This window comes from Diabrotica undecimpunctata, chromosome 3, assembly GCF_040954645.1.
Source record: "Diabrotica undecimpunctata isolate CICGRU chromosome 3, icDiaUnde3, whole genome shotgun sequence".
In the NCBI taxonomy this organism is placed as follows: Eukaryota; Metazoa; Arthropoda; class Insecta; order Coleoptera; family Chrysomelidae; genus Diabrotica; species Diabrotica undecimpunctata.
This window is the reverse complement of record NC_092805.1, coordinates 156442664-156514752: the sequence shown is the minus strand read 5'-3', so window position 1 is coordinate 156514752 and position 72089 is coordinate 156442664. Positions and strand designations below refer to the sequence as shown.

The 72089-nt window shown below is 33.6% G+C and overlaps 2 protein-coding genes across 2 annotated transcripts; one reads left to right on the top strand and one right to left on the bottom strand.

The window, feature by feature from the left end:
* The first annotated feature begins 30557 nt into the window (after window positions 1-30557).
* Window positions 30558-31064, top strand: LOC140436107 (uncharacterized). The gene has a single exon (XM_072524814.1). The coding sequence runs from the start codon at window positions 30558-30560 to the stop codon at window positions 31062-31064; it is 507 nt and encodes a 168-aa protein (XP_072380915.1).
* Window positions 31065-32017: 953 nt separating this feature from the next.
* On the bottom strand, window positions 32018-71462 carry LOC140436257 (uncharacterized). The gene is made up of 2 exons (XM_072524957.1): window positions 70899-71462; window positions 32018-33395 (listed from the first exon to the last, which is right to left on the bottom strand). Exons 1-2 carry the CDS (start codon window positions 71383-71385, stop codon window positions 33328-33330), a joined length of 555 nt encoding a protein of 184 aa, XP_072381058.1. The 5' UTR covers window positions 71386-71462; the 3' UTR covers window positions 32018-33327.
* Window positions 71463-72089: the final 627 nt, after the last annotated feature.

Genomic DNA, 72089 nt, shown 5'->3' with positions numbered 1-72089 from the left:
CCAAATATTGGTGGAGAGCTGGGGTTTACCATTACAACTAAAGTTTTAAAAATTACCACCGATCGTATGTGTGCTACAAAAGTTATTCGAGGTCAAAAGTCAAAGACTTTTGACAGGTAAAATTGGATTTCACGTACAGTAACCGTAGACGTAGCCGTCTCTGAAAAGCCTTATTAGGGCGAAATACGTATAAGCGGATACACAGACGTACTGTACGTGAAATCAAATCTTAACTGTCTTTTTCCTTTTATTCTGATATACTCTGTACAAGTACTAGAAACCAATTCGTTAAGGATTTTTGCTTAGTTGAGGAGATATGTTGTGGAATGCAATTTTTAGATTTCCCATGTCTCTAATTACATCTTTATCAACGTCTGTTTTGCCTTGCAATTCTTAGAAGGCACAGATTAAAGCAAAAATCTGAATTTGGTTCGAAAATTAGTTTACGGATTTTAATATTAGATGTTGCTATTTGCGTCTATACGAAGCCATGTTAGAGTTGCTTCCTAAGGCAGAAAAGATTTATTTTCACGTTCAGAGCGACTGTGAATAGGCATCTCTGAAGAGCCCTATTAGGGCGAAATACGTATAAGCGGATACAAAGACGCACTGTACGTGAAATCAAATCTTAACTGTCTTTTTCTTGTCAAAACTAAGACATTTTTTAAAGCTATAAAATAGCACAAATAACCTAAATGGTAGACGCTTGTAATAAGTAAGTATTTTTGCTTGAACTGAACCTTTAGCACTAAAAGAAACAGGTATATGAACGAGACCTACGGACAATAGAATAGCAAGATGTTTTTCAAGCCCAAGTGGATAGAGGGGATTTAGTTACGGACACTATTGCCTCACATCTGGTATCGACGTCTAGAGCCCCGAAAGACAAGCCACACACAATCAAGGTAAAACGAGAGCTTAAAACTTTAAAATTCCAATCGACAGGTATGTAAATCCAGATAAAGCCCCAGGTTTTGACAATATTTATCCTGAATTCTTAAATAACAGCAGCAAATATGCGAGATAGTGGATGGACCACTTCACAGACATTATGATAACCGGTACCATGCCACTAGAACTCAAACGCTCGAAGGTCATTGCCATATTAAAACCAAGGAAACCAAATGACCAAGGAACCCTTAAAACTACAGACCAATTATTGGCTATTATAGCCCTATTATCGGCGACGTTCAAGCTACTAGAAGGACTTATCTACAATAGAATTAGTCCAACCCTACTTGAATCAATACCGGTTGATCAGCCAGGTTTCCGACCGAAATTAAGCTGCGCAGATTAGGTTCTTCCACTTACCACATTTATTGAGGCAGTATTCCAGAGAAAACTAAAAACTGCAGCCGCATTCATAAATCTAACAGCGGCCTACGATACAGACTGGAGAGTTAACAGCATGCTAGCCGACCAAACGATTCAAGTAGTCATGGGAACTGACATCAGCACCCCAAGAAAACTGAAGAATGGACTCCCTCAGGGATATGTCCCAGCTCCTCTCCTCTTTAGCCTATACATCGCTGATATTCCAGAAACAAGATCAAAGAAGTTTGGTTACGCTGATGACTGGGTCCTTGCAACAAGGTGGAAGTCATTTAAAGAAACAGAAGAAACCCTCACGGCAGAGTTACACACAGCGGGAGAGTATTTTCGTAAATAGAGGCTCCAGGCGACTCTTGATAAAACCCCATCTTTCAAGGAACATCTGTCAAAAACAGTGGAAAAGCTTAAATCCAGAAACAAAATTATCCAGAAGCTGTGCGGACAACATGGGGAGCATCGGCTTCCACCTTGTGATCATCTGCCCTGGGCCTTGTGTTCTTAACTGCAGAATACTGCTCTCCAGCCTGGCTGGACATCCCACATATACACAAAGTAGATGCCCAATTGAACAATACAATGAGAATGACTGCTGGCGTTATTAAATCCACCACTTCGCAATGGCTCCCAGTACTGAGCCACGTTCCACCACCCAAACTACGGCGCATACACTCCCTCATTAGTGAGTACAGAAAGAAACTTAGTAACGAGATCCTGCCAATCCATTAAGATGCCAACGGTAACCGTCTACGCTCCAGACGATCTCCAATAAAAAGAGCACAGACTCCTGTGGAAAATGAGTTCAACTTAACGACCACTTGGACTCGAAAATGGATGAACCAAATTAGAACCCAACACGGCAGATGTAGTTACATGATGCACAAATGGTGTAAAAGACCATCTCCACTGTGTGACTGCGGACAACCACAAACCATCTGTCACATCACAGAACAGTGTCCCACAAGATCGTATCATGGCAGGCCAGAGGATTTCCTAATGGCGACTCCAGAGTCGATAGACTATATTAACAAGTTAGATGTTTGTTTTTAAACATATTTATGTGTTATGTTTTATACAAAATATAAGTACATTTAAATATAAATGTGTCAAGTGTCATTCGATAAATAAATAAATAAAATAATAAAAGTTAGGGACTGACTATCTTTTGAATAAATGTTTTCAGAACAGTATAATATATAAAAAGAGACACACATAGGTATTTATACTTAGTCTTACATAGTCTTGAGTGCCTGATATGTATATACATGGCTTGTGCATATCATTGTATAATGTGAATCTTAGAATCGTGATATCTCAGGAATCTCAGGTAACTCTTACGAAAAAATCATATAGACTATTTTAGTAGAGAATTTTAAGATCTACAACTTTGGTTTGAAGATTTTTTTTGATAAAACTTGCCGTGTTCGAGAAAAATCCAAAAAACTTGAAATTTTGACCTTTGACCCCGAATAATTTTTGTAGCACTATGGGAATTTTTAAAACTTTATTTATAACGGTAAACCTCAGCTCTCCACCAATATTTGGCATTCCGGGAATTTTTGTTATTTGACCACCATTTTTATGTCTAAATTGACCGGATTATAAGATATGTTTTTTACAATATTGAAAGAGTAAGAGTAGAGATGGTTAAGAGTACTCCCTAGTGTAAGGACTGCAACCTGCAACCACTGTATGATCTTCCATATATCTCTACTTTTTGTGGCGTAATGTAATAGTCGATAACTAATTCATAGTATCATAGTTTTAATTCTGAAATTTAATAAAAATATTTACAATCTTTATAATTTTTATTATTATACAATTTTTATCCACCATCAATGCGGTTTACATTAAGCACATTTTTATAATGAATAATTGAATTATCAATATGTATACAATGTATATTTTCTGTGAACTTTGGCACAATAAAAGAACATTATCGACCCACATACTTACCAATAAAGACGTTTTCATTCTTAACAGTAATCTATTGTATGCTTTTTTATTGCCGTTTTTTATTAATTTAATTTCTCGTCGATAACCTCATCGTGACTCTGAAGAACATTTTCCTTTTAATCCCAATTAGTTCATTAACTTCAATTTAATGTACATGGGATAGTATTTATTCGATTAAAACTTTAATTAACGGAGTTGAGGTAAGATAGCGTCGTATTAATTAGCGAAAATTAAGTTCTACGTTCTAGTTATTTTGTAGTTATACTTTTTTATTATCGGTCGGTTTTTTTAACACTCTTTTGGATGATATATTCACTAGTGTCTTAATTATGTTCATTCTAAATTTCCTAATTCACTGGACTGCAAAAAAATGTTTTCCTACTTTTTGTTCTCATGGATAATAACCCCATTTTTGGTGCTCTAAACGCAAAAATCACTATGGGAATAAATAGAACACATATACATTTCATATAATCTTTATTCATTAAAAAAAAACATGTTATTAGAGAAACAAGGTGTTGCTGTGGAAAATATGGAGTTGCTTCCAGTTTACCCCACTGAGCCTCTTCTACTCAAATCCGACTCTCACCTTCACGCTGGTGAAGGTGAGAGTCGGATCCAACCCGGGTGGAAAGTTGGGTCGGAAACTGGCGAGAGCGGGTGAACTGGTCCTCCAGGTTGGGGGTTAGACGTAGGATTAACACCTCGACACCGTATAAAACAGCATGTTACCAGAATTCAAGGTAAAGTTTCCGGACTAAAATCTAGACGACAACTCGGCTCGAAAAAGGACAATGATTTAGGATTATTCTCGTGGAATGTAAGATCTCTATACAGGACAGGAGCATTGCAGTCTCTCATTAACAGTGTAGAAATATATAAGATCGATATAATTGCACTTCAGGAAATGAGATGGTTGGGAAATAAAATATTAGAGAAAAAGAATTATACGATATATTATAGTTGCCATCCAACGGAACACAAACTAGGAACGCGTTTCATAGTCAATAAAAGAGTAAAGCACCTTATAATAGACTTCCAACCCCTCAATGAAAGATTATTATACAATAATAAATTCCATGCACCAACTGAGGAGAAGCCGGATGAAGAAAAAGAACAATTTTATGAACAACTGGAAAATATCATACAACATTGTCCTTAAAATGACGTAAAGGTCTTAATAGGAGATTTTAATGCAAAGATAGGTAAGGAGAGGGAATACATGCTAACCATTGGAATTCACAGTTTACATGAAGAGTCAAACAACAACGGAACTCGACAAATACACTTAGCCTCCTCAATGAACATGGTGATTGCCAGCACATGCTTCAGGCACAAAGATCTACATAAGGGAACATGGAGAAGTCCAGACGGGAATACAGTAAAAAAAATCGACCATGTGGTGGTTGACGCAAGACACTTCAGCGACGTGATAGACGTACGTGCAAGACGCGAGGCGAACATAGACACGGACCATTACCTACTACAAGCTAAACTAAGAGCTAGAATCTCCAATGCAAAGAAAGAAAAAGAAGTTAAAGAGGAAAGGTTTAAAGTAGAAGCGGTGAAGAACCCCTGAGATAGCTAAGAGATTCGAGGAAAGTCTCAAAAGCAAGCTGGAAGGCTGCACGGATGATATAGTCGAAGATATTAACAACTATTGGAGGCAGTGTAGAGCCATATTGGAAGAAGTGGCAACTGAAGTTATCGGAAAGCAAAAAAGGAAAAAATTAAGGTCAGACTGGTACGATGAGGAATGCGCACAAGCAATGCAAAGAAAAAATCAAGCATATAGAAGACTCCAAGGGCGAAGAACGAGACAAACAGAGGAAGAGTATAGGCAGCTGAGACGAGAAGAAAAATCGAATACTTAAAAAAAAGGAGACAGAGCATATAGAGAGCCAACTAAAAGAACTAGAGAGGTATAAGGCATAAGCAGAAACGCGAAAGTTCTACAAGAGGATAAACCAGAACAGGAAAGAATTCAAACCAAGATTATCAGTCGTTAGAAATAGAACAGGGGAGATCATTGGTGATCAGGACCAGATACTAGAAAGGTGGGCACAAAACTTCGAGGAAAGGTTAAATATAAGAGGTGAGACAGGGCTCCACGAATCAGAAATACAACTCGAGGACATTGACGACGAAAGAGAGAAAGATAACATCCCAACAGAGGTAGAAGTCATCCAAGCTATACAAAAATTGAAAGAAAACAAAGCTCCTGGGGCAGATGGCATTCCTTCAGAACTTTTAAAGCATGAAAAAAACCTGACATACTGTATATGTAGGCTGGTAGAACTGATCTGGAAGCAAATAAAATTGCCAGAAGACTTGAACATATGAGTATGGCATTGATACTCATTACCTGTTTGTTGATTTTAAATGTGCCTATGATAGTGTTGAAAGAAACGCACTGTACAAGGCCATGATAGAATTCAGCATACCAGTTCTCTTAGTAAAATTGGTTAAAGCGACCCTCTCAAGAGTCGAGTGTAAAGTTAGAGTGCAGAACAGAGTTTCCAGAAAGTTTCAGTCTCAAATAAGACTTAGACAAGGAGACAGCCTTCTATTTAATATTGCACTAGAGAAAGAGATAAGAGAATCTGAAATAACAACCAGAGGAACTATTATTAATAGCAACGTACAATTACTAGCGTACGCCGATGACATCGACATTATTGCAAGAAGAAAGGCGGACGTGCTCAAATCATTCAAGGCGCTTGAAGCAGCAACAAAAAGAATGGGACTAGAGGTTAACACTAGTAAGACGAAGTATATGAAAGTATCAAATTATATACAAGCAGCACAACCCGAAGATCTAACGATCGGAACATATACTTTCGAAGGAGTAAGAGAGTTTATATACCTAGGCTCACAAATTAATCAGAATAATGCAGTAAGTGCAGAAATTTACAGACGGATATATCTGGCAAATAGAGCCTATTATGGATTACAAAAAATTTTATCAACAAGCCTAGTTACAAAAAGAACGAAATTAGTGATATACACAACTCTTATCAAGCCCATACTCACCTACGCGTCGGAAACATGGACGATGACAAAGAGCGATGAAGAACGTTTAAGATGCTTTAAGCTTAAAATCCTCCAGCATATCTATGGAGGAGTACAGGAGGGCGGATTATGGCGCAGATGCTATAATTTCGAACTTTACCGCCTGTATGACAAACCTGATATTATTAGGTTCATCAAAATAAACCGGCTGCGATGGTTAGGTCACAGAGAGAGAATGAATGAGCCGCCAAAACATATTTATAATCAAAGAATAGATGGAGTGAGAAGGAGAGGCAGACCCAGAGCACGATTTAAGGATCAGGTGGAGGAAGACTTGAGAATGACGGGAGTACGAAACTGGAAAGCCAAGGCGAATAATAGGAGAGAATGGAGACTTATCCTTGAGCAGGCCAAGAGCCACAATGGGTTGTGGAGCCAATGATGATGATGATATTAGAGAAACAAACTATAAAAAAAGTTTATGTTTAAATTTTTTTTATAATAAGTAATTTTGTTTGTTTACATAGCGGGTAGGAGCCTCTACCTGTGGAGAGTTCCTTTTCTTTATTTAGCAACTGTAAATGTTACTAATTTATTGTAGAATTTAAAATACAGTTGTTTTTGCTTAAACATTAAATCTATTTGGTAGATCATTTGGTTTAAAACTTTTGAGCCCACGCACTTAATTATTGTCATCGAATAATTGCTTTGCGAGTACATTGGATGCACTTTTATCCGTTCACCATATTTGACACTGTAACTTGTTACAACTTCTTTTACCGAAGGCACTTCCAGATCTTTTTTCATAGAGGAGGATGTAACATACAATGGAGCATTTACAATAGACCTTAACACTTTATTTTGGAAACGTTGGAGGATTGCAAGATTAGAATTGCTAGCGGTGCTCCATAGCTGAATAATGTCCATATGGTCTTGAGGATCGCCTTGTACATAAGCAGTTTGTTATCCAATGCTAATTTAGAGTTTCGACCAATCAACCAGTACATATGTCTAAAAATGCCCAGTTGTTTTCTTTTGGTAAAGATGTGCTTCCGCCAGGTTAGTGGTTTGTCAAGATGGATACCTAAGTATTTTGTGTCGTTCACCTTACTTAATTGCTTGATATTGGATGTGACCGAAGGGCATTCATCTCGTTTTATTGTGAAGGTTACATGCGTTGATTTAGTTTCATTTACTCTAATTAAGGGAAAAAATGCATCCGAATACTGAATTCATTACTGTGGTCTAATAAAATAAAGATGCATACCAAACTTCGCGTATACAGAGCAATTGTAGAACCAATTACCACATATGGTGCCGAATGTTGGACTATGACAAAGAATGAACGAGATAAAGTAGACGTTGTGGAAATGGATTATCTTAGAAGGCATGTCGAGTATCGAGAATGAAAAGAATCAGGAATGGGGAAATACGAAAGCGTACAGGAATTAGAGATACTCTTTCAGATAGAATACAAGGAAGGCAATTACAATGGTATGGTCACGTGATGAGAATGGAGGAGGAGCGGTGGCCAAAGAAAGTTTTAATGTATGTTCCGCCAGAAAGAAGGAAAAGGGGAAGACCACCAAATTCCTGGAGAAGAGAAATTATAAAAACAAAGCAATCTAGAGGCTTAGAAAAGGGAGATTGGAGAGATAGGAAAAGATGGAGGCTGAAATGCGGGAAGCAGCAATCGCCGTAGGACCCCCGTTATATGATGATGATGATACTCTAATTAGCCATTTTTTAGATAAGTCTCTATTTTAGTTTTCTTGTAAATTTTCCATGGCCAGTGTTGCGGTGTGGTTTACAAAAGTAGCAACTAGTGTGTTACTGCTGGATGGGAGGTCTGCAGTGAACATCAGAAATAAAATATTTCCTAGTACGCTTCTTTGTGAAACACCGGCTTTGATAGGGTGGAGCTGAGTGTCTTCATCGTGCTTCTTTACCAGGAAGTATCTATCTGAAAGGTAGCATTTTAGTAGTGGAAAGAAAGAATATGGCATTGTTTCTTTATCTTATAAAGTAGGTCTTCATGCCAAACCTCATCGAAGGCTTGACTGACGTCAAGGAAGGCTGCTGCGAGGTAGGATTTAGTTTTCAGCGCGTATGAGATTTTTTTTACTATTCTGTGCATCTGCTCGATTGTCCCATGCTTTAGCCTGAAGCCGAATTGGTGGTCCGAAATAAGTTTAGTTTCTTTTAAGATTTGAATCAATTTTATCAATACAAACTTTTTTAGAATCGGTAGCAAACTAATAGATCTATGCGGTTTTAGGTCTTCTGGTTTTTTTCCGGGTTTTGGTGTCAGGATAATCTGTGAAATTTTCCATTGACTCGGAAAGTAGTTTGTTCTGATGATGGCATTAAAAATGCGCTGCAGATATTTGTAACCTTTTATTGTACATTCATGCAAAAAATTGCCGTTAAGAGATCAAACTCTGGGGCTTTTTTTTGGAATTGTATTTCTTATATCTGTCAGTGTGAAGTTTTTAATTGGTAAGTCCAGTTAAAGCAGGGCTTTTAAGAAGTTATGAATCTTGCTAAAATTGTCGTTGGGATCTGTGTCATTTGGTTCAAAAACTTTTACTAGGTGTTCATTATTGTTGTGGTTGTTTTAGCTTTTTTGTTGCCTTCCAAAGTGAGTAGTCTGTATCTTCAGAGGCTGCAAGAGAACTTAGGTAATCCTCGATACTTTCGTTTTTGATAATATTTAGTGACTTTGTTAGCTCTGTTTAGTTTTGCTATATCGCTTGAGCATCTCGATATCTGCCATTTCTATGTTTATTTCAAGAAACGATATTATTAGAGAAACAAACTATAAAAAAAATGTATGTTTAAATTTAACAGTAAAAAATACTATTTTTTCAGGTACAGGTCATGAATGTTTAACTGAAACTAAATCTATCTTATTATGATCCAAGATATTTTGTCGTTTTCTTTCTTTTTATTGATTCAATTAGAGTTTCTCGGTAAATCGGCCAACAGACAACAGACAATCAATCAACAGCATTGCTGCTGGCCATTTCCCATTGTAGTCTCTTACACTGTGCAACATATCCTGGTGAAACCTTTTACCATGCTCATCTTATACAGTGCTTAAGGGCCAATCTAAAAAATGAATTAAAAGTGCCATGTTGCATTTCTTAGCTCTTCATAAACACGAAGAAGTTCTTGGATGATATCTCGGTATTGTTCAGCTTTTGTATCTCCAATAAAATTATGCCACACTTATATTAGAGCTGCACAAGCCCTTTTTCTGCATTATTTAACATCAAATTAAAAGCTACTTCTGTCATAAGCTCTAGTTACTGATTCGTAGAAATTTAGCGTTGTGTTAAAAATGAATCCCAGCGTTATGTGAAGTGGTATCAGGAAATCTTCTAGGCCAGTGGCACTAGAGATTTCTAAGATACATTTTTAACATTAATAGAATATTTTATTTGTTTAAGTAATACCTCCAAATTTGTATAATTCTCTTTCATGTTTGTTGCTTGTGCGAGAAGCGTATTTATTACCACTGTAAAGTAAGATGGCTTTCAAACTAATCTTAAAAGCTTTAATAAAAAGTTACCATTTTTCTTATTCTTCTAGGAAATTCGGTTCTTGAAGAAGCCCAGCTGCATCATTATAATATACCAAATCATCCTCTTTGAAAACGTAACTAAATTTTTTTGCATTGTGCGATAATACAAGATTATCGTATTCGTAGATAGAACTTGATGGTCAAGACGAAATGAAGAAGAGATCCATTCGTATGTCGGTGGTTAATTTAAAAATCTTTTAGTCATTCGCTGACTAGAGCAATCTCGTTTAAATAAAAGCAAACCTAGTACAATATCATTTTCTGTACATCTTCTCAAAAGACCACTAGATGGCGCCAAAGATTCTTAAAATCTCTGCTTCATTTAAACTCTGAACCGTTGTATTTATCAGCCATTTCCATGATTGTTTCTTGGGAAAATTCTCTCTAGGTAGTATATCAAAATTTCGATCTAACCACCATATCCATTATTAATACAGTATACTCCCTTTATAACGAACACGGTTATTACGAGGTTTCGCTTATAACGAGGTACATTAGATGTCCCGTGAAATTTCTATTGAACTATAACCCTTTATAGCGAGGTAAATTTGCTTATAACGAGAGAAAATAAGATTGCAAAACGTGTTTTTTACGTTTTGGCCCGACCGTAGCTATAAATAAATACCCTTTTTAACTGCGGGCCGCCCGCAATAAACTTCTTACAATTTATGATTTTTAGTCGGAAATGTAAAATTTATGATTCACAAGTGTCATTGTATTGGGTTGACCATTCACACCTAATAATATGGGTCCTAATAGACAAGATGTGGAAAGTGTTTTAAAGGTTGTCAGAAACAGTTGTCAGGTTATCCAAGGACAAAACGCAAATGAAGAAGCATAAAACTGTTTCACATCTTTAGAAAATATGATAGATAGAATACTGGACAATTTAAAGCAGTCAAAAATGACAAAATAACTTTATACGCTTTATACATATTTACAGAATACAGATTTTTTGTTTTAACATATATCATTGACAGTAAAAGTAAACAACTCTTTTTTGTTTTAATGCATTTCATTGATAATAAAAGTAAACAACTTTGTTTTAAAAACGCCATTCAAACAATATTTATTAGCATCTTATATTGCTCCGAATGGCTTCACTATAGAAAGTTAATATTTTAGAAAACTACATATTGACATGTATGCACAATATTATTGTTGTTGGATATAACGAGATCCGGTTATAACGAGGTAATTAGTCTGCCATTTCAGTTCTCGTTATAGAGGGAGTCTACTGTATCACCATATTTATCAGAAGAGACAATACACAGAGGAACCACTTTTAGTATTAAAATTTATACCACCTCTTTGTATTTTCATTATCACCATCATCAACCAGTATGCGTCTACTGCTGGACATAAGTCTCGCTCATCTCTTTCCATCTGTTTCTGTCTTGTGAGGCTTGAATCCATTTATTGCTAACACGCATCAGGTCGTCAGTCCATCTAGTTGGTGGGCGTCATCTGCTCCGTATTGCCTCTTGTCTTAGTCTCCACTATAAAATACGTTTTGTCTATCGGTTGTCTGATAATCTGGCAACGTGTCCTGTCCAATTCTATTTTAGCGACGTGATTTTTTGATGGCGTCTGTTTGTTCTATGAAGTATTTCTTTGTTTGGAACTCACTCGCCAGATGTTGGGAGACACCAGGAGTAATATATTTTTGTATTAAACTCTAACCAATGCTACTTGGATTTTGCTAGAAATTTACGTTTTAACCAGAACACAAATAAAGTGACTGTGAGTGAACCAACCATATACGCGGATCCCTCCCAGATTATTGTATTATACATAATTTTCATAATCTACATAGACATACTGGGAACTATTTTTTGTATTAAGAGCTCATCATATAGAGTCTCAAGGTAGTCTACATTTACTTTCATAAGAATAGTAGTCACAGTAAACACCAATTAGGGTAAAATTGTGTCGCACAGATTAAAAAAATATATTAGCCGCATCAGTTGAGTAAATTAACGTCACATGTACGCCACTGAATGACTGCCGAGGTTCCGATCGCTTCTTCAATCGAAGTATTCTAGATACTGGAGACAAAAATAACTGATTTCGCGCAAATCTTCATAACTGAAGTCTATTGTATATTACTAATGTTCTTTTCTGTAATCGTATATTTTTCTTTAAATAATATTTTTCAAATAGTCATTACAGTAACATTTTTTTATAGTACGCCTATGTGCGATAATTTCTTAAAAATTATTTAATTACTAATCAGAAAGAGAATATGTGCCTTTATTAATTGACGCCTATAAATAGTGGAGCGTTTACGGTATTTTTTTAATAAAACAGTAATTTCCTTTAGTTAAGTGTAAGCAGGGGTCAAAAAGGTCAAGCTGCGATTACGCCTACGTTACCAAGTATTTACTCAGTGGATGATTGTCTTAGGTCAGTAAAGGCGGCAATTATTTTAGAATGAGAAAAATTTTACTACATCCTCTGCGTACTTTTAATTTGATAGTCGTAGATTAATTTTTATTACAATTGTAACCTACGAAGATATGTAGCTAAAAGTTAAACTATTCCGCCATTGATTTAACGGTTTTAACAATATTTTTACGTTAATTAAACACACGATTCGATTTATTCTTATTTACATTGCTTATTAACTAATAGCCAAAACCGAACTTAAATATATACACAAAAAGTTCGAGGAAGTTTTATTAGAACCTCCGAAGCTAACGTACATGGCATGACTCATGTTCCGGTAGCTTCTCAATGCATACTTGTTCTCTCTCTCTCTCCCTCTTTCTCTCTCTTGTCGTTTACCCATTACTGCGGATCGTGTTTTCTTCCAATATTTCCAACAATTTTTCTCCATTAGTCTCTATTTTTAGCTGCTCTGAGAGCTTCACAGAATGAGTTTCCAGCTGAATTCTTAATTTGGTAGGACCATCTAGTTGGTGATCGTTCTCTTAATCTTCTTCCCGGAACGTATCCAGAAATAATTAATCTCTCCAAACTATCGTCACCTCTGCGAACCACATGACCGAAAAATACATATTGTGGAGAGCCATTTTTTAATCTCGAGATCGTCTAGAATGAAAACGTTTGGCCTATGAGCTGTCCAAGGTAAGCGCAGCATTCTCCTCCAGCACCACATCTCAAAGGCATCAATTTTTTGACGCTGGCATCCGCGAAGAGTCCGTCTTTGCCCCGTATAGAAATAATTGTGAATACAAGGGCATTCACCAGTCTCATCTTGATATTTTAATAGATAGATCTGTCCTTTCAAACTTTAGTTAGGCGACTCATCGCATTTTTTGCTATACTAATACGTATCCGAACTTCTGCTTTACAGTTACCATCGTTAGTTATACTAGACCTGTGATAAACAAGACAGTCCACTATCTGGTATTCCTATAATATGTTAAGCAGTTGAATAGTGTGGAATCTGTTCCCATTATCCACCACTATTTTTGTCTTATTTTTATTGATTTTCAGACCAATTTTGTCATCAGCAGATCTTAAATTGGAGATTTTTCTACCATGCACTGCTACTCTACCGGCAAATCTATCTAATACCATCCTCAGGACATGTTCACCATAAATGTTGAATAAGTCAGATGACAACACGCATCCTGGTTTAACATCTCTCTCGATCTTAAGTTGGTTTGAGAACTTCTGATCTAGTCATACTGTCGCTACATTGGACTGGTACAGATTTTTAATAAGTGTCATCAGGTGCATTGGTGTGCCCATTTGTATTAAAATGGACCACAGATTTATCCAGCTTACACAAACAAATGCCTTTTGGTAGTAAACGAAGCCTATAATCATAGGTAGGGGAGAGGTAGGTACAGTGAGACGGTCGGAACACTGAGACAAACGCGGTAGAGCTTACCACGTTCGGTATTATAAGGTAGAACTAAACGAACATGCCTATTACCACCTTAAAGTGAAGCAAACAAGAAACCATTAAGATTCAACAAGAAATGTTTTAGTTATCGCTGGTCATTTGAAGTGAGTGCATCGTAGTAAATATACCGTATCCACGTGGCCGCTGTTTTCACGAAAATTGAAGTTTCTTAGACAAGGTAGGTTATTCTAACTACAAAGTAAACCATTTTACGAAACAATTAAATTAAAACAAACGATTTTTGTACATATTTTATTAGTTATTTTCATATATTTTTATTAACGATTTTTTAAGGAACAGTGAGACAACACAGCAGATGGAACAGTGAGACGCGTCTCACTGTTCCTTTACTTTCTCACTGTTCCGTTATAGTTGTATAAGCCAGGTTATTTGTAAAATAATTTCTCTTACAGAACGAAGATGCCAAGAAAAAATAAAACAGATCGGAAAATAGGAAGATTCTCTGAAGATATGATGAGACAGGCTGTTGAATTAGTACAAGGTGGCACTTCTATACGGCAAGCAGCACGAATAAAAGGAGTATCTTTCCAAACAGTCCACAGATATGTTAAAAAATATCAACAAGATGAGAACGTCCGTTTATGTCCTAATTACAAAATAAAACAAATTTTTACTATCGAACAGGAGAACGACTTGTGCGAATATATAATTAAATGTTCTAAAATGTTTTATGGCCTATCAAGAGAAGATACCCGAAAACTGTCATATAAAGCCGCAGTCTACAATAACATAGTGGTTCCAGCAAACTGGCATACTTCAAAAATCGCTTCACTGGCCTGGATGAAAGGATTTCAGAAACGTCATTCCAATAATTTATCCCTCCGGACCCCAGAAGGTTGTAGTCTTGCAAGGGCAACCGGTTTCAATAAATTTAATGTTGAAATGTTTTTCAGTAAACTTGAAACCGTTTTACAGCGTTTCCCTGTGTTTGGAGATGGTAGTCGCATCTTTAATTTAGATGAGACAGGAACCGTTACCGTTCAAAAGTCCCAAAAAGTGTTTGCAGAAAGAGGTATACGACAGGTTAGTAAAGCCACAAGTGGCGAACGTGGAACACTCGTTACAACATGCTGTATTGTTGGAGCATCTGGAGTAGCTATTCCTCCTGCTCTGGTATTCCCAAGAGTACACTTTAAAGATTTTATGATAAATGGGTCGCCTCCTGGAACTTTAGGACTAGCTTCAAAAACAGGTTGGATGAATACAGAGTGCTTTGTGCAAGCTGTTAGGCATTTTATTAAGCACACTGGTAGTACTAGAGAAAACCCTTCTTTATTGCTAATGGATAATCATTAAAGTCATTTATCGATTGAGGCAATCGATTTATGTAAAAATAATGGCGTTACAATCCTGACTATACCGCCACACTGCACGAACAGATTACAGCCGTTGGACGTAGGTTTATTTAAGCCATTTCAGACTTTCTACAATGCTGCAGTAGATGCATGGATGATGAACCATCCTGGTCAGACATTTACAATTTACAACGTAGCAGCCTGTGTGGGCACAGCATATCCACGAGCAATGACGCCAGTTAACATCGCAAGCGCTTTTCGAAAATCTGGAATATTTCCATTCGATCGGCATGTCTTCGCTGAAGAAGATTTTTTGTCAAGTTTTGTGACAGATAGGCCGCTTGTTGCAGTTGAAGCTGCTGCTGAAAAGATAAGTGAATCTCCAGATGTAGAAAATCCAGGTCCAAATCATACTGCTACTACTACTAAAACCTTTGTTAGTCCAACAGTTTTTAAGGGTTATCCTAAAGCTCCGACAAGAAAATCTGTAGAGGGCAACAAAAGACGCAAAGGAAGGACGATGATAGCTACGGATACCCCGGAAAAAATGGAGCTGATTAAATCTAAAGAAAAAACACCAAAACAGAAAAAAGTAGCACGGCGCGTATTAGATAGTGATTCTGACGAGCAAGACGAAAATGAGATGGAACTACAAGATTTCAGCGGAGGGGAGGATTTTATTGGTGAAGATCCAGAACCAATTATTTTCGAAGATCTTGATCGCTGTCCAAATGATGGGAATTATGTGCTCGTTGAATTCAACTCTAAGCAAAAGACATATTATGTAGGCAAAGTCTTGTCTCAAATAAAAGAAAATGATTTTAAAATATCGTTTTTGCGAAAAAGCGCTAAATGTGAAAATAGGTTCTTCTTTCCAGTTGTCCCAGATGTCTCACATGTATTAAAAAGAGACATTAAAATGATTTTGCCGCCCCCTTTAATGCAAGGGTTAACCAAGCGCCAAAGTTCGCTTTTAAAATTTGAATTAAACTTTGATAGTCTTAACGTCAAATAATGTTAATTGTTACGTCTCAGTGTTCCCACATTGAAAGGAACAGTGAGACATTTACTAATTTTTAATTTTTATATTTTTGAGGTTTTAACATTAATTTTTATGAGAAAACGACATGATTTTTCAGTTCTTATTTATATACCAAATATCATTGTACAATATAAGTTTAAAGTAACATTTAATAAAAAAGTTATTGGCATTGAAATTTTTTCGTCTCAGTGTTCCTACCACTCCCCTACTTGAAATTCTCTAGACTTTTCAATGAGTTGTCTTAGGTTCAGGATTTGTTCCCGTGTACCTTTACCCTTTACAAACCTCGCTTGTTGCTGAAGTATTTTTTAATGTAGAAAGGTTTTTAATCCTTTTTTTGATGATATGCAAAAAGATTTTACTAGCATGTGTAAACTAATAATAGTGTGCGGTAGTTTTCACATCTGGTAGTAGTTCCTTTTTTGTGTAGCGGGATATAAATTGGGGTACACCAATCAGATGCCATTTTCCTGGATTCCAAATAGCAACACAGATAGAATGGATGATATGTTGTAACGATGCTCTGATCGTTTAACAGTTCGAACCGTGGGAGTGTCAATATTTGCGCATCCACTTCTACAACGTGACGGCCAAGTGGGATTCAGAACGGCTATTTAAGGCGTGTGAATAGCGGAATTAGATAGTCTGGTAGCTAGCGCCCTAGGCTCCCTGACTCGCCGGTGTAGTGAACCTGCGAGCCATTCCGGACAGAGAGATTTCCGTATTGAGGATCATACTCTGTCCCTAACCAAGCGGAACCCATCGGTATTGCGTATTGAGCATTACCGTGGATCTGCACAGAACCAACCGGGACAGAGAGATTTCCGTATTGAGGATCATACTCTGTCCTTAGCCAAGCGGAACCCGTCGGTATTGTGTATTGAACATTGCCATGGGTCTGCACAGCTAAATATTTTGTTTGCGAGCGTATTCGGAGCTTTCGCTGAATTGAAGCGAAAGCGAGTATAAATCTGCGCGCGATCGATTTCCCCCATTTCGTTTCTTATTAGTACTAATTAATTTCTTTTCTTTTATAGACGTTCGCCGAGGACTTCGTTCATCGCGGGATCCAGACGGGGACGTAGAATTCGTTTTAGTTTTATTTATTGTATAAGTATACAACGTAGAATTCCTTTTTATTTTTATTTATTGTAGATATACTAAATTAATAGATTTATTTTTATTTCAAACCTGAAAGTTTTACTGAGTCTGTCGCTCCGAAAGAGCTACCCATCACAATGTAATCCTTTGTCACCTAGTAACTGTAGTATTTCACCTGGTATTGAATCAATGCCTGGGGATTTATTTCTCTTTAGCGATTTAATTGCATCTTTGACTTCAGCGAATAAGATAGTAGGTTCTCTAGGTTAGTCAATTAGTCATAAGTTTTTATTGTTTTTCATACCAGTATTATTCTGTCTTACAGACACGTCTTTGCTAACTTCCTCTCACTAGATATTCTGTGGACTCCCCTAGATGAACCCCTAATGAACGGAGAGCGGAAAAAATAAAAAAAATAATGTACCTCTAGCCTTTATAATTCATCACATATTCATTTCATATATTCATAAGATTTGATTTCTCTTACGCTTCTGCTAAAATACTACCAAATAACCAGCTACAAACATGTGGGTCAACTATAAAATTGCACGATATATTAGTAAGATCACTAAACTATCTAAAAATAATTAAATAAAAAAATAGCAAAAAAAAGATCAGCTGGATATAAGCACTGAACTAGTTTTATGGATCGTAATATTCGAAACCCTACGGAGATTAGTAATTTTACGACAACATACACTCACATATGAAACCAAAAAACCACCCGGTACCCTACAATCTCTTAGTATTCAAAGACACCGTCAGCTATCCCTTTGACACCATCAGCTGGCTACCACTTGGCACTTTATCCAGCGTATGCAACAAAACTTACAACCCTCTTTTTAAAATTTTGGCAGGCATGCGGGCCGAATGTCGGCCTCTTTATATATCCCTGCACCTGCCAAAAGGGCGAGTGTAACATTTCAGTAACAATTGGTTCTACTTTATCGACAAGATTTTGTGGGGCCTTTAAATTGGCATTTAAAGTTTAAAATATTGCGGGATTAATACATTATTCTTAAATAAACAAAGAAACGGTAAATATCATTTTATTAAAAGTACAGAAATTGTTTGCTACACATAAACTGTTTTAAGAAAGTATCGCGGCGTCACTGGATGATTTCAAGTACTTTTCTTCGATTTTTGAATTGCCACAGTATAAAATATTCTTAGTTAATTGCTCTTATTATATTGATTAGTATTTAAGTGTTACCTTTCTAGTTTTTGGTTTAATATTATGACATTTTATTTTGTATGTCATTACAAAAGAAAACCTTATCCATCTCTGCCTACAGAGCGAAAGATTTTTCGTTTTTCTTAATAGAAAGAATTGCAGATGGAGAATAAAGGTTCTCGTTCAATGTATTGTACTTGTAGCAACACTGTAGAGTGTTTATATCAACGATTAACTCATAATAGTAGATACTAGGAACTTCATCTACGTGTACAACATAGCCATTGTTGCGCAAGCAGAAACTTTTGCTGAAGTGGAGACGTCACCAACTGAAGACTTAAAAACAATGACAACCTCCGAACAATGTAACTATCTCAAGCTAAATCACGGAAAAACTCAAGTGTGCTTCTTCTGTATTCATAGTAAAGGAGCATCCCTAAAGCTGAATATTGCATGGTGTTGTGAAACCTTTGAACATTGCGCTTCTCCCCTAAATATCTCGAAACTATGGATTACACGGTTCCATGCATTCACAAAAGGCAAATTAACAACCAGAAAAAATATTATCCACAAGCTTCTGACCCAAAATTGACATAAACTAGACATTTAGAAGTAACTATCAATGAGTCTGCAAGAGTCATTATTGGATGTCTGAAACCCGCACCCATCATAAAGCTCTATCTTAGCATTGGTTACGCTCCACCTAATATCAGAAAAAAAGGAAGGGATGTAAAACAAATGGAACCAACTGACGATCCTTGAGATTCACTCTGTTATCAGTAGCCCACGGTACTACGAAAAGCTTTCTGACCAGTCCGATCTATCTACAATCCATCAGAAAGGAGTCGACAAAGATCTCCACTATCATAAAAGACATCGACCAATATCCTTACAGTGTGACCTGTTCAAACTACCTGAATACATGATGCATCCAAACTACATGCCGTCGATTGCTCCACAGCACCCTGGAAAGTTCCACTGTTTTCGAAAACCATGTTTAATTATTCTCCAGTCTTTCATAAAGGGAATCTGAAAAAAAAACAATATTGAAAACTTTGAATACTTTGATACTTATCACATTTTGTTTTTTTCAGGTTAGCATTAGTTTACAAGTTGATGATACTGATACTGAGCAAAATAGTACTGTAGGTGAGTCTTTTCGTGCAACTACAACTCCTCCTCCACATCCAAAAAAAAAGAAAAAAATAGCTCAGCTCTCGAGCATGGTTAGCAAATTAAAAGAGATAGCTGATACTACTAACTCCATAGTCGAAGAAAATTAGTTTGATGTCTTCACTAAACACGTCGGTCTTCAACTAAAGTCTTTGCCCTTATTATTGGCATTATCAGCATAAGAACACATTCAACTTTACTTAAATAGACTTAGATGTCAGCACCTTCAAAATGCATCTGAACGAAACCAGAATCGTCAGGACGCCATCCAGTTCTGTAGCACCGACTGCAGTCATTGTGTGCTGCAGCATCACCATATAGCGATTCTTAAATATATTATAATGACATTAGTAATTACAATTTGGAAGAGCGAGCAAGTGAATATATTTCCTCGTCTATTCAATCTGAACATGTTGCGGATTATCAGTTTTCCTCAAATTCGTTTCCATCTGGCCAAATAAATAATAATGAAACCCAGAGTAACGTTACAATTATATCCAATGAAAGCAACTTAATGCTATGGAGAACGCTAATGTTGATAATCAAAACTAATTGGGAGATTCAATGTTGAAAATGATTATATTAATAAAAAAATGTTTCATAATAAATCTGTTAATTTAATTTTACCTTCATAAATTTCATTAATAATTCATATATTGCTTCACAAACGATGATAAATTCGGAAATAGTTGATTTTTGAGTCTAAATATATGTGCCAGTTTCCTTAAACTGCATCCTGTAGTAAGAAAGCATAGAACTGCATGTAATTTTGTTATTGCAGGAATCGCACCTCTTAAAACGGTATCTTTCCGTTGTATTTTAGAGTGTGTTTTCAACAACAGAAAATTGACACAACTTTCTAATTCCTTAAATGCTAAGATAATTGGTAGCTTCTAGTTTATCTCTGCTATCGATCCATTTTCGTATCCATAGCTTCTTTTTCTTATCCACACAAATTTCCTCATCCATCTCTTCTAAGATAGCCGTTACGATTAGTTTAACTAGTTTATTTAGTTTATTGCGTTGTAGGCTGTTTATCTTGCAAAACACAACTTACTTGTGAGCTGTACTTGAACAAGCGCGAACGATTTTTGGGCAGTAGTGAGGAATTTAGTTACTAAATTACTCGCTACTCGACTAAAATACTAGCATAGTGCGAAGTAGGCTTAAGTTTCCTCCTCCTCCTAAGTGCCTTCTCTGTTGAGGTTGGCGATCAATATGGCAAATTTCTCTCTGTTCTGGGCTTGATGAATTAATTCATTTCCTCGTGTGTGGGTCCAATCTCTGATGTTTTGTAGCCAAGATTTTTTCTTTCGTCTTATGCCCCTTTTACCTTCAATCTTGCCTTCTAATATTACCTGGAGCTACTTAAATTCCCTATGGCGCATTAAGTGTCCTAGATATGACGTCTTTCTAATTTTGACAGTACTGACCAGCTGAGGGCGTGTGTTCATTGCTCTCAGTACTTCTTCATTCGTAGTTCTGCTGGTCCAGCTTATTCTTAGCATTCGGTGGTACATCCACATTTCAAATGAATTTAATTTGTTCACGTCATACTGTTTTAATGTCCAGGTTTCACAGCCATATAGTAATAGAGACCACACATAACACTTTAGTGTTCTCAATCTTATCGAGACTGATAGCTTGGGGTTACAGAGCATTTTACGTATATTCAATAAACCAAATCTTGCTATTTCAATGCGTCTTCTGATTTCTTTCAAGTAGTCTAGTTGACGATTTAGTTCTCTGCCCAGGTATATGAAGCTTTGGGAACTCTGAAGGGTGATACCATTTATTTGTATGTTTTGGAAAAGTTAATGTCCAAGCCCAGCCTGTGACTTTCTTCTGATAATAATGTTCATCAATATTTTTAGTTGGTCTTTTGTTTCTGCTAATACTGCGGTGTCATCGGCATATCTTATATTGTTAATGATGATTCCATTGGCTCTGGCACCTTCAGGGCGATCTTCAAGATAAGCTCCAATTATATGTTCGGCATATACATTAAATAATAGAGGGGATAAAATGCACCCTTGACGCACTCCTCGTTCTATGTTGATGTGCTTGCTGTTTCCATTCTCTGTTCGAACGCAGCCTGTGTGGTTCCAGTATGTATTACTTATGATAGCTATGTCGTGTCCGTCCAACCCTACTTCTTTTAACACCTCAATCAATTTTCCGTGTTTGATGCGGTCGAAGGCCTTTCTATAATCGACAAAGCACACATACAGCCGTTTTTGAACCTCAAAATACGTTTTTGCCATCAGTGTCAATCCCACAATTGCTTCTCTTGTGGCTGTACCCTTTCTAAAACCATATTGAGTACGACTCAGGTATTCTTCACACTTATTGTGAAATCGGTTATAAATTATTCGCATAAAAATCTTAGCGGCATGACTCATTAGGGATACAGTTCGATGGTCTTCACATTTCCATGCTTTTTGTTTTTTAGGAAGAGCTATATATGTGGATGTTAGCCAGTCATGCGGTATTGTGCCATGTTCATATATAATGTTGAGGTATGTTAATTTCCTGACAGCATTATCACTTACGTGTTTAAAATGTTCGGCTGATATTAGGTCTTCGCCGGGTGCCTTGTTGTTCTTTGCTTTTTTTATTGCCTGCAAAACTTCTTCGGTGAGGATGTTAAATTTTTCATCTGTATCTATTTGTGGGGGCTCTTCTGTTCTTTGATCACCAAACAAATCTTTAAGATATTGTTCCCATATTTCTTTCTGTTTTTCAGGGTCTAATTCCATTTGGTTTTTCTTGTTTGTTACAATCGATAAGTGGCTTAAGTTTACTTCTTAGGAATTTAGTTCACTATGCATGGTACAATGTCTTCGAAGGTTTTAGAGAATTTCAGTTTTAAAGAATTTCATAAAATTTCCTTTAGTTATCATGTACACTTTTATATGAAAGCCAAATTGCTTCGTCGGTGGACAAAATAGGTTTTTGAAATTGAGGCTTCGCAAGAACAAACTGTGTATGATAAGATAAGATTAAAAACAACAGTAGAAGGCTTTTTTAGCATTGGACGATCAAGGTTGAATAATGAAAGTCTTGCTAAAATAACAATGGTCGAGTTCACTAAGAATTCAATGAGAACTTATTCAGAAGAGTCGCAGGAGAGGAAATAAATGTTACGAAATATTTTAATTACTATTTAAATGGGAATAAGCTACAAGTAAAGGTTACAGTACGTTTATTGACGTTTCAATTTCCGCTTCGGAAATCGTTCTCAAAATACAAACATTAGTAAATATTTTATTTCATTTATATCTGAAAACTGACAAAAATTAAACCAATAAAAGCTTTCTTCTCTTTTTAGATTTCTGAAAATTATACTACTTATTATAGATTATCAACTCCTTATTTCGCGCTACCTTCTTTTCATCTTTGTTCATACATTTTAGGCTTCCAGAATATTCTCGCTTTTATGAGTAACATAATCTAAATTTAATTAAAAAATACTCAAAGTAAAATCTCAAGCGGTAAATTGCAGACTTGAATATTAAGAATGACTCATAGTGCCTGTAGGTTCCCGAAGAGATCTTAGACAGGGACGGCGTCTATTTTACAATTAGATCTTTTCCTCTTTAAGTGTGCTTCTTGTCCTATCCGTAACAATTGTTGCCTATTTTTACCTATGAATTGAATTATATTTGATTGGCTTGAATTCCAAGTAATAGACACTAATAATTTACATTTTCCAAACTGCTAAGTTAGTAAATAAATTTGAAGGGATTAGAAGAAACCATGAAGGTTGGACTGTATATTTGCGCTGGTTATAAACTTCTTGTTAAATAAACTTGAATATATTAATTAAAACTTTGACAGAATGAAAAACGTGTTTGTCACTTGAAGGAACAATTTATTCTGACTTTTCCAATGTTACCGTTCAGACAATTTTGCGCTAATTGGCGTGTAATTTGAAGTCCAAACAAAATTTTAGTAATAAATAATTCAACTGGTAAAGAATAATTGATTATCTCAACGTTTGTAAAATTTTTTGTCGAACATTCGGCAAACGGTTTTTAAAAAGATATCTGCTAAGTCGGATACAGACATACGGTATTTGGTGGCAAAACAACCATTCTTGTCGCATTATTGTAGATCACTTTAGTACTCATCTCGCCAATAAGAAAATTTACACAGAAATGGGGATATTAGAGTTGCAAAGAAAAATTCTCACGCTACCAATTTCAATAAAACAAATCTCTCATCTTCGCAAAACAATCTACCCATAAAATTCAACTAATAGTAAACAGCAAAACTATTGAACGTGTTTATAAGTATAAATATTTGCGAGGTTTATCAACACAGCCGCACGTTGCAATGTGCACATTAACATGCTCGTCTACAACAGGTGTTGATAAGGAATTTCGATGCACCAATTTGGTTTTTTATTAGATAGTCGTTCCAAGAAGCGTATTATATAATAAACAGATAGAGATATAGAGGTAGAGATAGCTCGACAGATAGTTTTAACTCACAAACTTATTTCCAAAAAAGAAAAAACTAAATATTAACGTTAAAACATTACCGACCTGAGTCATTAGCAACATTCATTAATTTAGAATAAATTGTATATACTTGAATAATTTAAATAATTCATTGACTTTTTAGGGTTCATATGTTCACCTAATAACGTTTTTAAATCAAATCGAAAAATGTTATTGTGTTTTATCATTGTCTTTTTTGACATTCCACTGCAGTATTTCATGACTCATTAGTTTCGTGAATAATGTTAGTATGGCATAATCAAAGTGAAAATACTTTAACCTATGCACAATGATTCAGTCAATTTAACTTTTGTGTTTAATTTTCAAAGTTCCCGTTTATTTTCCAAGCGCTTTCTTCTTCTCTTTTGTCTTAATTGTATTAAGTTGATTGTATAGATTTGTATATGTTTCTGCTTTAGCTTTAGCTATTGCTACTTTCGCATCCTTTTTCGTGACTGTATAGTTTGAAGATCTTTGTCCGACCTATTTTCTGGCCATTGTTTATATAATTTTCTTTTCTCTTTTATTTTTTCTTAGACTTCGTTTGTCCATTACAAGATCTCTTTATTCTCAAACTTCTTTTCTGACGTTTTTCCAAGTAGGTATTTCAAGAGGCACAAGATCGAAATAGATGGAAAATTATGAGGGAGATCTATGTCCAGCAGTGGATAAGCGAAGATTGAATGATGATGATGATGATTTCAATAGCAGCCTCTCTAATGATAATGGCGTTCAAATCTTCTTCCAAATTGTATTAGGACTTCCTTTCGTGTTCCAATACAGTTTTTCTACTATTTTTGTTTCGAACAGACCTTCTTTCTTATTATTTAATATTCAATATTGATGTTTTGTGGTAACTTTCGATATTTTGGTTTAGTTTCGCTTTTTTACTTTGATGTCCAGCATTTATGTTATTGGCATACTATCTCACTAACTGTTACCTTGCAGTCCTTACATTCATGTATATCTTCTTTTCTTGGCCTGAAATAATCTATTTTTGAGTGATTTCGTCCACTTTTGTAAGTAATAAGTTGAGTTTCTGTCTGTAGAAAGGATGTGTTAACAATCGCTATATCCAATGTTGCTAATCCAAGCATGTTGTCTTCAGTTTTATTTCTTATTGCTTAGTCCTTTTTGTACTACTTCATACTTCATATCCTGTCTTGGATTAAATATCAATCAGTGTGTCCACTAATATAGAGAGTTTTTCTTGGGTGAAAGTATTTCATATACCTTTCATATCTCATGTGCATTTTATAAAAATAAAGAAGTTCCTCCAAAACAAAATGTATCTCAGAAAGCCGAACCATTCTTTTATGAGAAACTGAGTTACTATAAAAATGATCTATTTCTGATAATTATTTAAATTAGTATTTAATCTCATACGTCGGTTTATTAAAATTCGTTAAATTGTTTATTAACTGTTATTAAATAATTTATTATTAACTAATTAACTATTATATTATTTACTAATTATCATTACTAATTTTTTGATTGTGTTTATTTTAATACATTGGTTTCTTGTTTTTTTTTTTTAATAATACATAAAATCTAGTATTAAGCTTAAAAATCTCAGTGATGTCCGCCCCTGACAACACACCGCACATACTCTTCTTGTATAAACTATCGCGCTGGATACGTCACAGGGGATGCATGACTAATAAATGAAGAATGTCTTTTAGTGGGGTGTACTAAAGTGATTGATAAGTAGTGGGTTGAAAAAAGAAGGTAGATCTCCAACCACGTCACCTAGTCTAGACAAACCAGCTGCGAATGGTTATGTGAGGACGTTATGGCAAGAGTAGTCGCCAAAAGTGTAGCCATATAATTTTTTATCCCAACTAATTGATTTTACAGTTTATAAAGTAAACTTATCTTTATAGAATGTAAATTTAGGTGGTTTAGAAATATTAAGTGAGTTCATTCGAAAAGTTATTATCTGCCACATCTTTCTTTTAATAACAAATAATAATAACTTACAAACCTGAAGGCGATATATGTGTGATTAAATTTATGAGTGCGGACGACAGATCCAGTCGCCTGATTATTTAAAACCGACGATAAAAAACATTTATTAAAATAAAACAATAGGTAACTTATGTTGTTATTCGCTCTACTCTATTATGCTATCTAACTTTGTTTCATAGATGGTATTTTTCTGAAAACAATTTTATTTGAAAACTGAAAATGAGTGTGTATTTCCATAACTAAAACTAATCAAAAGTATATTTTACACATTTACCCATATTTTGGATTAGGGATAGATACTTTTATGATGAAATTTAGATCAATTGTTGTACAGTCTAGTTTTCGTACCCATGTGTGCTAGATTACCGTCGATTTAAGTTGACTATAAATTTCTCCAGATTTGGTTTTATTATGAAAATAATTTTGTAAGTGTATCAACGGTAGAAAACGTCTATCTGGTAGTCAGTACATGAAAAAGAGAGCAGAGAAAGAGATTGAAACAAAAAAGCTTAAATTTTCCCTAGATACATTTTAAAAACCGTTACACACTAATGATGACAATATTGCTCAACCTAAAGAGCATACAGCTGCTAGCGTTCCCTTTGAGTCTGACAACATTTAGCTAGACCTAAGCCTATTTTCAGCATCCACGTCTGCTACCGCCCCCTCTTAGTCTAACGACAGTCACCTAGGACTATCATCAGCATCTACATCAGCGACTGATAACACTAATACTGTCACATGTACACTGATATTATTGATTATGTTGCAGCAAAGTAAACCAATAAAATTAATGATTTTGTTGAAACAACTTTGGTATTAACAAATTATTAATGGGGCAAAACCATAGACGAAAAAACACAAAAAGTTCTAAATTCAAAAAGGAAAAATGTAATAGAACGACTTAATCAATCATACAGTTCTTAGTATAGCAGTGTCTTCCATTAAGTGGTGATTCTGAAAAACTTTTTTCACTACAATGGTAATTTTTTAAAGCTTATTAAGGCTCTTGAAAATTTTATTCTGTTTTACAAGAGTACATTAGGAAAACAACAGGTGATAGTAACAAGCAACACCACTACTTGGGAAAACGTATTCAAAACGAAACTATTCAGCTCCTTCACAAGCAAATCAAAAAGACAATTTTAAACTTTTTGAAATCAGCCAAGTATCATAGTATAATTTTAGATTGTACACCTGATATTTTTCGGAGAAAAACAAATGACTATTTTTGCTGAAAGTTTCTGTTCACAAAGTGTTAAAATTGCAGAACATTTACTTTGATTTATACCTGTACTGGAAACCACTAGCTTGGGACTTACAGAAGATATTTTGCAAAACCGAATGAACTGGGAATAGCGTGTCTAGGAATCTGGAATCCTAAAGCATTTTTTGTCCCATGTTCTAGCCATTCACTAAATTTAGTCGTGAACGATGCTGCTAAAGTCTCAGTTTGCAGTTTCTTTCTTTTCATTAGTGACAAGTGACAAAAATTTACAAGTTTATCTCAGCATTTACTATCTTTGCGCTCTTCTAAGAAATCATATTTCCAGCCAAACATTGAAACCTTTGTCCGAAACTAGATGGGAAAGTAGAATTGATGCAATTACTACCATCAGATACCAGATTAAAGAAATCGGCGATGCTTTTGCAGAAATCACTAAAAATAAAAACACCGATAAAATGGTTGCTCATGAGGCAAGCTGTTTGGCAAATAAAATCCGTGATTTTACTTTTCTTTGCTCTGTGGTAATATGGTGTGATATCTTACTTCACATTTACGTAGTCAGCAAATCACTGCAGAATATTAATATGGGAGTGTCAAGCTGTAAGTTTGTAAAAAAAACGGAAATCAATTTCAAATCTCTCAGAAGTGATTTAAAATTCCAGGGCTATTTGACAGACGCAAAAGAGCTCTAGCAACGAAGTTCGAAACTGAAACACCAAAAATCGGAGGCGCAGCAAGAGCAAGAAAGAGAAAAGTTAAATGACAATTTGGCTATAAGACACGATATAAAGTTGAATTCTATTTAAAAATTACAGACAAAGGTTAGTGCATTATGTAATAGATTTCAGCAAATTAAGAGACATGATGAAATTTTTCAGTTTTTGTACGATACAAACAAAATTAAAGGTATGACTGCTTGAGATTTATTAGATAAATGTTTTAAGCTATAGATGCTTTAACTTTTAATGAGTTAAAAGATCTAAATTATGCTGATCTCTCAATGTACTTTCCACAATTGTAAAGACCAAGAGCACACCTCTAGAGACCCTGAAAATGACTAGGGAGTGCGATTTTGATTTCGCACCCAACGTTAGTATTGTCTTGAGGATTTTATTAACCCTACCAGTGATAGTGGCTACTGAAAAGAGAAACTTTTTAAAGTTGTAACTAATAAAAACCTTCTTAAGATGAACTAATGTCCTATGATGAAATACGGTCCTATGGATTTTGCCGCCCTGAGCAAGATCAGAGATCGCGACCCCTCCTCATTTGGTAGATATATATATATATATATATATATATATATATATATATATATATATATATATATATATATATATATATATATATATATATATATATATATATATATATATATATATATATATATATAATAGGCGAGTCTTTTACAGCTGTCGCCGTTTATCGCGGTCGCCAAATCTCTGGCGGACATATCATCTTCGACATCTTCTCTTTAGGACCGTGTTGGTCTACCTCGTTTTCTTCTAGTGGGCAGAGTCCATTCTTTTTGGCCATCTATTTTCAGAAATTTTCGGCGGGTGTCTATACCAGTTTAGTCTTTTGGCTTTGTTTGTGACTATTATGTTAGATCAATTTTCATTTTTCTCCTAATGTCTTCGTTACATAGTCTCCAACAGTCCATTTCTATTAGGCCTTAATTTTTGATTTATTTTCATTCATTTCGGCGCGGTACAACCCAGTACGGCGACGTACTGTCTATTATTGTTTCATTAGTCAAGAGTCCATGTAGATGTCTAGGGGCTAATCTAGCTTGGCCAATCCTGGAATGCATTTCTTCGTTAATTCCTGCTTTTGATGTTATTTGGACTCCCAATTTTTTTAACGTTTTGTTATAGTTCGCAATGTGTAGGCTTTCTGGTTTTTCTCCCGCAACTAAGTACCAACTCGGTTTTGTACATTAATAATTGTAAGGCCCCACTTGGTGTACTCCCCTTCCGTGTTTCTAAACATATAGTCTATATCACTCCCATCTTCCGCTAGAATGGCTTGGTTGTCACCGAAATGTATTGTAAACAATCTCTCCTGTTCGCTTGGGTTGCCTATATTGTAGCATTTTCTTCTCCACACACTTATTTTCCCATTGCTACACACAGCATTGAAAGTGGTACACTATCGTATGTCATCTATAAAGACTAGATGAATTGAAAGGTTGTGAGCTAATCTTTTCTCAATAACCTGCTTTAGAGAAAAACCTGTGCACACAGGATCTGCCTGCACGAAAGCCATTTTGTTCTGTATCTTTTTTTTTAATTTTATTGTTTATTATTTTCCAATTAAGTCTTGAGAGTGAATTTATGATACTTATCTTTTTTTTGTGGATGTTGTCAATATGTGGTTTTGTCCACTCTGGAGGTAAATCATGTTAGAATAAGGTTGTTCGATTTTTTAGATTACATATTGCATCTTAGACTTCCTGTACTGTTATTTGATCGTCTTGATCATATTCCACTTTATATTTTGTTTTCAGTCGGAAGTTGTAAAAAATGTGTGATTTAAAATCTTTTTTTCTGTTAGTTTTTTGTGTTTGTTCTCAGATTTTTACCGTTTTCCATGCTTCTCTTGATTTTGTTGACCCTATATATTGGTTGAGCTTCTCGCATTTACTTTCCCACACTTTACACATTACAACTAGGAAATAGTTTTTGCTTTAGTTACTTTTTCTGTTTAATCTTGCGTGTTCGTCTATCATCTGAGTCATTTGTTTGCAGCCACTTTTCATATGATTGTTTCTTGTTGTATACTGCATTAGCGATGTCATTTGTCAACCACAATGAGGTAGCCTTTTTGTTCCGTTTAATCGTGCCAAGCACTTCATAAGCTGCTTCGTTGATTTCATGCTTAAATGCTTCAAAAGCTTTATTTTACAGGAATCTATTTTCACACAAAATATGAAATAATTATGTTTGCCATTGTACCTAGAGATGGCACAGTAGACGCATGACATATACCACTGTGGCATTTAACAGATTTTAGTAGCGTGTTTAAAATCAGATCTAACAACAGATAATTTTTTAGGTTCACTAAAAAGGTCCATTTCCAGAAGGGATAAACCATTCAAAGTCTTTTGTGACAATGGAGCCACCTTCCAGGGAGCAAACAATCAAATAAAAAAACTTCTAAAAGACAACGTCAGGTTAAAAAACTTTTGCCTTGATGATAAAATTGAATTTTGCTTCATCCTGAGTTATTCTCCAGTATTTGGGGATATATGGAAGGCAGGCATAAAGAGTGCAAAACATCATATCAAAATGGTGATGGGAAATAATATTTTAACATATGAGGAGCTTAAAACTTTGATTAATCAAGATGAAGGGATATTAAATTCAAGACCACTCAATAATAGTGATTCAACTGACGTAGACTATTTGACCCCAGGTCACTTCCTAATAGGTGCTCCTTTGAAAAGTTTCCCCGAAACTAATTTAACAGATATTCCCCAAAATAGACTGAAATTTTGGAGGTTGTGTGTTCAAATGCAGCAGCATTTTTGGCAAAAATGGTACCAAGATTATTTGACGCAATTTCAAAACAGACCTAAATGGAGAAAGTCGTTGCCAAATTTACAAGAAGAAATGGTTGCACTTGTAAAGGAGTACAACGTTGCTTCTTTTAGGTTGTCTACATCAAGAAATATAAAAACTATCCCTGGTAAAGACGGAAAGGTAAGAGTGGTGGAAGTAAAAACTAAAAATGGAACATACTTACGCTCTGTCCCAAAAATTGCTGTTCTACCCATTAACAATAAAGACATTTAATGAAAAAAAGGATAAAAGCGGTGGAGTATCTAGTTTTTGTATCAAAACCAAGGCCTCTCAGCATATTGGCGAAATAAATTCTCAACACAATATACTTTAACATATTCTATGTTTTGTGTGACACAAGGTGTCCTATGTTTGAGACCTTGTGTGTATCTTTTAAGTTCCACACATGCGCATTGTTAAAAAACAAAAGGTTCGTTATAAAATATCTCTCAGAAAAGATGGCTTCTTGTCAGTCCAATAAACAATTGTACTACTACTACTACTAAGGATTTCCACAGTTTTCACTGTCTTCCTTCACTCAACCGTTTTCTCCAATTTTCCCTGTCATTCCAGTCTCCATCTCGCAGGGTTCTTTTCTCCATAGCCTCGTCGATTTCATCTCTGAATGACCTTCGGGGTCTTCCTCTCTTTCTTCTTCCAATCGGGCTCCATTCTGTGATTTTGTTTATCCAGCGTCCTCTGTCCGCTCTTCTGACGTGGCCGTACCAGGATAGTCTCTTCTCCTCTATATAGTCGATTATGTCTGATTGCACTCCCATTCTCCGCTTAATCTCTGCGTTTTCAATTCTGTCTCTTTTTGTAAGTCTACAGCTTCTCTTCAGGAACTCCATTTCTACTGCTCTTATTCTACCTCTATTTCTCTTGTTTATTGTCCAGTTTTCGGACCCATATGTCAGGATACTTCTTGTCAGGGTATTATACATTCTCAATTGTACTCAGATAGTAAAAAAAGTATATAAGTTAAATAAAAATATAAGTGGCTCTTCCCTTTGGGAATCCAATCGGTTTTGTGTAAAATGTGTTTGTGAAATAAAGGATTTATTGTGAAAAGTTGCCTAAATTATTCCTAACGTTCTCACCAACAAAGTTTCTTGAATGTTGAAAAAATCCAACAGTGACCACTATTTTCAAATACAAATATTTTTCAAGTAAAATAAAACAAAATATAGATTGAAAAATAAATAGAATATATTTTAAACCATTTACAAGAGATTCCATACATACTACATACAAATAGTGTACTTTCGTGAAAGTACATACAAAGACTAGACTAAAAATTTTTTACAAAGTCCAAATTTTTTGATGATCATAATTTCCAAGAATATCATAGTAAGCCTTTTTCAAATATACAACAATATTATGATAAATAATCCTAACACGTAAATTGTTTGACACAATATTATATTTTCCAGTGAATAGAAGTTTTTGCTACAACTTTATTCTTACAAATATAATTTGTGTTATTTAACTAAGAAAAGTATAAATCCCTATACATAAGACCAATGGGACCTAAACTAACAAATGTATAACAAATGCCAATTATGGTCAGATGCACGAAATGATATATTTTTGCATTTAGTTACAGAGCTCCACCGACTGAAAAAAAAAGGTCGAAAGCTCGGCATTCAATCAGTGGCTCTCACTGCAATTACTTCGATTAACTTAATCATTTTACCTAAAATTGGTCGTTTTTTGTTTTACCGGGTTTATTTAATACTTTATTATTGCCATTTTAACTCAGAATATGTCTATTAAGAAGAAATTTTAAAAAGAAGTGAGAATTGGGAAGCATTGTTAAACAAGATTTGAGTGTGATTTTTTAATAAATGTTGTTAAAAATTTTCTTAGATTATAAAAAATGTCGAACTGATCAATTGGTCAACTGGTCAAACAATGATGTATTCTATGATAAGATACATTAAATACTTTGTGTCTTTCAAGCAACATTTTTCAAAAAGCTCTATTAATAAACTCAAGAGAAAAACTGTTATATTTTTTGTCGGTTGATATTTTATTAATTTTTATCATTATTTACGAAAATAAACTTATCATTTTTTAATATTTCTTATTGACACTTGTTAGTGCATCGTAGAAAAACAGGAAATGCTGACGACATTGTTTATTATCTGCCCAGCTTTTCTATTCATATGGCCTTCGATATAGTTAAAAACGCGTAAGTCGGACAATTTTTTGTACAATTAAATGGATGTTTTGTTTACAGATCATAAATAATTTGTACTAGTAATTGAAATAATCGAGCTGAAATGATACTTTACGTGTTAAAATCATCTTATCAATAAAAATTCAAAAATCGAACATTTACGCCTCACTGGGATAATTTTACAAATCAATGTGTTGCACATGTTTGGTTTTCTAGTTCACCTAAATAATAAAACTTTGGATCAAAATGCTGTAAACATACATACAATATACTACAGTCTTTAAATAATTTATATACAATAATTTGTTGATAGCTCTAGTTTTCTTTGCTGTCCTTTAATGACTTATCTATCGATTGCACAGTCTTCCTAGCCTGGTAGAAATCTGAAACAAGAAGAGATTTCGTTGGTTAAATTGTAAATGTAAATGTAAACAAAATAAAATACTACAAAATTGCATTATTAGATCTACTGTTGAGGTATATGAGTTTCATATTTAGTAGCGGTAACATATATATTGTAGAACGCTTTAAATGCGGGGACATTTGATCCCTTCTGTGTTACAACCGATCGGATGCCTGTGCGGAGCGTTTTAGTTGGGAAGCAGTTCGTTAGTAGAGTGTAGAGTGTTGTTTGCTGTAATTTAATTATTTTGAATGGTGATTTGGCGTTCGTGGCACAATGTAATTGAAAATATTGCGTAAGATAACAACACTAATTTTCTAGAAAGTGCCAGTGCCGGTGTGAATGTAATTCTTTAACAAAGAGTAACCCCAATAAAGATTCGAGTGCATTTAAATGATACATCGCAGCAAGTATGGTTCAATGTGTACAAAAATCTACATAAAAAATTCAGCTACGATGAAAAACTGTTTATGTCCACTCAGATGATATAGCTATAAAATGATATAATGTTCAGTTATTGTGTAAAAAAGCTGTCTTATTGGATGCAAAAGTATACAACATAAATATGAAATACATTAGTTTATAACAAGAAAAGAAAATATACGTAAATATAAATGGACTGCAAAATAGTGCGTAGTGAGACGAACCCAAAACAACTGAAGGAACAACAAAGTACCAAATGGAGTATAATAAAAGGTTGTAGCATTCTTTTCTTCCACTCTATATGAGATTTTACTTTGCATCTTACAAATCTACGAAAGAGAAACACGAATTGCGTGTCAAAATCTTCGAGTAGAATAAACATAATTCTATTGTTTATTTACATCGACAAAAGCCGAGAAGTGAAATCCAATCGCCAACTAAGTAAAAATAAAATTATAAAGGTAACTGGGAGAATTTTTACCGGGGAGGGATCATCGATGCGTGATAATAAGCATTCCCATTGAAATTAGTCACTAAGTCAAAATTAAACACACTGAAATATGTATAACGGGCAACAGAAGTCAAGGCCATTGTGGAAGAGGTGATAAAAATAAAATGAAGTTGGGACGTCCACATAACCACATATAATGATGGGTCATGGAGAATCGAAGGGATACGAAAATAAAACGCACGATGATTTCAAAAGAGATGAGTAGACGACATAAAAGCAGCGAAGTCAAACAGTGAATGAGATTGGCGCAGGACCGGGAAAAATTAAAGCAATTAGGAAAGACTTGCATCCGGGTGTGGATGGAGAAATATTGACGAAGAGAGAAAAGGAAAACAGTTTATGTAAACATTCTAATAGACATAGAACTACACTTTTTAAGCAACTGATGTTTGTTAACAATATCATTTTTTTGCTAAATGTCTAATGTGTCACTTACTCCAATAAACGAAATAAAATAGAAGCGAATAGAGATTTAATTCATATATAATGATTTAGTAAATACAGTATACTCCCTTTATAACGAACACGGTTATTACGAGGTTTCGCTTATAACGAGGTACATTAGATGTCCCGTGAAATTTCTATTGAACTATAACCCTTTATAGCGAGGTAAATTTGCTTATAACGAGAGAAAATAAGATTGCAAAACGTGTTTTTTACGTTTTGGCCCGACCGTAGCTATAAATAAATACCCTTTTTAACTGCGGGCCGCCCGCAATAAACTTCTTACAATTTATGATTTTTAGTCGGAAATGTAAAATTTATGATTCACAAGTGTCATTGTATTGGGTTGACCATTCACACCTAATAATATGGGTCCTAATAGACAAGATGTGGAAAGTGTTTTAAAGGTTGTCAGAAACAGTTGTCAGGTTATCCAAGGACAAAACGCAAATGAAGAAGCATAAAACTGTTTCACATCTTTAGAAAATATGATAGATAGAATACTGGACAATTTAAAGCAGTCAAAAATGACAAAATAACTTTATACGCTTTATACATATTTACAGAATACAGATTTTTTGTTTTAACATATATCATTGACAGTAAAAGTAAACAACTCTTTTTTGTTTTAATGCATTTCATTGATAATAAAAGTAAACAACTTTGTTTTAAAAACGCCATTCAAACAATATTTATTAGCATCTTTTATTGCTCCGAATGGTTTCACTATAGAAAGTTAATGTTTTAGAAAACTACATATTCATAAATATGTATCCACAAAATTATTGTTGTTGGATATAACGAGATCCGCTTATAACGAGGTAATTAGTCTGCCATTTCAGTTCTCGTTATAGAGGGAGTCTACTGTATAATTATTGTAGAGGTTCTACCCTGTTCTGTTTGTTAGTTGAATTAAAAATACATTACTTGCATTTTTATATTATTTTGCATCTATATTTACATTTACGTAATGTTTTCATTTATTAGACAAACCGTTTCATTTTCATTCGCAAATTCGGGACCTTTACCATTATAATTACAAAGTATAAGTCATATTTGGCAATGGACATCAACAAAACATTTGCATTTCGTTTAGCTTTGCACCATAAATATTCATTACTGGCATTCAAACCGCCTACTTCTATTTTAAGGTGAATGTTAACAATTATTGTTGTCTGATGGTAATTTTTATTTTGCACTTCCTTACGTAAAAACCTTGATAGCCTTATGAAAGGTAAATACATTTTAACGATTACTTATGAATAGCAACTGTATTTTGTAACTAATAAAATTTTAATACGATACACATATACATATATGATATATATTGTTTGTTTTATTTTCTCGAACCTTAAGTTTCTATTTTTTTTGGAAAACTTTTTTGGGAGTAGGTTGATTTAAAATTAATTATTTTTAAAAGCTCTTTATTTTAGTTGACGTTTCGGCAGGTACTCCATGCCTTTTTCAAAACAATATCTAAAATACATAAACTATAATAATCACTTTGGAGTAAAGGTTGCATAAACACATATTTAGAGGAAGACTGTGTACTGTTTATATGCCATGTTTGTTTTCATTTGCTATTGGTATTACTTTTAATAATTATTAATGTATCTTGTCTACAGAATTTCTGACCTGTTTTCTTCCCAGTATAACTGGCTTCTTTGGCTAATAGGTCAACAAGTTCAGTGTATTTGAACGTATGTGAACTTTAACCCACAAAAAATGAATAAGACTTTGGTTTTTATAAATATTATAGAGAATATTTATAATTTGGAGGACATAATATATGTTTAAGTTATTGTTAAGAAAATTTGAAGTTTCAGTGGTGATAATGGTCATAACAGATAGTTTTTCAGGTATTATTGTAAGAGATGTATTCTTAGTTTTTTTCAAAGTATGTTATTGCTTTATATATCGCTATAGCTTCAGTACTAAATATTGAAAAATAATATATACATAAACAGTTACAGGCTTCCTAGATTGGTCTTCAAAATATTGGAACGAATAATAGAATTTAGTAATTCTGGAAAGGGAAAAAGTCATTGAAAAATGGCTTGACTGTAAACTGAATATTTTTTTCAGTCGCGTATTCTTAAAAATTTATTACGTCATATATATAGTTGTGGTATTCATAATTGAAGAGTAAAAATATTAAATGCACAATGAAATCAATATTTCAGATATTATAGAAAGTAAAAATACTCCGAACTGCCTGGAATTAACCAAAGGTAATCTTAGTCATAAATAATCTTTTGTATAAATATAACAAGTGGATAGTGCACGTACAATGAATAGAAGTTAACGATGGTTTTTTCCCATAAGCCATAAAGTGTTCCGTAATCCGGGTTTGCGCCATGAACAGGACAATAAAAATAATTAATAAGTAAATGGTTCTTCGGAATCTGTAAATACCCAGTAGAAATTAAGTGTTTTTGTAGAAATAATATGAATTAGGAAAGTTTGTAGGTATTTCTGATTTTATGTGGGGAGTGGTATGCAAATTTCTGATTGGCCGAGAATTTGGAAAGTGGTATGATGGGTGTGTATAATGAGAGGTTGGATGGATGGATAGATGAGATAAGAGAGGTAGTTAGTTCCAGTTTCTTAAAGTGAATGGAGGGTTTTCGAGATGGTCTGGTAAGTGATAAAGAATAAGTTGTGAGTTAGTGAAGTAAGTGTGTCCGACGGTAGTTGATCTGGTACAAATTTGTAAGTAAACTTTTCCTACTTGTATTCTACGTATCGCTGTTTATTTTGGAACAGGAGATTAAGTTTGGCGATAGGAAAAGAGGCTGGCATCATTGGAAAGGTACGTGCATTCGAATGAGAGCATTGAAGACACTCAATTGCAATATCTTGTTTAATATTGCCAATTACATAGGAGGCTGCTGAGAACGGATAGTTGATTTTGCATAGAACGAGGAATTGGATAACTCAAGGCAGAGGAAGCGTTTCAACGGGAGAAACATTCATAATATATTCAATTTGAGAATTTTGGGTCAAATAATATTATATCATATTAGTAACGTGTGAATAAGTTGTCGATAGTCGAAGGAGATCAAATTTGTACTGAGAGGGGACACGGAGTTGTGGAGAGAATTGGATAATTCATACAAATTTTTCTTGGTACAATCGATATACCAAAATTGCATTAGGAAGGACACTGAATATTACTTGATTTGTTTATGTAGAATAATAAGCTGGATTTTAGATTGTAATTGTATTATATTATCCATGCATTATTGAAGGTTCACGTACGTAGAACGAATTTTGTTTGATAAACATTGTATGCTAATAATTTTTGGAGGTATTTTAATGAGTTTATTTTATTACATTATTTTCATATCATATTATGTTGTTTTATTCCGTTATTCTTTGGACCTAACCCATCAGCTGTAAAGTATAGATATTGAAGTACGAGTAAAACCTGAGATAACAAAATTGAAAGGTGTGATATAAATCATAAGTCAAAAATTTAAATATTGTTTTATATATATTTTTTGTAAAGTTTTAAAATTAAAATTCTTGATATCACATTAATATATATATATATATATATATATATATATATATATATATATATATATATATATATATATATATATATATATATAGTCGAGAATTTGTCTTCACTTCTTATGTTATACCCATATCACTTTTATCTTTTTCAAAATTTTGCAATATAATCCTTTAGAAACACGATCTTTATTGGGTATCTCACATAATAAAGACGCAGGCCAACCTTGTTACAACAATAAGCGCATTCAAGAACTTTTTGCAAACTATTCGAAGTATAGAAAAAAAATACCTGAACGATTACGTCACAGATCATCTGTTAGATGCTCACAGCAACCATATGTTTCGTTGCCGCTTTTTCTACTTGTGCAATCTGCAATATGTTAATACGAAATAATGTGCAGAAAATTGCTTGTCTCTTCTAAAGAATGGATTATAAAATTAAAATAAAGGAATTTAGTAATATTGCATAAAGTAAAATTATAAGTATGTTTGAAGGTAGTATTCAATGATTTTTGATATTACTACAAGAGTATCTACCCGATAATGAAAAATATTTTAATGAATACGAGTAAAAGTGGTTACGTAATGAAGACATTATTTCTGTTAAATGAAAGTGGAACAAACTCTTAGAAAAAGAAGAAACGAAGTAGACAAAGACCCTATACATAGTTGGAACGCAAAGAACTGAAGATATAAAGATTTATTATGGTACTAGTATACCATACGAATAAATGGGAGAAACCATTTTTCATATCGGCCATGCCGCTACCTTAGGCCAAAGAGCTGCAGATACAATAAGAGACATTACCAATTGTGTTTTCATATCGACCAATTTTCATCATAAAAAAATTAATTTCATACTAATACCATGGTTCTGAAACTACTTTCGTGTGGCATGTTTAATTAAATATTATAAAATAGGCCACAATTATTGGTGGTAATTGCAATGAATATCTCATTTTTAATTAACTAATATTTGAGGTTTCAATTTCCACTCCGGAAATCGTTCTCAAAAAAAGTTTTTTGTACAAATTCTGAAAAAATGTGTATAACCAAACATTTTGTTATTGGTTATGTCATTTCAAATTTGACAATCTTGACCTAGATCTTATAGGCCAACCGCCCAGGTTACGACACATTTTGAGTGTGGTTTTTTTCACCAGCTAGGAATTCTAGGAATTCTAGGAATATCAAATTCTAACTTTTTTTGTGTGTTCTGTGTTGCAGTTTTGTGTAAAAAAATTGTATCACAGTTGTGGTTGAATAACGTAAATTGAGCAAAAATTGATTTATTTTTGTATGTATTGTGTGTTGCATACGTGTTGTATGTTAGATTGTAGATGATGTTTTTTGACCCCCTATTACTCGGTATTATTTGTATATTCTTGTTGTTGACTTTTTCTAGTCCCAAGCATACCCCATAGAAGGATCTAACGCAATATATATGTCCTTAATGCCTTCATGCTCTTCATAACGCACCATGGACTACCACACATAATCGCAGATTGTGGAACCGAAGTCAAGTACGGCCTTATTTAGGAATTTGTCGATACCATACAAAAATTTCAATTCACTACACAATACCAGATAATCCACAATCAAACGGAATGATAAAACGTTTTCACTCTACAATTTTTAACGCGTACGAATACTTGGAGAAAAAAAAGAAGAATCTAAGTATTAAAGAACATATGTTACGAGAGAATGATGACTGCATCATCCAAATTCTCCATTTAATCAATGATGCTGCTCAATGCCAAAGTGTTCTTGTCACTCTCACTACAACGATCATTCTCAAAGTATCAGATGCACACTACATTGCTGTTTTTCTAAAGGCTTCGAAAGTATTTACCTATTGCACCACCACTGAAATAGAAGTACCTATCTAATTGAGTTACCATCAGGATGTGAACTTTGAACCAATAATGAAGTTTACACGAATTCCAAAACAACAATTTAAGATGAACCACTAATCTTATCAAAAGTTAAGACTACAACTCTATTCCAAAGAACACCTAATAGTCAAACCCCTAAAGTTGAACAGAATTCCTTTATATGAACTACACAAGTTAACACAAAAAGAAGAAAGATTTCAGTACATCCTCCCAACAAAAATTAACCACAGCTACATCTGAACACCATTGATATTATATCCTATTTGCAATCCTTTTAATTTTTGGTTTTCTCGAGCTACGCAAACTAAAAAAAGAAAAAGATAAGCACAGAGTTTTGTTCATCCCTTACAAATTTCCTCAGGGGATGGAAAAATTACAATACATTAACCCCGGATGTCAGCGGTATTGAACTCCAATAGTCCAGCCGATCAACAGTTTCTACACAAATCGTAGTCATCAATTAACTTCTTATAAATTCTGTAAATTTGTGTTTTAAAGTCAGTTGGAAAGTGATGTTACTCTGTTAGTTATACCTTTAAAAGGGCCTTTTTAAAAAGTACCTTCGAGAGTGACAACCTTAGCAAGTTAACTGAATGAACATCAATATCAATATCTTTTCAAAAATCCACAAGCGAATGATCGATAACAGACATCGCCAAGAGACAATTCAAGAGACTACGAAAAACTGAAAAGAAAAACATATAAAATAATCAGATGGGCATAAAATATAAAAGGAAGCAAAGTCTCTTACTCTGAAACAATTCATAAAAAAAGAGAACAAAAAATAGTTTATATTAAAGCACTACGCGTAATATATAATCGGTGAGAAAATGACTATATTTGGACTTGATCTTCGCTACCACCTTTATAAAAATAGATAAACCACTTTTCAGCCGTCCTGTGAATATCCTTGTTAATGTTGTTCTCACGTTGTGACGTAATTACGTCTAAACTGGCTTGTTGACCACAACAATCTATCCGTTGATTATAAAAATGTAATCAACTCCACAAAGCATACTTTTTCTCGCCATTTGCCCTAGATAACTATGCACTTCAGTGACGTACGAAAATAAACTTTAAGAGATTGAAAATCAGCTAAATAAAAGACTATTATAACGTTTCTACTAAATTATCTTCTATTATTCTTAATGCTATGTCAAATTAAAAAAGTTTATAGAAATGGTGAACAAAGAAAAAATCCCTAAAGCTCCTATAAAGTATATATAAATATAAGTAACACGGTAAATTAATACCACTGGTATTTGTATGTCTGGGCCCAACAATAATAAGTATTAATAAACCTACGAAAATTAATAAAATAAAAATTTCACAAACTAAAAAACAATGTGTGCTGTCGGTTTCTTTTTACTGTGGCCTAAATCTATTATCAGATTTAAAAAAAGAGGAGTTTCAAATTAATCTTATTTGATTCTTCCAGAGTCTACAGCGGACACACAGAGTGGTCCTTTAAAAAAGTATATTAGAGCATAAAAAGGACACTCGTCGACAAACGCGTTTTATATATACATTTATTTATTTACTTATTTATATGTATATATTTAACGACAATTCAACAGCAAAAAGCTGAACAGGCTTTAGGAACATAAAACACAGAACTGTGAGAACTGAAGAAAAGAACTGATTAGCTTAGAGATAATATTTTTTAGAACATTCTGTCTATACGAACCCCTATTTTTTGCAAACCCCTTCTCTGGTAACGCTCATGAAGCAATTACACAATTCACGGCATAAAAGGAGTAATTTAATCATTTTTCTCGAGATATCTGACAAAGATATCTCTGATTTCACCACAAGTTATGGTCTGGTAGATTCCGTGAGAGTAAAAAAAGAGCACCACCGAAAGCACTTCGTATATTTTCACATATATTTTTTCGTTGCAACTGACACTTGTTACCTACTCACACAGGTGTGCGGCCATTGTATTAAAATTAGAGCCGGATTTGAATTTGAAAAGTCAATTAATTTGAATAAATTTCAACGTTTTTTGGAAAGGGGATGGGGATTGTACAAAAATTTTAACATTTCCTTTTTATAACCGACTATAACTAATGTGATGATCAATGCTTACTTAATGAAGATATATAAATATATAAATAGCTAGTATAAAAAGTCGATTTTATTTAAAGAAAAAATGTTCCTTAGAGCTGCATATAAAATAACCCGAGAAGGAATTATAAAATACGAATTTCTGTAGCAGTAGGAATAATTGATATTTTTCTCTTCCTAATATGCTTCCCAGTAGTACAACAATAATATAATAAGACAGAAACATGCGTTTCTTTCTTCATTCATCGTACAACTTCGGTTTTTATGAGTACCTTAACTTCAAAATCGTTTACTCGCTTGCGACATCTCCTTAGTTCTAATAGTTTTTATGTTCTTAACATAACTATTCTTCACCATGTTTGATATTACAAGCCAAATAAACCATATCGTAAATCGCTCTCTTCGTGGGTGGTTCGACTTTAGGAAATGTTGGAATATGTTGTGGAATTAGTAGGTTGACAGCTTGGAACCTTAGCTATGTCGATGATGACATATGGTCGGTTCAAGATTTTTTTCGTAAATAGGCCCTCTTCTGCTGTTAACATTAATATTAGGTTAGAGAAATTAAAAGTTTGTGTTTAATATGAATTAAACTGAACTATATTGAATTCAGAACAATACGTTCAAAGATTTTTATAGGATATTATTCACACGATGAAATAATAATGGACGAACTACAGTACTTGAAAATATGAATCTCACTGGAGAATAGTAAAGTAACAAAACACATAAATAATTTTATTAACAGACAATGGCAAAACGCAAGGTAAATGCCCTTGTATAGTACCCAAAACTAAATAGTAGTTACAGATTAAAAAGAACAGTTAAAACGTTCTATTTGAGGAAACAGATCACTCCTCTCATATTAGTCCTAGTACCTACATTAGGATCTCTTTATTCCGCCATACTTGCGGGATCCAAATTAATTCAAATAGCAACAACGGGTGATTCTAAGAAGCTCCCAAAAACTAATGAAACTACTTACAAAAAGGATGCTTAGCAGATTTTATTTAGCCACCAGTTTTTAATAACCAAACACTATAGGACGATTCAAGTACTTTTTCAGTAAACACTAAGGTACTTGATGTACTCGTATATATGCAATGCTTTTACGGTCCTCAAAGAAGAAAGCTCGAAAATATGAGAAAACAAGGTATTGATAATAATAGGAAGTCGTACCCCAGAAACCTGCAACTACTTCTCGAGAGAAAACTAATGTGACAAAAGTTACTGCTTCCGACGAGAAAATTACAACAAAGAGATAACCTGCCACTTTCTCTCCCAAAAGATTATAACGGTAGGTTACAAAAACTGCTCTTTCCAGGATCAAGATAGCAGATCAAACTAACGATGAAGTTCCATGTGCTTCTCGACATGAAAAATGTTGACTAATAGACAGTTAATTTTGGTTGATGTGTTTAAACGAAGAATACTTTAATATCGCGCACGACTTTGTTGTGCGAAAAAAAATGGAGTGGAACTTTGTTAAGCATAAACAACTTCCTAGGTCTAAAGTGCTAGCCAACCTTCCAGAGAACAAGAGTTGAGATCTGCATCTTTTGTTGATCTGACTGGTATAATTATAAGAGATCTTTTCACTGCCCATAAGAAAGTTGATAGTTTTATCTAAAGCACGGAACTTCTTGATGATGTTTAATCTAAAAGCAGTGTTAGATACAAAGTCCTTATGACCAAACACTGTCTAGCTTAGTATAAGAAATTCAGGAATTGTTTAATCAATATATTCTTTTTCTCCTGGTCACCTCGAGTACCGTTTCGTGAAGAATCAATTGCAGTTTTTCTGACTTAGTGTTATTTATTATATCATCTTCATACTTTTATTTTATTTTGTAGACTTTTATATCTGGTGTTTTCATGCAATAAAGAGGTCAGATCGTATTAAGATATCTCTTTCTCTAATCCTGACCCCCCGGAGAGAGTGTAGTAGTTATCGTGATGTCGTGTATTATCCGTCTGCAAAGATCTCTGTCTTTGGTCATTGCTTTTAACTCATGCATAGATCTTTTGGTCAATTCATTTTGTTGGGGATCTTCCTCGTGATCTTCGACCTTCTACCTTTCCTTGGATAATAAGTTTTTTTATGTTTTCTGTGTTTGCTCTCATAACATATCCAAAGTAATTTGATTATTGGATATGGACTTTATGCTCACTTTTAGTTCATTTAGAACTGAATTATTTGTACTGTGATTGGTCCACAGAATTTGTACATTCTTCTCCAACACCTTATAACTATTTTGTAAATTTCAAAACAGTATATGATAGCGTCATACGAAATAAGATATATGAAGAAATACAACACTTTGTAATTACTGTCAAACTATTAAGACTGATAAATATGACAATCTTAAAAGTTACATTTGAAGTAAAAATCCAGAAATGTAGTGTGAATAATCCAGTACAAAAATGAGGTCTGAAACAGTTGGATTTTTAAAATTGGTCTTGAAAAAGTTGTTTATAAGAGATGTAAAACTTAAAAATCAAGGCACAAATCTACCCAAGTATCAGTATATTATATTTACTGCACCTTTACTTTACTGCACCACGACTGAGCTGAGAATGTGGGTCTGGTGATCAACGAAAATCAAACTAAGGTCATGGTATCAGACCCACAATGAAAATTAAAAACATAGGGCAAGATAGATATATGTGACTATAATTTTAGTTGTCAACAACTCTCTTATTTTGGGGAGCATGGTAAACCGTACACGCAATATCGGAAAAGATAAATCGACAAATACCTCCAGCAAATAAATGCCAACTGGCCTCAAGCTGCAAGGAATCTAATCAAATGAAAAACTAAGCTAAGGAAGGTTATAGTGGTTCAATTTTCTAGTCTTTAGAATTTTGGTGAGCACCGTTCGTATTGGTCGACTGTTTTTATTACGTTCCCCTGCCATTAGTTTTGTTTGGTTGTGATTAGGTTAGAAGTTTGTAACTTTTTCTTACAAAACAAAGTGCGTACTATGAACGCAACTGTATATTCCTTCCCTCAATTACCTAATAAAGACGTCTATACTACCAATTATATTTTAAGTAGCCCGGCGATTGCTTATAAAATATATAAAGGCCAAGATTTCGCTCTTATTTGATAGTTTACTGTCACGATGGCCGCTGACGTCAATTTAATAGTTTATTCGGTTTTTTAGTAGTGAAAAAACTCGCATTCTGTGGTAAATTTTGCCCCCATAAGTTTAGAGATAAACTATAGAAGTATTTTCCTTATCTTCATAGGGTTTTTTGACCGCCGATTATTCACGGAACCGTCATTGTCTATTATCTATTAGTCAATCCTTACCCACCCCAATAAAGTTCTTGATTCTGAGCAACGAAACCTTTGTAAAGTTCCTGTGTATGATGAGCTTATTTTTTCTGATCTTATTTTTAACCACCTGAGCTGTTTTTCGTTACAAGGTAGAGGCTCACCTTTACCTTAGCACTTAGCACCAATGATGGTGACTATAAACTGGATGGTTACAAATTTACAACAAATAATCTTACCAATTGGCTTTCCTTTTAACATTTTATAACGATATAACTAATAACATTGGTCAATCGCAGTTAGCCAAAGCGATATTATTGAGATTGAAGAGACCAAAGGAAAGAGTATATATTTCTTATGCATATGGTTTTTAAATATTAGTTTCATTTTTCATTTATTTTAGTTCCGAGGTATCAATAAGCCGAGTCAAATTATTGTGACAAATCAATAATTTAAAATTATTTACCTTTACATATAATACATTATTATTGACGTATAATAGTCCAACTTCATTTTTACACTTCATTAATACCGATAGTGTTTATAAATAATCAATTGAGCCTTGTAGTTTATTACTGTTAATAACAGGGTATCACGTTAAATGTTAGGAAAACATATGGCTGATGTCATGGTTTCGAACAACTTTGTTTTTCACCTCAGGTAAAAATTCTTATATTGTGTGACTCTCATCTGTCTGAAGATGCCATTATTTGGTACTAAAATTTCGTACTTAACTTTTATTAGAGACTCGGTGCAACAAACATATGGTGTTTAATGTACGTGTTTCCTATAGAATGTTTTTACTTATAAAAACATACCTGTATTATGGGATATTTATGGGAAAAATACCTGGATTAAATAAAAATATTTTTTATAATTGTATGGTATAAAATAGAAATAAAGTGAAATACAAGGAATTACATAGAAAAGTAATCAAAGCAATCAAGATGGCTAAAGAGCAATGGCTACAGAAAAAATACGGTAAAATAATGATACTACAGACAAAACTTGATAGCATTAACCTCCATAAGAACATAAAAGAAATGACAAGATACCAAAGACGAAGCCCTAGAGCAATTTTTAATTAAGACCACAACATTACCGAAACTGACAAAAAACTTGGAAGCATGGAGTCACTATTTGGAGATGAAGCCAGTAGTGAGGAGGTACCCACTATCAGACAGATTAAAGTGGGGTCTTTAAGGGGGGGGTTGAGGGATTAAAGTGTCAAACAACTTGACACAGACAAATAAAACTGTCGACCACGCTCTTCAGTAAAACCTAAATAAGCGGACAGATATCAATTGATTGGCAACTGTCAACGTTTAGTCCGATTCCCAATAAGAACAAGGCAAATAAATGTTCCAATCGTAGAATCTTCTTAGCCTTTTTCTATTGTCCATTTTTGGACAGAAGTATGTTCCAACTCCTTCCATCGATCTCTATCCTGAGCAACAAACTTCCAATTTGATCCGGCTATTCTTTTTATGTTAGCTACGCTTCTCATCAATGGTCATAGACTAATCAGTTTGATATGCCACGCCTCGGGAGCTCGGCATCTAAAAGGCCCAATTCTCCATATAAGTCCTTAGTCATCGAGCGCGTGAAGTAAAGACAGACGTCTTGGCGTCTTCAATCGACTTTATAACAATCTCAATCTTACAAGAGTCAGTAATAAATAATCGAGAGAGACGCAGAAATAATATCAAAGCTATACCTATAACACAAGACCATTGTGCAAGTCGAAAATGAAACATCGGGAGTTCAACATATAAAGAGGAGTACATCGGTGTACTATATTTAATTGACTGTACACCGGATAGATTTCAATCTCCTTAGTATTTATTACTGATGCAATGGGTCTTACAAACGAACCAGACGAAGAGCTAAGGGTAAAAAAGTAATGAACAATACACTTTACCCCATTCGTAACAGTGGGAATAGACTTAGACTGGAGCAGTAGATCCAGTGAGCAAAGGTCAAAACTTGGCGACATATTAAAGCAATCAACTATTTGTTACAAATGGACAACAAATAATCTTACCAATTGGCTTTCCCTTTAACATTTTATAACGATATAACTAATAACGTTGGTCAATCGCAGATAGCCAAAGCGATATTATCGAGATTGAAGAGACCAAAGAGAATTCCTTTCAGTTTAAACAATTGTCTTGGTGTTACAATTTAGCAGAATTAAATAAAGTTCTTGGTTCAAATGGTTTTGCAAGTTTGCCTGATTCGTAAACCGGATTTAAAAAAAAATTGATTCTGCAAAGAGTTCAAACGAGGTGTTCAAAGATGAAGATATGTTGGAGTCGAAGAAAATAACAGTCTTAGAAGGAATTTTAACGTTATTAAACTATTCAAACCAATACAAGACAACAAAGTTTTTTTCTTAATAAAAGAAGAACAAGAAAAACAATAAGTTCCTTAGTCAGAATCAGAATTTCCAATATTTTCAAGAACCTTTACTGGCATATTGAAAAAAGTCAGCAAATATCATCAACATGTAAACAAATGATTAGTAGAAGAAGTGAAACGAAAAACTGCAGTAAATTTTTTTCATAATCAGCCTTAAAAATTTACAGATAGACTTCCAAGAAAAGCTGAAATAAAAAAATAAAGAGATTTAACTAATACGAAGAAGAATTTATGGGATTAATGAGAAAGCGTGAAATACCATGATAAATTCAAAGCAATGAGTATCATTTTTGATACTCACGGGGATGCCTTATCAACAACACTTTTTAATCTTACCTTAGAAGCTGTTGTTAGAAAACTGGATGTAAACGGCTGTATTAATACAAGATCTATGCAAATATGCGCATATGCGGATGATGTTGCCATAATAAGCCGCAACAAAAGGGTATTGAGCGAAAAAGTCATAGAACTGAAACGAGAAGCTGCTACGTTTGGTCTATATATAAATGAAAGCAAAACAAAATATATGGAGTGCACAAAATCGAATGAACATGAAAATCTGAAGGTAGACAACCATACCTACAAATATGCCTCCACTTTTCCCTACCTAGGCTCAATATTAAATGACAACAACAACATCAGTCAAGAAATACAAGCACGGATTCTTAGCGGTAATAAGTGTTTTTATGCATACAAAGACTTAATGAAAAGTAAGTTACTGAATCGTGAGTCTAAGCTGAGAATCTACAAAACAGTAATTAGACCAGTGGCCACATATGGATGTGAAACGTGGACCCTCTCAACCACTGATGAAAATCAACTGAGAATATTTGAGCGCAAAATACTAAGGAAGATATTTGGACCAACCCAATGCAGCGATAGTTCGTGGAGAATTAAAATGAACCACGAGCTGGATGAACTAATGCAGATCGCAGATATTGTCAGATTTGTAAAATCACAAAGACTAAACTGGCTTGGTCACCTAGAAAGAATGCCAGATAATCGAGCTGTAAAAGTAGCCCAGAGATGGAAGCCCCAAGGAAACAGAACAAGAGGAAGGCCCCGTAAAAGATGGATAGACGACGTAGAGAGGGATCTTAAAACCATGAACATCAGGCAGTGGCGAAGGAAAGTATCCGACAGGGCAGAATGGAAGAACATTGTTAAGCAGGCCAAGACTCACAAAGGGTTGTAGCGCCATTAGAAGAAGAAGAAGAGTATCATTTTTCTAGAAATTTATATAGCGCTTATGCATACTCTTATCAAAATGTCTTCATTTTTGGAATAGGCTAGTTTAATTTAATCTATTACTCAACACATCGTAGTCATCACAGCCTGAAACGTCCACTGTTTAGCATGGGGTCTCCCTCAGTTTTCTATAATTTTCCCGATTTTAAGCCGTTGTAATCAATTTATAGTAACTATCAAATTAAGCATAAAAACTAATTCTTCTGTATATCAATATTTTAATTGCTTCATCTTAATTCAGTTGATATTTACACTGCGAGTATTTATTTTAACTTTTCTTATTATTGATCAATATATACCGTACAATTCTACTGCAATAAAATGGTATATATAAAATCCCGCCGATGAAACCATTAAATTCTAATAATCATTGTTTAATATGCTAAATTACAACCGTCGAAAAATTATTTTTAGCCCGTGAGGTGACTTTCATTATCGTTGCGACATTCAATCGGTTTCTATGCTATTTCAAACCTTTCTAAAATCTCTCTTCAAGTCTGAACACGCAAACTAGACGAACGCACCGATTCCAACCTTGAGTCAAACACCTGTGATTCGAACAATAAAAAAACACCTTCCCGCCAAAATATTGGCGCCTTTACGGTACTGATGTGGGGCAGGTAGTTCCAAAAACATGAATCACCTGGTACAGGCACAGATGCAACGCGTTGGTTTTTATTTCGGAGAAATATTGTAGTCATTGTCAGAAGCGCAAAGATTTAGTGCAACTCTTTGTGAAAGGAGGCCGTACCATTGCAATTTTTGTAATAATATAGTCTATAGGTAAGGGGGGTATTTGAAAGAACAGAAATAAATGCTACGTTACTCATTGAAAACAGTTATTTTTCAATGTATGGACATATTCTCGATAAACTAATACAAAGGATTTATTTCATCAGACTTTTAATGGAAACTTTATTTTTTATATTAGTAGTCCTATTATAAAAAAGAATGTTAAAAGAACCATTACTATTTTATTAAATGATGATAGTTACCCTGGTCTCTCAATATGTAATTAAAAATTACAAAGAAAAAGTTAAATCAGTTAAAAATATCCATCAGTTGACATGACAGATAAATACATAGCTAATTGACTAAGTACAAAACTCATAGATGTAAACAATATCAATAGAAGACTTTCAAAATTTCATTTTTAATGATTCTTTTTTTAAATAATTAAACTGATGTTAAAAAAGTTTGCTTGCTCATTTATTTGAAATTTGGTTTCTTGAAAAGAAAGACGTCTTTGACTTGGATGCGATCGAAAGCCTTTGTCAGGTCTATAAAACATAGATATGCTGGTTTATTGTACTCGATGGCCTTTTCTGTGATTTGTCTTAGTACAAATACGGCGTCTATGCAGGATCTTTCGGATCTGAATCCTTGCTGTTCATCTGATAAAGTTGCTAGTTTATTGATTTTGTTGGTTAGGACTTTTGTGGTAAGCTTAAGTTCGGTGTTCAGTAGACTTAGACCTCTATAATTGTTGGGGTCTTCTTTATCTCCTTTCTTGAATACTGGTATCATTATGCTGTTTCTCCATCCGTCTGGTATCTTCCAGTGCAATATTAATTTTTGTATAAGTTTCGTCATCTCTAGGGTTATACTTTCTCCTCCGTGTTTTAGAAGCTCGTTGGTTATTCCGTCTGGTCCTGGTGAATTTCTATTTTTGAGTGAATTTATGGCTATTTCTACTTCCTGAAAACTGATTTCTATTTCGTGTCTTAATTTGTCTTCGAAGTCGTCTATTTGTTTCAGCTGTATCTTCTGTGCTAGCCTAATTGGTACATTTCTCTTGTAGAGTCGTTCCACAGTGATTCTACATTGAGTTTTTCCTCAGTGATTTTCTGTAGAAAATGTTTTGGTGTTATTTTCATTTTTATTTTTGCTAGTACTAGTTTGTGTTCACTCCTTGCGTCTGCTGAGTTTAAAGTTTGGATATGTAGAATCTGCCTTGGATGGATTTTTCTATTAGTAACTATAAAACCAATCATAGATTTGTGCACCCTGAAGTTTTCAAATGTATATTTATAGTAGATCTTGTGGTCGAAAAATGTATTATTAATTCTCAGTTCGTTAAAAGCACAGAGATTAGCCATGAGTTCTCCATTTGCGTTGACATGGTTTTCATTAAATCTTTGCTTAACACCTGGAACTATTTCATTTCCGATTCGAGCATTAAAATCACCGATAATAATTAAGGGTTCTTCATGAGGTATTTCATCCAGGATGGTTTGCATTTGTTTGTAGAATGCCTCTCGTTCCTCCTTAGGTTTGCGGTTCTCGAAGCTATAGATAGATATGACATTTAATTTTTGGTAGTCCATTGTGATGTTCTTATGTATTATTCTTTTGGAGATATAACGGCAGTTATTTATTCTTAAATCAATCTCTCAATTTTGTTGCAGTATAAGAACCTCCATTATACTGTAGGTAACGTAAATCACGATCAATAGTGGCGACTGAAAGTAAAAAAGGTTCTAATATGCAGTCAAACAATTTATACTGATTCAGTGTCTTCCACAAAAAAAAGTAAAATAGACACGTTCGTTAGACGTATTTGAAGTGTTTATTGACCATGTGAAAAGTGAAAAGTAAAGTATTTAATCAAAGTTGTGTCTAATGTGATAAGTGACGCAATATTGAAGATATTATTGAAGTTAGCATGCATTTCTGAAATCCTGTTAAATCAAATATTTTATTTCAAATATCTAATGTTTAAAATTATATTAAACCTTATAATATTACCGACAACATTGCCAACGAAGGTATATACCTGATGACCTTCAGCCCTGTTTTTAATCTGGTGGAAGATACTTTCAAATTTCAAACATAATGTAAACGAGATGGTGTCATCATCTTAAATACTCGTATATTTTAAGCGATTATGCGATTAAAATAAAAACTATACCATTTCCAGTCACACTTTTTTTGCTTTTGTTTGTTGTTGCGTTTTTTTAATGAAGTTCGATCAATAATGCACGCCACTGAATGACGTAATAGTTGTTCAAGGTGCCTATTTGTTTCTATGAGACTAGTTAAGCGTTAGTAAAGTGACCTCAATTGATAAAGTGTACTTAGTCGTTTAATACAACACTACTGGTGTTTAGGACAATGACATTAGAGGACTGGATGCATAATAGGGTTGCCGCTATTATAGACATACTAAATAAATTTTGGATCATATAATTTTGTGTACAGTTTTAAATATTCTGTATACTAAAACTATTAAAGAAGAGATAAAACAGAATGTGGGAATTAAAGGAGCATTATTTTGCCAGTTATATAAACATACCGTCTCCAGAATTATTAGATTCAGGCTAGACAAATATTTAAATAAAGGTTTTGTGCAACATCAAGAAGATTTTAAGAATTGTAGATCTACTACTGATCAAGGTTTTGTACTAAAGATGACCCAGAATAGTGTTTATGATCAACAGTTGAACATTCTTCTCTTTTTTATACACTTAAAGCATGTTTATGATTCATTTATAACAAAAAGTATGTATCCGGGCCTCAAACTAATAATACAAACAAATGGGCAAGGTAAGTTATCAGAGACATTTGAAAAAGTGATTGAGATAAAGATTTTGTAGAAGAATAAATCAAATGCGAGCGGTGGACTAGTTTATGGAAAATTTAAATGATAAGCTCCTAACAGCATCCTATACATTTTTGGCGGATCAGGAGCTAAATAAAAAATAGAAGGAACATCTGCCTAAACTACCAGAATTATAAAATAAGGAATAAAATAAAACTATTTAATCTATCATTAAAAAATACCTAGTCAAAACATACCAATTACTTCTACCTTATACCAATAATCACTTACCACAAACTTTAGCAAGTTAGATAGTCTTTGTTACACAAATCTAGTTTCACATTAGCAAAAACCAAATGCAGGTAAGACCGATGTCACGTGGACGTCAAACTGCTGATGAAAATTAAGTTTTATTGCTTTATTTACAAAATCCGAAGAAATAGGTGTGAACTAGGAGTGAATACAAACTAGTACTAGCAAAAATAAGAATGAAAATTACACCAAAACATTTTCTACAAGAAATCACCGAGGAAAAATTTAATGTAGAATTACCAAAGTACGTAAAATCGAAATCGATGAGAAAATAATAAACCAGGAAGCAACGTTTAGATATCTGTGAATATATATAACTTGTTAAGGAGATGTTGAAGAAAAAGTACGACAACAAAGCTGAAAAGCAAGTCAAGCGACGGGATCTCTTAATGACACAATCTGAAAGAACAAACACCTAAGATAAGACACAAAAGCAAGAATCTATAAAGCAGCAGTTAGACCTATATTAACATACACGGCTGAGACAAGACTTGACACATCTAAAACGAGACTACCAATAGAAATAACAGAGATAAAAATACTCCGACGAATATCAGGGAAAAGTTTGTTGGATAGGGAGAGAAGCGAAAATATAAGAAATGCATGCAATATAGAAGACATAAATGGATGGGTGACAAAACGGAAACAGGAGTGGAACAAACACATTAGTAGTATGGCAGAAGATAGGATAGTACGAATAGCACGAGATAAGTCACCAAGTGGACGAAGAAGTATTGGCAGACCAAGAAAAGATGGTACGATAATTTAAAAAATTTAGGAGGCTAATATTAAAGCAGAAACAGGCTTTAAAGCCTACATACAAGAAGGAAGAAGAAGAAATAGGTATTGTTTTCCACATGTAGAATTCCTTAAGCAAACTGTGTCCTGATAAAAACAGTTCTTTTTAATTTCCTGTTACAGAAAATATTTAAAGAGTCTAAGAAGACATATAACGATTTATAGTAATATTAGCGAGGTCCTTACCTATCTCAATGATCTAGTACGTATGCCTCGAATGCAAAATAAGCTGCTGAGAAGTTTTTAATTGTTCAAAAATAAAGCCAAAGATTATGGACTAATTATAGTAAAAAAGACTCTGTAATCAAATAAGGATGTGAAGCAGTCAAAATCTTAAAATATTTAGAAATGAATATAAACATCTTTAACCGAGAAAAATGCACAAAGAAAATGAAAAGTCATTAAAATTCTTTGAAAAAAGTAAAATATCTGTGTGATAACTCTTGAATGAAACCTATTATAGTGTATTTTTATGTATGAGAGACTAATAAAACAATAAATTATGTATGCAAATCCCTAAACTGTTGATACGGGTGACTCAATGAAAAACAGATATTTGTCAACAAGTTTACAGAAGTATATAGGAAAACAATTTTAAATTGAGTATGACCACCAGGTATAAAGGTTGGAGCAGAATAGAATACAATAGTTGTGAGGGTTACTAATCCCTAAATAAGGTTGCCAGTGTCGGAGTGATGGAGGTTAACAGGTACTAATGAATTTGCAAGAAATGTAAGATGTTTATTTTATTGGTTATATATAACCAATAAAAGTTTAATAAGTACCTACCTATTTGCAAAATAAAGTTTAATTCTTTAGATAAAATAAAACGTTTTATTTTATCTATTTGCAAAATAAAGTTTAATTCTTTGCCTATTTGCAAAATAAAGTTTAATTCTTTAGATAAAATAAAACGTTTTATTTTATCTGAAATGAGTGCATTCCAGGAAGTAAGGGTTTCAACAATCAAACATTTAATTCTTTAATTCCAGGAATCTACGACAGTAATTGACTAGATAATTACCTTCTAAACTTATTCCACAGAAAATGTGATAGTGGGTTTTTCCATTTTGTATATAGGAAGGTCCAAGTGGCGTATTCAAAATTCTTAACAGTTCACTAAAAGTAGGTACTTCAGTTGCAAGGTGCAGTTTATTGTGTATACTAGTGTTATGGAAAATTTGGAAGTGCCGTGTAAACGCCGAAAAATTGGTCCTCTAACAGTTAATGAAAAAACATTAATATTTAATTGTTTTAAATCATTTACAGACAAACGTTTATGTGAAAGTGTTGATAAGACCGTTGAGTTAGTTAGCAGTACACTTGGTGTTGGGAAATCTACGATTTACAGAGTTATTAAAGAAGAGAAATGTGGTAGTTTACAAATGCCACGTAATGCTCCAGGGAAACCAAAATTTCAAATAGAATATCATTTTAAAGAAGGACTTCGACGGAAAGTGCATGAATTCTTCTTTAGACAAGAATTTCCAACATTGGATAAAGTTCTTGTCTCAGTTCGAGATGATAAGGATTGCCCAGAAATGAGTCGAAGTACGTTATGGAAACTTTTAAAAGAAATAGGCTTCCGCTGGAAAAAGAATCCCAGAAAGTCTATTTTATTAGAAAGAAGCGATATTGTCATATGGAGAAAATATTTTCTAAGAACCATAAAGGAAATGAGAAACCAAAAAAGAAAAATATTTTATCTTGATGAAACATGGATCAACGAGGGTCATACACCAAATAAATTTTGGCAGGATGAAACTGTTACAAGTCAAAGGCACGCTTTTGTAAATAACTTATCTACTGGTTTAAACCCACCATCAGGAAAGGGACGCAGGCTGATAATAGTACACATTGGCAGTTCAGACGGTTTTGTTGAAGGTGGTTTATTAACTTTTGAATCAACTCGTACCGGTGACTACCATGAAGACATGAATGCTGATGTCTTTCAAGTATGGTTCGAACAAATGATAGATCTTCTTCCTAAGAACTGTGTAATAGTAATGGATAATGCAAGTTATCACTCCAGACTTATAGAAGGACTGTCCACAACCAAGTGGTTAAAAAAAGACTTGCAGAATTGGCTGAGTTCAAAAAATATTACGTACCATCCCGGATCTATAAGAAAGGAACTTTATTTGTTGTGTGCCCTTCATAAAGAAAAATTTAAAAAATACGAAATTGATGAAATTGCCAAAAATCGTGGAATGACAGTACTTAGATCCCCACCATATCATTGTAAATTAAACCCGATTGAACTGGTATGGGCACAGATAAAGAGTGAAGTTTCAAGAAAAAATACCACTTTTAAAATTCATGATGTTAAACAGTTGTTTTTGGAGGCCGTAAATAATGTAAAACCTGAAAACTGGGAAAAGGCAGTAAATCACACTATTAAAGAAGAGGAAAAAATGTGGAAGCTGGACAATATTACTGATAAAATGATCGAACCAGTTATTATAAATCTTGGTTCTGAAAGTTCATCTTCTGAATCTGATTTGGATTTGTAACAAGTAGCTGTAAGTTTTGTATTAATATTTTTATTCATCTATTTAACATACCTTAGACGGTTTTAAAAACTCTTTTTCTCTTTTGTAATTTTTAAAAATTAAAAAAAATGTGAATTTTTTAAAACCCTTTTTAATGTAGGCCAGTCAGTTCTAATATAGTGTGTGATAAAAGAGGTCACTTTTGTTTACATACACATAACACTTTATAACACTGAAATAATTCATTTATTTTTTACAATTATTCAAAGTAATTTTTCAATTAATCTTGAGCACGTCCATGGAGTGGTCGGAGCTACCAGTTAAAATTATGCTAATTACTCTCTCGTTCATAAAAATAAACTATAGTTAGAGTTTTTAAATTTGGAAGATAGGTTTGTCTTAAGACAAGAAAGAATATAGTAAGAAGTATAGTAAGAAGTAATATTTGTATTAATAATATTATTAAAATAGTATAATAATAGGATTAGTAAATCAAGCTTATAAAAACTAACGTATTCTTTTCTATTGGTAGTGTAATAGATATTAAAGTAGTAATAACAAAATATGCCATTTTATCAGATGCAGCAGCTGTATTCAGCAATATCATAAGATTAAATTTAAAACCGATAAAGATATATGCACGTATCAAATGTCTTAACTTCTTGTTGTTATCGATCTAAATGCATTTTGTTAAATTATATCTTCATTTTTATAATACAAGGCACAGAAGAGCTTCGTTGCATTGGCGTATGCCCTAAATGTATCTATCTTGTTTATCTGTAACATATACTTTAATGAAGATTATGTCGTCATGGAAATAATGTTAATGACAATAAGGAGCAATTTATTTTAAACGTATCTCGTCTCCTTAACGTCTGTTAAATTTAACAATCATAATAATGCAATCTAAAAAACATTACGTAAAATCAAGAGGCAGACAGATTGAAAAGCAAACAGAGAAGTACAGGGCCGTTGTCAGCTCAGTTGACTTATTAATATATATAATTTTAAATATTATAAATTCTGCACTGTTGTGCGTCCAGTTTCGTCTCTAAATATCTGATCTTTTGACACTAAATGAAAGTTCAAGAGTTGTGTACGAAATACCAAGCTCAAATTGTGACAAAATATATATAGGAGAAACTTCTAGAACATTGTACAGTAGAATTATATCACACCGAAGATACATAAACACAAAAAGTCAAAAGCTTGTACATTAATGTATCAAAAAATATGCAATCAATGTCAAGCATGACCATTTCTCTGAAGCAATTGTTTTACAGAAGGAAATAAATGAACAAAAACGTTTATTTTTGAAAATGACACACATTACAAAAAACAAAAAATGTATTAACAGGAAATCTGGCATAGAAAAATTAAATAACATTTACTGGTCGATACTATCACTCCAAAAGTAACAAACACATGAACAACCATTGATAATTGATAAGTAATGTGACTCATCTACCAGTTTCCTCTGACAACATAACCTACATATCTGTCCAGAAAGCACATGCAGAGGTCAACAATGATCACCTAAAAATATGTAATAATACAAAAATTGTATATTAAAAAAATTCAATGTAATAAGACATGCAGAAGTCTCAGCACTACCCAATCTCGCCACGAGTAAGTTCAGAGATCATTTTATATAATTATAATCCACTTACTCGTACTAATAGAATCATTTTCTTAGATGTACTGAAGAAGTATCCACCAGTTTTTCTAAATTTGTAGGCCAAAACCATTGACTGCTGGTTCACAACAAACTACACTATGAAATCGTAGGCTTCCACGGCCAGAGTCAGAATTATAGTTTATTCGTCTTCCGGGTTTGGACCGTGTCATTTGTGAGTGACCCAAAAGTGGGTTCATCTCGACGTTTCACTACAATTGTATGTAGCTTCTCCAGGAGAACAAAAAAGAAAAAGAAAAACAAGAGACAGGAAGATGGGTAGTTAGCAACGGTAACTCGGTTACTCAACGCAACCAGAGGCGAATACTAACTACCAAGATGGGCATTTGGTCACAGTAACTCAACTACTCAACGCAGCCAGAGGTGAAAACGTGAATCCCTGTCCTGGCATTTGGTTTTCACCTCTGGCTGCGTTGAGTAGTTGAGTTACTGTGACCAAATGCCCATCTTGGTAGTTAGTATTCGCCTCTGGTTGCGTTGAGTAACTGAGTTACCGTTGCTAACTACCCATCTTCCTGTCTCTTGTTTTTCTTTTTCTTTTTTGTTCTCCTGAAGAAGCTACATACAATTGTAGCGAAACGTCGAGATGAACCCACTTTTGGGTCACTCACAAATGACACGGTCCAAACCCGGAAGACGAATAAACTATAAACTACACTATTTTAATCATCAGTCACAAATACCACTAATTTAGTGTCCAAATTTTGACATTTCTAGTTTTTAATACCACTTTGTAGCTTTAACTACATAGTTTATAAGAGTAACACAATACAAAGTAATAACTTGATAGGTCAAAAGATATAATTGTTGAAAAAACCCTGTACAGAGAAAGAACTAGACATGTCCATTCCAAACAAGGAATAACGTTGGTAAGTCCAGGCACAGCCACCTAAAGTTTAGGTCGCTGTGGTCTAGGTAATCCTAGTAGTTAGCAACAATGACATGCGACATTGGGTAACCTGATTTCTACAGACGCTTTCAGCTTCTTTGTTCTGAAGGTTATGATAGTGCTTAGTTTGTTTTATTTTATTTTAAACTGAAAGTGATTATTTACAACGTTTGATACTTTTATCTGATAATCAAAGTAATCATGGCAGACACAGGTGCGTGTTTGAGTGATCAATTACCTTGTGCTCGTGGAAAAAACTCTAAGCAAAGAAAAAGCTTTGGGAAGAGGCAAAATGTTTCAAAGAAACTAAAATAACAGTCTCATGCAACTGGCGAAGTTTGTAAATGTGCTAAGGTTTTGATGCAATATATGAACATGAAAAACAATCTATTATACAAAATATGAACTCTTCTAAAAATAATTACAAAATAAATGTATAATTAGCGAGTTTGGTTACCTTTGTTTCTGTACAACCAAAAAGAGCTAGAAAATCTTAGAATGAGGCTGGTTTCTGAGATTGCACAGTGTGTTATCATGTAAAAATAAAACAGAAAGCCAGTATGGAAGATAGCCACGATGTAAAGTTGAATATTTTGGTCATGTGGTCATGTAAAGTTGGAATATTTTGGTCATGTGATGAGAGGGAAAAAGTACCGATTGCTCCAGTTAAATATCCAAGGAAAGATTCAGGGCAAACGAAGCGTGGGGAAACGACGTATATCTTGGCTCCGCAATTTAAGAGACTGGTTCCAGTGCACATCTAACCAATTATTTAGAGCAACAGCTTCAAAGATACGAATAGCAATGATGATTGCCAAACTCCGTAGCGGAGAGGGCACTTGAAGAAGAAGAAGAAAGTTGATATTCTTGTAAATTAATTAAAAAACTAAAATACAGTGGCGGAATGACCCAGCTAGAAAAACGCTCCTTGATAGACCCATTGGTCAGAGGAGAAGAAGAAGACGCAGGACAAAGTTCCTTGATAACATCGATGAAGACATGAGAAATATGGGAATACACGCTTGGCGGAGGAAGGCGATGGGTAGGGAAGACTGGAGAGAAATTCTTGAGGAGGCTAGGACCCACGCAGAGTTGCAAAGCCAGAATGATGATGATAACTTTGTCAATATCTTGGTACTTAATAACAAAAGTTTGTATATATTCCTAGTCAAAATCATCTAATATGGTGAAAAAAGCCGCTTTCTACATGCTCTAGTAAAAAAAGAATTAAAAGTGTAGATTAATCCTCGACTTGATTTACGAAAAAACTGTTTTTTTATTTATAAACGCGAATATGGTATCGGAATGACACTTCTTAATGTTTTTATGTAAAAAAAGTTATTTAGATCCCCTATTTGTGTTTATTGAAACAGAAACATGTTTTAAAGAAACAATTGGTTTCTGAGTATTTTAACACAAGATCTTCGATCACCATCACCGCTCTGCAAAGTTTCAGCCAATTTAAATAAAACCACTTTTTACATACGAAAAGTACTAGGGTCCTTTCTTTAAAAACATAATCACTAGCTTTATAATGTTTCTCTTATTTTATTTTAATTAGATTACTAAACAATCTTGAATTTTTAAAAATATCGTCATAAATAAAACAATTCTATTGTAATACAAAAGCTTATTACCAATTCTAATAGACCTTTCACACCCATTCAAAAAATTGTAGATAATATTTGTGGCATTCAACAATGCTATCCTGTTATTTAGGCGTCGTGTCGTTTAATATGCATAAATAATTACATAATAGCAATAAAAAAAAGCGTAAACTGAATATAAACAGATTATAAACTTCAGGGAAATGAGGCTATTTTACATAGAACTTTATGAACAAATTGTTTACATGAATTTATAAATGTGCTCTTTCTGTGTGCATCGTTAAAATTTGGACAAAAGTCTAAATATTCCGGCAGGATTAACTGTTTCAATTTCTTCTGTTAATTAGTTAAGTAAACTAATTGTGAGTTATGAGACATTGACTAGATTGTAGCCTAGAACTGTAATAAACAAGCACTTATTCTACCTATTAACATATTTTGTAGATATTTTAGTTTGTTTGAACTTATCTGAACTTTTACAATGACGTACTAAATAGTAAGTAGATAAAAATACAGTTTTTTTACTTAAGTACACATAAAATAGAAGTTACACAGCTGTATACGAACTTTATAATAGTGAGTAACAAATGAAGATACTAATTTAATTTTCAAATTTCATTTATTTCTAAGAAGTAATATTAGTGCGTTTTTCTTTATTCCTTTTAGAATGTTATTCACGGCAAGAAGATAAAATACAAAATATATAAGAACATTTGAACATAATGTTTTTTCTGTGGGTTTAGAAATTAAGTAAAGAAGACGTAGTTAACTTACACAAATACACTAATAATTTTCGCCTACAATAATATGGGTACCTATCGCTTACAAACACACTTATCTAATTACTGTCTCCTCAAAGAGACGCCGAAGCTGTTTTTATACACGAACATCTGTTCTAGATATCGCCAGCGAAGGCAAAAATATCGAATCAGCACTTTCAACCGTCCATTGCAAAAAAATATCTCGAGTATAGCATTGGTAAAACACCAGGTAGAATTTTCGAGATAAAAAGAGCTTCGCTTCGTAAATTACAGTCACATAACAATAATAAAACATACAAACTTAAATGAAATTATTCTGCACTATAGGATGTTACCGTAAGAAACCATATGAGTTACGAATAATAGGATAATATCAGGCTGGTTTCAGAGGTGGTATATCCACAATTCATCAGATTGCAAACTTGAGATAAATTTAAAAAAAAATCACCGTAATATGGCATAAATACTCACCACATATTTATAGACTAAAAAGGAGCTAAGATTCTGTAAATAGAAGAGAAATTTTTGGAGCAATGAAAGACCTAGGAGTACCAAATCAGTTGGTAACTTTAACAAAACCAATCCTTGAAAAAGTTAAATGTAGAGTACGAATCTATGGGGAACTGTCTCAACCTATTTAAAAAATAACTGGATGAGCCAGGAACACAGGACACTCTTTCCTATATACTATTCAATCTTCCCCTCTCTCTCTCTCTCACTCTCCAACGGCGCTACCGCCCAAATCGAGCGTTGGCCTCCAAACTATGCCTCCAATCTTGTCAGTCCTACGCTGATATTCTCCAGGTTCTCATCATATTAAATACCGACCTTCTCCGTGTCTTTCCTTTTGGTCTTGTGCCCTGCATTTTACTATCTAAGACTTATTTTGGCTCTGATACTACTACTCAATCTAGCTCTGAAAAAAGTAAGATGTATGTCACAAATCACAACCACCGATTCAATATTTAACAAATCTGTGCAAACTTGCCTACGATGATGATAACATTATTGTTGGAAGAACGAAAAACGCTGTGCAGCGGTGTTACATACACCTCCGCACTAAAAGAAGCAGCTAAAAAAATTGGCTTAATAATGAACACCAATAAAAGGAAATGCAATAAAATAAGCACGTAAGCACAAATTTTACGGCCACTTGTTATAAAAAACGAAGCTATCGAAGTAGTTAACGAATTTGTATACGCTCGTCAACACTGTACAAAGGTGAAACTCTATAATAAATACACCCAGTCTTAGCATATGGTTCAGAGTTCTGGGCTCTACAAAACAGTAAATAAAACACGTTAGGATGTTTCGAATGAATAGTACTAAGGTAAACCAATGAAGCGCTGAATGACAATGGAGTGTGGAGAAGACGATACAACTTTGACCTTTATAGAATATACCAAGAACCAGATATTGTAAAATACATTAAGATAGAACGTCTGAGGTGAGTAGGGCATGTAATTCTAATGGAACAAACTGAAACTGACCCAGTTAGAAAAATCTCCTTGATAGACTCATTGGTCAGAGAAGACAACGAAGACCAAGAACAAGGTTCAGATAACATTGATGAAAGTATGGCAAATATGGGAATACGTGCTTAGCGGAGGAGGGCCATGGATAGGGACGACTGGAGAGAAATTCTTAAGGAGGCTAGGACCTACACATGATTGTAAAGCCAGAATGATGAGAAAAAACTTAAATGAGAAAACAATAAGAAGAATGCCATAAAAGACAAAACAGGTACCTAAAACAGAAGCGAATGTCATTTGAAAAGTGATGAATTGCATTGTGCGGATAAGGATAGGGAGCAGATGATATATATAAAAGACACAGATTGTAAAGGTCGTATAGTTTGCTTGACCTAACAAGACCTTTTTTGTATAACCTAATCTAGTTAAATATAATTAATTCCATTAATTCTAGCAAAGTCAATCTACTTTTTAGAAGGCACCTCCATTTTGTTCAAGGGTAAATTGAGAATAACTCCGAGAATCTTAAGCGGTTTATTTCACAATTCTACATTGTCGTATTGTATATTCTGTTATTGTAAAAAAATTCAATTATCACTGTCCAACTTATCGAGGAGATACCTCTCAGAAGGAGTACCGGGTGAAAAAATCTCTTAGCAATGTAATACCTTTTATGCTGATTTCGAAAAGCTGCTTTAAGATTTTAGGCACAAAATAAAATTGTTTATTTTCCTGAGTTCCGGCATATTAAACTAGTAAGATCATAGATATTTATTTATAATCAAAGAAGTTATTTTTAAGTGGCTTCTCGTTAATCTACGCTTTGCCAACTTCTGATATTCTTCATTTCTCTTGATCCCTTTATTACTTCCTCTTCACATCATTGTAACTTTGTTGACTGTTGCCAATTTCTTTTAAAATTAAAAAAAAATTATTGAAGTTCCAAATGTTATCTGATTAATAGACTTCAGATATCTTTGGATGCTGAAATGAATGTGAAAAGTAATAAATTTAAGTGTCAAGAATAAATATTTAATTAATTACTATTTAACTGGGAATAAGCCACAATTAAAGGTTAAAATACGTTTATTTTAATTATTAGAACGATTTCCGAAGTGGAAATTGAAACGTCAATAAACGTATTTTAACCTTTAATTGTGGCTTATTCCCAGTTAAATAGTAATTAATTTAAAATGCCACAAGAAAATAGCTTCAGAACAATATAAATATTTAATATTACAGTATTATCCTACAGATTTAATGGAGAAATAGATGGGAAAGCATGGAGTAAAGTTAGAGCGCGGAGGATGAAATTGAAGGGGACCAGCAGTGTGTTGTGAGACAGAAGGAGTCCAATAAATCTGAAAGGAAAATTTTATAAAACCGCCATAAGGTCAGCTTTGATGTACTGCACTGAAATTTGGGCAGTTAGAGAAAAACTGAGTGCATGTTGCGGAAGTAAGAATGCTTTAATGCAACATAAAGTGAACGAAAAATATTATTGATGAGTCTATTTTTATTCATATGAAACATATGTTGAAAGGATACTCGTTGATTGTGTATTAACATTGTTTCTTCAGTAATTCTAAAATATCAGTAACGTATAAAATAGGTATACATATATTCATTAGCTATAGAAATTTTCATTTTTTTTTTCAATTATAATTACGAAAAACCGTAAGATATTTGCCGGAAGCAAATTATTTTCGAATGACCTTTGCATTGCAATATAATACATTTATCTTGTACAGAGGTTTTATGTAAATTTCGTAAGTCGTAGAGTTATGTACCATCGTCAGTCTTATCTTATTTGATTTACTATAATGATTCATGTCACATTTTCTAAAGTAAACACAATTTACTTGATTTTGCTTGTGTTAAGGATATTTTTCCGTTATATGCAATTACTTGTGTTGAAATTTTTAGTTATATCTAAATACGATTAAGTCAATAAATATTATAAATATACTCGTAATCAATAATAAATGCAGCAATTTTGGAGAACCATAGCATAGTTTAATTATAAATTTTTGTCTATATAAACAAAATTTACCGTAAACTCTTTCTTTTTGTCACACCTCCGAAAATATTAATAATATACTAGCCACAAGTCAGATTATTTCTGATTCTTTCTCATATTCGGGGATGAATGATTTGATAAAGAATGTGAAAAAGAATTGGAAGAGCGGACCAGGCTACGATTATACGATGATAACCTAAGGAACAAGAGAAACGCAGAAAACTTACATCGAGCAATAAAATAAAACAAAAAAAATACAACGAGAAAAGAAGGGAACATTATAAAGCTAGGCTGAAAAATATAGAGGAAACTATCAAAATAATCAAATTAGGAACTTGTGTCAAGAGATAAAAAAGAAAAACGAGGACATCAGCCAAAAACTGTATATTATAAAGACACGAAGGGAGAAATGATTATGGGAGAACTGGAAATATTAGAACGCTGGAAGAAGCAGTACTTTGATGAACTTCTTAATGGAGCTGACCAAACAGATGATAATAACGAAGAAGCAATGGATCTAGCAAATAAAATACAAAACCAACAAAACGAAGAACAAATATTATCAAGAATTTAAAAATAATCAAGAGCCTAGAAAGCGACTGCATAACGGCCGAAATGATTAAATTTAGAGAACATCAGTTAGCAAAATATCCAAAAGCTAATTAAAAATATACGGGAACAAGAAGCACTGCCTGAAGCAATACTATACCCTATCCACAAAAAAGGGAATACGGCTGAATATCAGAATTATGGAGGTATATCGCTGCTCAACATCGCAGCATATAAAATATTGACTATGCAGGTTAAGAAAAGATTAACAACGAAGGTTGATAAAAGCATAGGAGAATATCAGTGTGGTATACAAACGGCAGAAGTACTGTAGATCAGATATTTACACTAAGAGAAATACAGGCTGAAAGTTACGAATACAAAACAGACAATTATTACAGACGATTATTTCCATTCAGTTCAAACAGGCTTTCGATCGAGTTAAAAGAAGGAAACTATTCACAGTATTGCAAGCTGTGGATGTTTGTCCAGAGCTTATTAGAATGATAAAATTAGCCTCCAAAGAATCATGAATAAAGTCAAGATAAACAATAGTATAACAGAAAGCTTTGAAGTTAAGAGAAACTACCTATGAAGGAGAAATACAAAGAAGAATTATGTCGGGCAACCGCTTCATATATGCTCTCAATAATTCTCGATAATTAAAAAGCAAAAATATATCTTGAAAAGCAAAATTAAGGACCTATAAGACTGATCGAGATGCATGATTCTGAAACATGGGCCGCAACACCAAAAAACACCAACAGTAGTTATTGGTTTGGGAGTGAAAAATACTGCACAACATCTTTGGTGGAAAAAACTTAAATGCACAATGGATAAGAAGAATAAGTAACCAGCTAACTAACCTCTATCAAGAAGCTTACATATTAGCAGTAATTAAGGAGTAAAGACTTGTTGGTTGGGTCATTTTCAGAGAACTCACAGAATAATACTACCCAGCGCATTGCAGGCAAAGGGCGAAGAGAAAAACCAAGATCAAAATGAAGCAACGAAGTTAAAGAAGAGAGGAGAATACTTAACGTAACGAACTGGGCAAGAAAAACAACTGACAAAGGGGAATTGAAAAGAATAGTACATCAAGCCATGGACCTACTATTCTCGTAGTGCTTACATATTATTATGTTTTCTGTAACAGATTTTATATTCTTAATAGTTTAAATAAGTCTTTTTTTTAAGAGTATCACGTTTTTGCACCATTATTGATAGCTAATATTCCATCTTATGCAAATAGTACTATTGTAGAAGAACAACTAAGATAAAAAATCACAGATTGAACCTTCCCAATTATTTTTAGCTGTAGCAAACAAAGTGCAAAGAAAATTATACAAACAGGGAGTAGGCAAGTGAAATTCGTTTAATCCAGGGGTTAATTTTAATGCAACTAAAATACCAATAGATTTTTAATTATATTATGTAGTATAATGCAAGTAATCTTAAACTTATAAATAGTAAAAGCATATTTTATTGCGCAAAATAGCTTCATCATATTAAAATACTAATCATTTAGGCGTGGGATGCGATAAAACTTGTTGAAACATGTAAAAACGCATATAAATTCATTACACTTTGTTTGATATCAAAACCACATACATAATAAACTAATAAAATCGTATGCGATAACCGGTATTCTTCCTAGAATATTTTTAGAAATTATAATGTATTCATTATGACTCACACAATATGTAGTATACATTCAAAATGTTATTGGCAGACGCAGTTTCATTTAAAATAAAGTAACAAACCACAATGAGTTTGTTTTGTTAAATATAATAGTTGCAGAAAATGCAATTGCAGAAATAAAGGAATGATGAGAAGGACAATATATGGTTACCAAAAATCAGTAACAATAAAAAAATGGTCTCCAGAATAGCACAGTAATCAATGACTAAAAATGTTTAAAAATAAACCATTTTACACTTCAACATAACATAAAATATGTTGCGTGTTTATGTATAAGATTTTGATATTGAAACTATGTGTTAGGTTTTCTAAATTACTCATGTGGCTAAAATGTTTATCCCATTGTCCTACAATTATTTACTTTATGTCATTTGGTTAATAAAGATAATAAAAAAATGTCTTATCAGTTAATACGCCATTTTTGGTAGAAGATCAGTGATCGACAGGTGAGTAAAACCGCGGTTTTATGACTAGTGTGTAAAGCTCTATTGTTCCTCTGGTTTTCTTTTAATGCGGCTAAACTATTACGTATATAAAAAATCTTTATAAAAAGATTTTGTATATCAAAGATGTCCGGAATTTAAAATTATTTTCAGTTATACAGGGTTAGTCAAAACAACGAAATAACACTTGAGTATTACACTTTTGAAGTAAGTAAATAGTTTCTAGTGCTAGTAGAAATAGTGCTACATATGGTCCATCTTGCTTTATGGCATGGAAACGTGGACTTTGAAAAAAACATCTATCAACAAACTTGAAGCATTTGAAATGTGGTCATTAAGAAGAATGATGCACATACCTTGGGTGGATAGAGTTCGAAACGATGACGTCCTTAAGAGAGCCGGCGTGGAAAGAGAACTCTTTAAATTAATTAAAAAACGCAAGATTGGTTACCTTGGGCACATATTGAGAGGAGCAAAATATGAAATACCACAGTTAATCCTACAAGGGAAGATCGAAGGTAGGAGAGGAGCCGGCCGCAAACAATTATCCTGGTTAAGAAATATTAAAGAATGGACAGGAATACACAATACAGGCGAGCTGTGTCACGCCGCCAAGAACAGAATTCTAGTAATGAGATAGTCGCCTACGCACTTTGGTGTATGGCATGTTAAGAAGAAGAAATAGTTTCTCAGGTATTCGCTCAATACAAATGTTATGTCTACAGATTCTTCACTTGAACAATACATATTTAAAATATAAACATTTGTTACAAAAAGTGAAACTACAATAATATTATCAGCTCTTATGACACAACTATAATTTTAGATACTATTTATTTTAATGAATATTTTGACAGATACATTTAACGTTTCTTTGTTTCAAAGTTTATACGTTCACAAAATGTAGATACTTACATTAAAAAGTTGTTTAACTGATCTTAAGAGTAAATACAATTAAATTAACGATTTATTACAGGAATTTTATTACATGAAAGTTCCAAAAAATAATAGGATATATTTTAAAATTTGCTGTTTATTTAATTTAATAATTAATTTATGGATATTGATTGAATTAGTATGGTAAATAATATTTTGTAACATGATAAGTTCAACTAATTTTTACCAGCATACGTTTTAATTTTAATATTTGATATTTTGACACAAAGACTTTAAAGAACAAAAAATCAGGGGGACCAAGAGGAATAGTTAATGAACTAATTAAGTACGGAACGGACAAACGACACAGAATTATACACGAAATGTTCAATAACGCTATAAACCTGAACTAAATACCAGATGAATGGTCCAAAGCATATATAACCTCGATACATAGAAAGGGAGATAAGAAGAAATGCGGGAACTACAGAGGCATCAGTGTGATAGCATGTATGGGCAGGTTATATGGAAAAATACTGAAAGAAAAACTGGAAAAATCTATCTCAAATAAAATCGGAGAAGATCAGGCGGGGTACACGGCAGGAAGATCTTGCATAGACCACATTATATACACTCCAACAATTAATAAAAAAAAAATGGCAAAAAATAGACCAGTACACATGGCATTCATAGCACGAAGTGATAGCACTGTGATGATTCTTCTGGCGATGAATCTGAAAATTTACAGTTGGAAGATGATTATGGCATTAATGCTAGTGCAGAAATTTCCATTGATAGTTTTGTATTAGTGCAATTTGAAAACAATATATTTTATGTTGCTAAAGCTCCCAAGACATTAGACCATAAAGAATTACAAGTGTCATTTTTAAGACAAAGTGGTAAACTTCAAGCTTGGTCACCTAGAAAGAATGCCAGATAATCGAGCTGTAAAAGTAGTCCAGAGATGGAAGCCCCAAGGAAACAGAACAAGAGGAAGGCCCCGTAAAAGATGGATAGACGACGTAGAGAGGGAACTTAAAACCATGAACATCAGGCAGTGGCGAAGGAAAGTATCCGACAGGGCAGAATGGAAGAACATTGTTAAGCAGGCCAAGACTCACAAAGGGTTGTAGCGCCATTAGAAGAAGAAGAAGAAGAAGAAGGTAAACTTCAAGCCTTCAAGGTTGCTTTATGTTTCCTTTAGTATAAAGCATTGCTGCAAGCAAGGTCAGACGTTGTATCAATTTTACCAAAACCAAAAAAATGTAGATCAACAAAACAAGCGCCTTGCATCTTATTTCTTATTTCAGTTTTTTTTTATTTTACCTGTAAAATTGCTATTTTCAATAATAAAAACTAAACTTTATGTATTTGCTTTAACAAAATGTTGAAATAATACCACTTAACTCATTATGTACGTGTGTAATGAATTCTGAGTCTTCAAAGTACAAAAACCAAAAGAGGTGCCAACAACAATGCATCCAATTTATCTAGTAGAATAATATAAGAGGGTATCGCTTGTAAAAATATAACTTAAGTATTAAAATAGTACAGGAAACTATAATAGAAACTAAGAAAAATATAATTAGGGACATTAGCATAAAATGGGCTATCAAATTCATGTAAAAGTTTTCAAATAAAATATAATACTTAGTACTGAGAAAGACTTTCTTAAAACCGAAGCATATTATTTGTATTAAACGAAATCATTACAGTTAAGTAACATTAGTAAACAAATGCAAAGATACATTAGTCAAATCATATATGACGTAGTCAATGATGCACTCAATAGTGCACATGACTCAATTATGCACTCAATAGTGCATATGACGTAGTCAATTATGCACTCATATGCACACACCCATATGACAAATACATATTCAGATCCTTACAGATATTGAAATAATAGAAATAAAGAATAAAGTAAATAATCTGATAAAACTATATACTATGAGTAATCAATCACCTTGTATCCTCACCATCTCTAATTAAAAACATTTTAAAGTGATTCTCAAAAAAAGAAAGGGTTCATTCAAAATACACAAGTATTTGGAAATTCCATTCAAAAAATGTAATCAAAAAATCAGGTACACTGGATTTTTATTCAAATTTTAGATAATAAAGTCTTACCGATTATTATATTTATATACTTTTTATAAAAAAACTGCAACGATTGTTAAAACATTTTTAAATAAATCTCATTAAAAATTGCCCCCTTAATATAATAAGACATTTGTTAAATAAATATATATACACCTGTAAAACTTAAAAATTAAATAAAACTAAAATTTCCATCTAATAATATTAAATTTAACGAAGAACTACATGAAATAACTTTACTTGATTTAAGTCTTCACAATTTAGTGTAATATGCAACAAACACTGCAACTGGAGCTAGATCTAAAAGTGCATCCAGAGAAAATTGCGTATTTTTTGTTTAACAATTTTAATTATAAATAATTTCTGAAGATTTTTAACGAATAAATATAAAATATAGATAAAATTATAAGCTTACCTGTTAATACTGTCTGGTTATTGCGCTGCCTAAAGACTTCCCTACTTCTTTTAACTTGCTGCTTACTCGTCGCCACAGCTTTCCTCTTGGCAGGTGAAATATTGGAATTACTAACTAAATTTTCACAATTCCCCTGGTTCTCGTTCTCTTCCAGTTTCCTCAGATCAATTCCAAACCTCTCGTTGAACCTTTTCCTGTCAATGTTGGATTGTTCGTGAAGCATTCTGTCAGTGTCGTGGAAATTCTCGCTCTCTTCTAATTTTCTAAGATCTATTCCGAACCTATCATTGAATCTTTTCGTGTCAATTTCGTACTGTTCTTGTAACATCCTTTCGGTGTCTTCTATACTAGCAACTCCGAAAAGGCACCGCTTAATTCCCATAACTTTTCTAGATTGTGCTAAATTGGTATTTAAATTTCTAGGTTTTAAAACTTTTTTGTCGCTGCTGGTGCGAAGGACGACGATTTTACACACATACGAATCCATGATCCTCGCGTTGAATTCACTGCACTTCTAACAACTGCTGAAACCCCTACGAAACCTACAGTGGTTATGCGCTTTGTGAAATTTAACGACAATGTTGTTGGGATTTGAAGTTGCATTCCCCTTCTTTATTTTCAAATGCGCGCGTTTGGCCAATAGAGGCCGAATGCGAGGTAGATTTAACTGTGGTTGGTTGTTCGAACGTCGGTTGCCCGCGGCGATATTTGAATTTCTGGCGGAAGAGCGTGTATAGACAGCATCGCAAAGGTTGCAACAGGTTGATTTCAAGATTTTACAGGTCTTTACAAGATTTCAGGATTTAAATTTTTTACAGAAATGACCGGTTTTTTTAAAAAATTCATAAAATCAATCTAAAATATATTTTTTTTCTATTATTATTCTATTATATTGATACTTTCTTTTGTTTATTTAGATAGTTTATTTCTTAATAAACGTAAGTTAATAGATTTGATAACAGTATCTAGGGATAGTTTGAAAAATTTAAATAAGGTACTATTTTAAAAAAAAAATAGGTTTGGATATTGTTTGTAGATAATGTATAATAATATCTATCTAATTAGCCTTCTTCGGTCCATCTTTGGACATAGGCCTCCCCAATCCTTTTCCATTCTTCTCTGTCTGTCGCTACAGTCATCCATCTAGAGCCCACGTGCTTCTTGATATCATCTGCCTTTCATCTCAAGGCC

What these genes read in the sequence shown, in the direction of transcription:
- LOC140436107 (XM_072524814.1), top strand. Translation starts at nt 30,558, where the DNA reads ATGGTGATGGGAAATAATATTTTAACATATGAGGAGCTTAAAACTTTG.
- LOC140436257 (XM_072524957.1), bottom strand. Translation starts at nt 71,385, where the DNA reads ATGGATTCGTATGTGTGTAAAATCGTCGTCCTTCGCACCAGCAGCGAC. An exon ending in TAACCAGACAGTATTAACAG is followed by an intron (nt 33,396 to 70,898) that starts GTAAGCTTATAA and finishes TTCTTGTTTCAG; the next exon opens with ATTTCTACCAGGCTAGGAAG.